The sequence below is a fragment of the Gobio gobio genome (genome assembly GCF_949357685.1).
Source record: "Gobio gobio genome assembly, chromosome: 16".
NCBI classification, from domain to species: domain Eukaryota; kingdom Metazoa; phylum Chordata; class Actinopteri; order Cypriniformes; family Gobionidae; genus Gobio; species Gobio gobio.
The window spans coordinates 15,893,016-15,965,104 of NC_137109.1; positions in this window are offsets into that span (position 1 = coordinate 15,893,016).

The following is a 72,089-nucleotide window of genomic DNA, read 5'->3' on the forward strand; positions in this document are numbered from 1 at the left end:
GGTTACGCCTGTGTTTACGTTAAAACTCACCAAGATGGGCGTTGAGACATTTTTGAGTGTATTTGACATTTAATAAGCCATTAAAGGAGCTAAATTTTGCACTTGTATGTCAGAGGCGGCTTTATTACGGTATGTGTATGTGCGCTTCAGACGCGAGTGCGAAATCTGCGGGAATTAGTAGAATTAACGTTGTGTGCAACCCCGCGCGAAATTCAGACCGGTCACACTAATACTAACAGGCGGTCATGAAGAATAAATCCAACAGTACACTCTTTCGCAATGTTCAGAGGATTAAACGGACTGAATGAGAGGAGGCGGGTGCGTGTCAACTCCCTGTCGGTCAGAGAGGAGAGCGCAGCTGATATATCGATACTGTAGAAAATGAGTATCGTATCGTTTCAGATATTTCAATATCGATACATAGCGAAATATCGGCATTTTTGACAACACTAGTAGGCCTACACACAGGTTCGAAGACTCGTTCTCGCGCTCCCTACAGTGCAATTCGGCTAGGTGTACATCCACGCTAAAATATCAAGGTGAAAGTCATCATAGCTTGCGTAGTATAGACCCAGTTCCCAACCCAACTTTGAGAATAGATTAACAGCGATATTTTTTTTATCGCCCGATAAGAGTCTCACATTAATGCAGCACGTTGTAGCGTCTGGACTCTCTCATGGGATCAAAGTGGTGAGTCATTTGGAGAAACATCAGAGATGCTTTCCTCCAAACAGCTCTGCATATAAATTAAATCCCTGTTCCAATGGCTCCAACAAGTCTGAGTCAAATTGCACCACCGACTGGTTAATGACCAGCTGGAGTGTGACCAGAAGATACTATGATGGCCCTTTTTGAGCTTCAATCAGATTCTAATCAGCCAGGACACCTACCTCACCCTTCAGTCTAGAATGGTCGGAGAATGACCTTAATACACACATACACAAGCATTCCTCTTTATTTAGCCGCTAATTAAACTATCCCAGAAATTACATATATGATGATTTCTTAAATATATGCATGCTCCCTATATTTCTTATGTTTGCGTGATGTAAGAGCTATTTTAAACGCTCAAAATGGCTCTGTATAGAAGATGCACTGCTTTAATGTCTTTAAACCAAGGCATGTTTGATGTCTAAAGGTTCCTCTTTCTTTGTCTTAGTCAATGGTGCAAAGTATATGATTATGAGATGTACCGCTAGTATGTTTAGTCCTTTTGGAGTGAAACTTTACTAGTTCTGGCTTCCAGCAAGAACATTCCATTGAGTAATAAAGTCCGAACAAAGAAACTCTCTCCCGCCTGAAATTCACACCAACGATTGGTCGTCTCAGGGAAGATGGGCGTAGGTTAATGGACTTTAAAGGACAGTAACACAAGCATACATTGCATGAAAAGTGGGATTTTCGACCCCGTAAATGCCTGTAGACTTCCGGAAATCTCCCTAATTTTCGGCAGTTTTCGACAATTTAGAACATCGCGTTCGTCTGTGCCACAAATTGTCGTAAACGAACCATGACGTAGGTGGAGAGCCCCCCGCTGAGAGACTGTGCGGAGGTGCGACGCATCTAATTAGCATATGAATAGCAGCGAAACCAGAGAGTCAACGGCCTGACTTGAATTTACTCACTCAGTATTGGATGAAGCCACTACTTTTAAACAAGAAAAATCCCTCGTGATTGGTTGGCAGATCACTGCAAACCAATCATTACTGGTCACCCTAGCTCATTATAAATGTAAACCCCAATAATAATTATAATAATAAATATATAATTTATGTTGTAATAATTTATGTTTTATATTAATGTTATTGTGCTATGAACTACACTATTCATACCATCAAGGAATATATGGGAAAATTTGCCCGGACCGTGCCGTTTATTCAAAGAAAGAGCTTCATTTATAAACACACAGCTGTTTATTCAAAGAAAGAGCTTCATTTATAAACACACAGCTGTTTATTCAAAGAAAGAGCTTTATTGTTAAACACACAACTATGTACAGTGCAGCAGTAATGTCTCTTATGTTGTCCTCCAAAAACGTCAAAAAGAAGCGCCCAACACACTCGGGAAACACAGGCGTATATGGTGAGTTGCCCTGTATTTCGGTATCGCCTCTAATCTGGATTGCAAAGTGGCACAGAGTTAGGCGAGCTCCAGGCTGCGAAAGGCCGGTGGCCGCACAATCCATCCAGACACCCCGTCAACAATGCCGTCTTCCTCATCAGATATGAGTTCAATGGTCGCGGACTTCCAAATGTCCACCTCATCCTCAGCCAGCCAGCACACTTTCGCTTCCAGCAACTGAAAAATACTCACATTGACAAAAAACTGATCTAATATAATAAATCTTACCCTTTTTCTTCTTGATCGACTCCGAGCTAAACTCCGCCTGCGATGTAAGTTCAGGTTGTTTGTATCTGAAGCTCTGGCGTGTCGATTCATAATATGTCTTACAGGCAGCTGGAAAACAATTACACGAGACTGGTATTAATAAAAACAGTCACGGTAAAATAAAACAAGGAATGAGAAAAACATTAGACGTTATACTTACACACAATGTTGTCGTGATCAGCGGTTAAATCTGGACTCGCGGAAATCGCTCCAAGCAGATAAGAGGTCACGGCTTCGTTATAAGGCAAGGATAGTCTGTGTAAACAAAATGTGCAGTTTTAAGCTCGGATCTATTAACACATCCATTTCCTTATACAGCTAAATAAAAGCATATTCTTTAAATCGTAACGTTACATTACCCATGCTCTGGTTCATAGCGCCTGCAGTTTGCCTCAGAGTTGTGAAGACGCCAGATAGCTGTTGATCACGAAAAAGCAAAGCAGCAAAAACACAGGAAATGTATTTAAAAAAAGAGTCCAAAACACGTCTGTTTAAAGCTCGTCTTCAAGTTTTGTACGCGTCATGGCCATGACCTCACACGTGATTGGACGAGGGCGAGAAGCTCGTCGGGCTCCTCCAATCACATGCGAGGTCATTGTTATAAGGATGTTTTCCAGAATTAATGAAAAAACTCTGTACATTTTCCTGGACAGAATGGAAAATGTATTTAGTACCACATGCATGTACAGACTACAATTCTCGCTCACAAATTTGATGGGATTAGGATTGATTGTCTTGATATAGTCAGTTTATGACAGTTTACAAAGAAGGGAGTCAAACAACAAACTGATTTTAAGAAATGTATTAAATTAACAAGAAAATGAAACAAAAGAATGTTAAGAGGTGAATAAAATAAAAAAAATGTTGATGTATTTTGGCTGTGTGCGTGTGTGTGTGTGTGTGTGTGTGTGTGTGTGTGTGTGTGTGTGTGTGTCTGCACAGATGTGTGTGTGTGTGTGTGTGTGTGTGTGTGTGTGTGTGTGTGTGTGTGTGTGTGTGTGTGTGTGTGTGTGTGTGTGTGTGTGTGTGTGTGTGTGTGTGTGAGTGCGTGTGATTGTGTGTGTGTGTGTGTGTGTGTGTGTGTGTGTGTGTGTGAGAGAGAGATAGAGAATCACAAGAGTCCGGAAATCAGTCCACAGAGGGGTTTAATTTATCCCTATATTCTTCAACCTCATTGAGGTTTCAGACCACCAGCTCCAGAAAAACCTATTATATTTATTTTCACTTTATTTAAGTTAATGGGTGTGGCAAAAGTGCTTCAATTACATATAGGCATAACACCGTAACTTTTTATTTTGTGTGTATTTTTTTTTACATAACATTGGTTATTGCTAATGACATACAGAGTAATTAATCAACTCTGTTAGCCCGGACAAGTTGAATCTACTTAAAAAATTGGAGCAAACTGGTTGCCCTAAAAATTTAGTAATGTGAACTAAAACGAGTACATTTAACTTAAAATGTTTTAGTTTAAAAAATATTAATGATACATGTAAATGATAAAACTCCCCCTGCTGCTACTCTGATTTGCATTTGTGTAACTCACAGCATGTTCATTTACATGTTAAAGCCTCCCCTAGAATTAAGGGGAGGGGAGGTCATGGGGGGACAACTGCCAAGCAAGGCCCACGACAATTTCCGGCAGTTTTCGGTGTTGCCTGCAAATTGCTGTGCACAGTCGTAAACCTGAAGTTTCACGGCAATCTACAGTGCCACATACTGACGAAAATCCCACTTTTCATGCAGTGATATCTTTGCTCAGTCAACTTGCAAGGACTCCGAGCCGGCGCTGTCCAGCCAAGCTGGTCGTTTCCTTTGAAGATCGACGCGCTCTGCGACACGGCCAGCGGTGCACTCCGCGACACAGCCAGCAGCGCGCTCCATCAGACCTAGGAACTTAGCTTGGACAAGATGAACTTTCCCTTCCAAGACACTCGCTTCTGAACACCTTTAAATCTCCCGCGGACCGACTAAGCTCCGGAAGGACCAAACGGAGAGAGCGCTTTATTTAGCGCACAAACACTCTGAGAAACGCCAACGAATGCATCTTGCTTTACACAACACAAAGAAACCATGCAAGTATCAATTCTATCGAAATTTAGATGCGTTTTAAGATTGTACCCCTGTTTAAGGTGATATGGTTCTTGCTGGCTCTACTGGTTATGTTCGGGAAGGTGTCGGATCGGACACGATCATACCCTTCTTCCTTTCCCTTCTCCTCATCCTCCTTCTTTACTTTCCATTATTCTGTATATACATGTATCCTTTATTTAGTCATATGTAATCGTAGTATTAATCTTTATTAAAACCATGATATCCACGTTTTGATTGTCATTGTGTTGCTCACAGAACATGAGTCCCTTTAATGTCAGATCTAAGCTACAAGCTCTTATAAGCATCGTTGAATGCTTTAATTAATACCATAACTCGGAAAGTTTGTCCTTTGTGGCCAGAGGGATAAACTTCCCGAAAATTGGGTAGGAAGAATAGACCTTGTGAGTGGATAAAGGATTACTGCTCGTTCGTTAAACGGAATGGAAAGGAATTTTGAATCAACTCCCTAGAGGTTATTCTGTGATTATATAATCTGTAGTTAATTGCAATAAATTGTTGTTAACCATATATATATTATATATTGCATAAATACCGAGGTTAGGTATTCCCCTTTTGGGTGATTTTGGAGATTTGTGATTAGATTATAACCCGTTATGATTAATCATAAATCCCTAAATATTAATACCCACAATTCCCTATTGAGCTAAATTTAATTTAATAATATGTAACCCTAAGACGCTACATATTTTGGTGGAGATAATTTTTGGGCACATTTTAAACTTTGTTTTGTTAGCAACTTTGTCAATTTTATGTGTATATTATTGGTGTTATTTGTTGTCTTGTATGCGCGCTTCAGAGAGTGAGACAAGTCGCAAACGCGAACTCACGTATCTGTAACTGAAAAGCCCAAAGCTGATTTCAGTTAGTCTGTTAACAGCGTCTATTTTGGTCAAACATTTTAGTCACTGTTAATTGTTAAAAAAGAAACTGCAGTTCATAATATTAAAACTGTCTCTGTAAAAGGAAAGAAACTTTTAATTTTAATATTATCAATGCCACCTGTCAGAACGAAGAAATCTTCTTTCAGCGTGAGGATATAACGATTTGAGCGATGTTCCTCTTATTCGTTTTGTAAAAGGCCTTATCAATCGCTAGATTTGAATCATTGCGTGTTCCAGTGTTATTCAACTGAGCGATCTCACCCCCTTCGGTGGAATTTTGGCATAGCTAACCAAAACGCACACCTTGCACAAATCAATCAGAAAAAAAACTGCTGGCCAGTATCTGCTTGATGTGTGAATGGGATTATTTTATTTTAACCTTGATCACGTTAAAATTTGTTGCAGAGAAAATATTCTGTTTTACATTTGAGTGTATACGGTAAAATAAATCCGGCCACACACTCTGTGTGCTTCAAATTGGCACAAAGGAAATTTGAAAACAAATTCCCTTCACACTTGTGATTGATTGCAGTTAAATCGCCGCGTTAGGAAGCTAGACCCTCCCTTTTTTCTGATGCTCAAGATTTAAATCACCTAATTTTTGGGTAGTGTAATACCTCCGAGTAACACAAGGGGGCAGCCTGCTAGGTGTGCTGCACCTCTCAAATTACTCACGCCTGACTCCACTACGCCATCTTGTGGACGTCTGCAGATGTTTTCCTTATTAAACTCTCTCAAGTGAACTCTCGTTATTTTATTTGTTTACTATTATAATTATTTTCATTTATTTCCTGTTATTGCTATTATTTGATATCATTCAATCTTTCGGGTTCAATGACTTCTCACACTTATTTAAATTTGGTTTAAACAAAGTTTGAATTTGAATTTAAATTAAGTTCTCCTTTCAGCCAGTGATGCTACCTAAGGGGAACAAGCCCCTTTGTGACATCTTATGCTAAGTCAGTTTCCCTTTCTTTCTCATTGTTTCAATTTGAGTTATGTTTGCTTGTCTTTTCTTTTCATTTTTTTTATTTTTATCAATTGTTTTCTTCCATTTCATACCAGTCTGATACCCTGCACTTATTTAAATTTTGGTTTAAACAAGTTTGAACCTGAATTTAAATTAAGCCTTCTCTTTTCAGCCTGCGATAGCCACTTATCAGTAGCACACCCCCTGCTGGGCACTCTCATAGGTTGGCTTTCCTCTCTCTCTTCTCATTTGGCTCCATTTCTGAATAGATTAATTTAATTAATTCTATTTCTCCCTTTTTCAAGGTTGTTCTGATAATTACCAACATTATCATCATTTTATGTTTTAGCACTATTTATTGAATAAGTCTTTTACCTCACTTACTTTACCGAATTATTTGAATTTGGTTCAAACAAGTTTAAGCTTAAGCTGATGTCACGTTTTCCTTGTTAGCCATTTGTATATTTACAGGTAGTACCTCCCCTAGTGCTTGTGGTGAATTTACCGGTTGTCTTCTGGCTGGGTTCCGGTGTGTGGAGTCTCCTGGCCTGCGTAACTGACACCGTTCGTGTGTGAATCGCAGACACCTCTGTCTCCGTACCATTGGCGGTGGCACGCAGCAGACTAAGCATTTCGGGCACTCCAGGGAGAAGTCAACGAGTACAACTGAACCACTCAAGGGCATTTTGGTTAATTACTCTGATCCTCCGTTTGGACTCCAAAGGGATTTCAGAGGAAACACAATTTCAACTCTTCAGTCTGGCCGTTGACCAAACTTACCTGAGTGCTGCCCAGTCATGCTAAAAGTCACGTGCTGTTTGAGTGGGCGCACCGTGGTACCAAGGGACGAGGATCTGGGAACACCGCGGTCGAGTGTCCAGGGACCGCCGGCGAGATTGACCTCACCATCGGTTCTCACCTGAAGCGACCCCGATTCACCCCAGGCATAGTAAGTAAAGTAAGCCCATTCACTTATTGCAAGCCCTAGAATATACATATTCCCGGTCATTTAAGTGTTTGGCCACACCTTTCTCCCTTTTTAAGCCATACCTTTCCCCTAGGCTTTATAGCTCAACAGCGCCCCCTCACTCTTTGGCCCTGTCATAAACCCTAGCATTGGTATTAAGCTTAGAGCCTTTCCATATCTATCACTTCTCATGTTCTCATTTTGTTTTATTTTGTGCCTTCTCTTTAAGTATTCTTGGTTATTTTGCGCTTTTCTACTCAACTGTTCTGTTGTTTTGTTTCTTCCAGTTAACCTAAAGACAGAACCTATGAGAGCCATCAAGGAAAGCTGAATAATAGATTGACGATCAGCAGCCAGTGTCAGTAAATGACCCACTAGGCTACCGCACTGTCAAAATTGTTATTTAAATCCGACACTCACCCACACAAATCGGCCCCACCTGGCCGCTCATGGCCAAGACAACAGGTGCACGGCCTAGATTCCACTAACTGTCTGCACCAGTTAGTCCAAAATTGCACACACAAATTAAATAGTCACATATTGCTATAAGCACTAAACCCTATAAGGACCTGCATTGGCCTCTTTTGTGTTGTTTTTCTCTTGCCCACAGTAAGCGGTGTGTCCTGTTCATCCAGCCCCACCGCCACTGGGATCACGTTGAGACCTGATCGAGCACCATGACGACTGCGTTCCTGCCTAAAGCCACGGTGACCTGCAGCCCCTGAGCCAAGAACGGCAGCGTTGAAGCTCCAGGCTGAGGAGGCCCGTAGGAACCAGGACCACGCGCAGAGTCGTCTAGATCAGCTACTCCTCGAGACCCAGGACCGACGCGGACGGAAGGATGGAACGGACCTACAACTTCGGGAGGAAGTTGAGAGACTCCAAAATGCCCTGGCAGAACTTCGTGTAGAGACAAGCACAGAGAGCAGTTGGAGAAAGAATCCGAAGAGGAACCAAAAGAAAAACTCCAACGAGGTGAAGCTCTCCTAACAAGAGCAGAGATTGAACTGAAAGAAAGAGACAGCAAGGCCAAAGCTTGTGAAACCCACTTGCAAACGGCCCATGCCAAGGTCCAAGATTTGGTTCAACAAAAAGACTATTCAAAACAAATAACTTGAAACTGTTCACAGAGAACTGAAGTTCACATGTACATTGCACAGTGAACAGCAAGGGGAAACACACACCACACAGTTTCCCCTGACAAGTAGGCCAAGAAACCCCCAGCCAAGAGTTCCAAGCTCAAAAGGGGGGTGAAAGCCCACTGCCCAAGTTGTCACCAGCCAGCAGCCAAGAGCCCCCACCAGCAGCAAAGGGGGTGGGAGCCAATCCAGAGAATCATGCTCAGGCACACCATGGCTTCCCAAGAACTCTACAAGCTGGCCAGAAACATCCCAACTTTCACCCCAAACCCTGCAGGAAGCCAAGATGCGCACACCTACCTGCAGGATATGAACTTTCACTTGCAACCTGTGGCTAACATGACCGCATGGAACCAATTAGGTCTACTCCGTGGTATGTCCAGCCGTGAGGCATGGCATTTCCTCAATCGGCAACCTGAGACCGTAAAGTTGGACTACCAACAGCTACGGGACTGCCGACCAAAAAGACTGTTTCTGAAAAGACTGTGAGAAACCCAATGATTTGCCCTGTCTCTGATCACCGTTCAGAGCTGGCTCCAGGGGGCGCCTGGACCGTTCCAAGCCAGCAGAGAGCAGCGCAACCGGCATGGTGCCGTTCTTAAGCACCTGTCCGAGCACTCTGAAAGACTCTGAGACAAGCCACATCTGTCTAACCACCCAAAGGTGGAGCCACGTGAGATGCCAGCCGACAGCCCAGAAATGGACGATCCTCATTGGCAGCACACCAAGCCCAAACAGCCAGCGGCGGAATGGCTCGCCCCAAACAAACCCAAGTCTGAGCACTCACCAGAGCCAAACGGTGCAGCTTCATCTGAGTCAGCACAGATCCTGAGGATTCTGAAAGAGAACTTCTCGCAAGGGAGACAAGAAGGACAGGCCAGACACCTTACGACTGTGACTAAGACCGGCACCCAACGTCCTTCCTGACTGCCTTCCGACTGAACCAAGCACTGTGCACCAACCACAGTCCAAAGATCCAGAGACTTCACCACCAAGTGACAGCGTCGCTCAACCCCCTTAGCTGACAGCTGCACTTCCTGAACAATCGAACTCTGAAATCCCAAATTGTGAGTTAAATGTGCAGTCATACAGCCAAAATGAGATCCAACTTGAACAGATAGCTCCCATCCAGCTAACGATGGGCCTAATGAGTCTGGTACACCCAGTGTACATCTAACCAATGGACACGTACCCCCTTTCTCGTCGGCAAAGATCTGCTAGATCGTTTGAGCCCCTACTAGACTTCAAACAGCTAAAGATTTGGGCTCAAGTACGAGAACCTCTGCCTCTCCAGCCACCCAGATCACCTGAGCCAGACTGTCAGGTCACAGAGGTCACGATAAATCTTGCAACCAGCCGCGAGAACACTGTCACAGCACCAGAGCAAAGTTCAAGTTCGCTACTCCGCACTTTTTAACTCACCATAGACTCTGACTTTCACTGCCCCAAGGTCATGACCGACATCCAGCTGAATGATGTAACAACTACAGACATCATACTCTCACTATGGGCAGACAACTCAGCCATCAGTCTAGCACTGTTCAAAGCCCTCATGAAAGACACATCCAACCTTCCATCTGCAAGCAAGTGCACCCACTGCCCGTTGGACTCCTGCCTAACAACCATGGTAACTGTCAAGGGCACCTGCACTTTGAACTTGAAATGGAACGATCAGTGCCTCACACACTACATCCTGGTCCTTCCAGATCCACTGCATAACGTCTACATAGAAGCAGACCCCTTGATTTGCCTCAAGGCTCATGTGGACTTTACCAATGAGGTAGCGGGAGCCCCACTGACATCACAGCCCCCTGTAGTTCCTGCCAAGCCTGAAAACCTCCTGTCAGGCCAGACCATTCCAAGAGTCTGTACTTTAATCAACGAACAGGATACTGCAGCACCAGCTGTCTTTCACCTTCTGCAACCGACAGCGTACTTTCACAAGGTGCCCACTCGGCTATGCCAACTCACCAGCCGAGTTCAACATCTTCCGAAACAAAGCATGCCCAGACACCAGAATGAGAGGCAACCTCCTCTGCGAAGATGATTTTCTCATGAAGAGCACAACGCAATACTTGTAGATTTCATCAGCGTCTGTGACGTGGAATGTTTGTGATAAATTGGCAAAGTAATGAAATTGAAATGAAGTTACCAAAGTCATGTCTAATGTTTATCATCCTTGCATCAGTCCTCCGACCGACTCTTCATGTAAGTGAATAAATACATATATCCACTATGTAAATGTATGCTCCCAAATGGGATGGTGGTAGAAATTATGTTCAGGGGTTCTTGGTTTGAATCTGCCCCTGTATCGTATTTCTCCTCATCAAAACTAATTTCCCGACCTCAATGGCACATTAAGAATATGTCACGGGGTGACAAAACAAACCGAACGGGACTAAGATCCTGGTGAATACTGTTGCAGGATTTTCCAGTGAACCTCCGGTCTATGCCCTGTGAATCTGTTGCCATGGCAGCGGGGCTGATTGCCTGAGTGACAGCAGGTGTGGGGCAATTATAGAGAACGCTGTGAGAGGGACACCTATTGAGATGAGGCTTTAAAAACAGAGAGAAAACAGACTGTTGTGTGGTTCTCCTCCCGTATGATGCTGTGTTTGTCAGCGGGTTGCTCTTTTTATTGAGGCTGGGCTGTGGAGTGGGGAAGATTGGAGTTGTGGAAGAGGAAAGGAAGGAGTGAAGTATTTGGCAGCGAAGACTTGAGGAATATCGTCCGTAGTGAGAAAGACGCAAGTGACGAGTATTTGATCCGTTGTTTATATGCACTAACACTGAAGTGGTGTGGAGAGTTTGGAAAACGTTTGGCACGAGTGAACTATTACACCGAGGGAATTAATGATCTGTCTCCAACTTCTGTCCTCTCCTTGCCGAATGTGGTGATCACTGCATCATTCTTCTGCTTTCCCGGAGCAAAGTCAAGCCCTGATCGAGGACGAGATCCGATCTGGTGGGAGAAAAGACCGGTGGGTGAGTGCTGGCCCGAATGCACGGTGTGCGAGTGGAATTGCAGTGCCTGAAGTGAAGATTTACACGGTTTGTGCTGTGAAGTGAAATTTGTGTGTGGAGAAGTAATAGAATTCTGCCGTGCACTCCTCTCCTACAGTCTTCCACCCGCTGTCTCTAACGAAGGGTCTTGATAAAGCAACTGCCCAACTTCCGGCTTGAAAAGACCCGGCCCCGCTAGTGCTGAGTGCTTCATATATCATGTACTGTTGAAACTGTGCTGTGTCTGTTCTAGTGCTCAGCCGAAGTGAGCGTCCCGCTCTAAGTGTCCTCCCCGCCTGGTGGTCTCCACACGCCCTATTGGAAGCCTTTACCCTGTTCAGAAGAAGAAAAGGTATATCAGTTGCAAGCTTCGTGTACTGTTGAACCGTTGAAACTGTGCTGTGTCTATCCCAGTGTTCAGCCGACGTGAGCGCCCCGCTCTAAGTGTCCTCCCCGCCTGGTGGTCTCCACACGCCCTTATTGGAAGCCTTGATCCTGTTCAAAGGAGGGAAGGTATATCAGTTGCAAAGCTTCACACACTGTTGAACCGTTGAGACCTTGCTGTACTGTTCCAGTGCTCAGCTGAGGTGGAGTGCTCCGCCCAAAGTGTCCTCCCCGCCTGGTGGTCGAGTGTTCCGCCCAAAGTGTCCTTCCCGCCTGGTGGTCTCCACACGCCTTATTGGAAGCCTTTACCCTGTTCAAAAGGAGAGAAGGTATATCAGTTGAAAAGCTCACACACTGTTGAACCGTTGAGACCTTGCTGTACTGTTCCAGTGCTCAGCTGAAGTGGAGTGTTCCGCCCAAAGTATCCTCCCCGCCTGGTGGTCGAGTGTTCCGCCCAAAGTGTCCTTCCCGCCTGGTGGTCTCCACACGCCCTTATTGGAAGCCTTTACCCTGTTCAAAAGGAGAGAAGGTATATCAGTTGAAAAGCTTCCCATACTGTTGAACCGTTGAGACCTTGCTGTACTGTTCCAGTGCTTAGCTGAAGTGGAGCGTTCTGCCCAAAGTGCCCTCCCCGCCTGGTGGTCTCCACACGCCCCTATTGGAAGCCTTGACCCCGTTTGAAAGGAGAGAAGGTATATCAGCTGAAAAGCTTCACATACTGTTGAACCGTCGAAACTGTGCTGTGTCTGTCCCAGTGTTCAGCTGACGTGAGCGCCCCGCTCAAAGTGTCCCCCCCCGCCTGGTGGTCCCCACACGCCCTATTTGGAAGCCTTTACCCTGCTCAGAAGAAGAAGAGAGTGGCTCGCTTGCCCCCACCTCTGAGTACCTCCCTCCGGAGTAACCCCAGTGACTCGCTTCGCCCTCGCATCGGCATACTTACCTGGTTCCAGTCTGAATGGGGTTCATATGACCACGGCCTCCCCTCTTGAGTCCCGTAGAGGAATACTTACCCGGTGACCTACCTGGACGGCGCGGGGATTCCCCCCTGATTCCCCTCCGGCGAGCCTCCGGTCCGTCCCGAGCGACCCTCCCCTCCCGTCCCGGGAGGTCTGTAGACTCTTGGACTGTCCTGGTGGCAAGAAGAAGATTTTAATTAGGACTTATCCAATTCATTGACCTTTTAAATTAAGAAATAAACTGTAATATTTTATTCTCTTGTCTGTCTGGTCCTTGACACGTTCCTCGAGGTGGTTCCCGGGTTTTTCAGGGGTGGGTGCAGTCTGGGTTGGCCCGCCCCGACCTGTGACAAATACATTGTGAACTTCTGAGATCCAGGTATATTGACAGATGTTACTTTAAATGGCTTTATATGTACTTGTCCACAACATGTCATATATATATATGTATGTATATATATATACACACACACACAGACCACAACATGTCTGTGCATAATTATTTTTCAAACTAATTTAAAAACACATACCCAAGATGTTCACTGCACAATAAAACATGTAATGTTGTTGAAATGTGTATTGTTAAAAAATATATAAATTTACATTTCCAAACATTCCTTTTGCCATTAATTGTAATGATCCATTGAGATTAATTGTATAATAGATAATATTAATAGAAAATAGTATAAATTGTGTTGTTCAGGTTGATTGGCCTATTGGCGCTTCTAGTATTTGTTACCTCCTCAATGGTGTAGTCAGGAGCACATTAGACTCTGGAGAGTGTTGTTTTGATGCTAACGACCCTGTTCGAATCCACCTTTTACAGAGATCGTTTGTCACCCTTTTGCATCACACATCGGAAAGGTATTTATTTTCAATAAAAATTATGACAATTAACACAAATAACAATTTTTTTGGAAATAAAGTGCCTATAAGGAAACGTTTATGGACTCAGGAAGATCATTCACTGTTCACATGTCACTCAGTCACTGTCTCTTGGTGACTTGAGTCTGTACAAACACTCACCAGAGAAACTTTCTATATGTGAAACATGAAGCTAAAAATATGCAGTTACGATAGAATATGATTTGTGTGATTTTCATGCATTGGGGTATTTCAAAGCAATAAAGGATGTTTACATGCTAAACAAGTGTTGTGATTGGCTGCTGTAATGTTGCTGAAATGTGTGTCATTAGAAAATACCAGTTTACATTTCCAAACATTCCTTTTGTCATAAATTGCAATAATCAACTGAGATAAACTGAGATAACTTGTGTCATGCAGTGAAGCCAATGTGCAGGTGTTTTTTTTTAATACCTTTTAGCGCCAGTGCTACATATGTGTTTTCAGAGGCGTACTCAGGAGTGCATTAGATTTTAGGGAACTTTATTTTGACATGATTGACCTGGTTCGAATCCACCTCTTACAGAGATCGCTTTTCTCCATTTTCTCATCATATATTTCATTGGAAAAGTATTTACTTTCAATCAAAATGATGCCAATGACAATTAACACATATTACAATTTTCTAAAAGTGGAATTAAAGTGCCTAAAATGAAAAGTTTATGGACTCCATAAACTTCCATTGAAAATTCTACAATATTGTAGAAACAAAGATTTTGTTTATTTTTGACTCAGACTGGCCAATAGTCTTCAAATATCAAACCATAAACTGTATAGCCACACCCTAGTAACCATTTACAGTACCCTAGCAACCTTACAAACACATGAATAAGCCATATCTCAGCCCCAGAACATCCTACAGACATGTTGCTTGGCTTTTTTGCATCCCAGTAGCATCCGAGAGGATTTTTTTGCCACTGCAAGCACCACTCACATTTTCTTCAGGAAATGTACATTCTAGTTTTTATTATTATTTCTTTGTTATTGTGTTGTATTTATAACTTTATTTTATTTTTTTACAATTTTGCTTTTACTAATGTATTGTTTCGTAATGAAAAATACATTTATAAATATACAGTGAGTTTGTAACATAAGCTCTTATGTTTTTTTTTTCAGTGTGGCTTCTACAGAAGCAAATGGGCCATCCACAACACCACCTCAGAGGGGCCGTGGGCACAGTCTAATGCTGCCTTCACGTGCTCTCGGAATTATCGTAAATACGAGTTTCCTAGGAAAAAATTGCACATGAACGCCCACACATTTTGAAACTTAAATGCAATGAGCTCGTAATCACGACTTCAGAAGTCGGAATGACCAAATTTCCCATAGCACGTGAAGGCAGCAATAGCCACACAAAATGCCTTGAACTGAAGGTCACCAAGAGGTTCCATTCGCTGGATCAGAGATGATGTTTGTGAAGTGGATGGACACGAGAAGGTCTCCATGTGCACAACTGTCCACACAGTGTACAGAGGTGGCAGATAACAGAGGATGGGCAAAAACAGGCCAACAGCAATTCAACAGTACAATAAGTACATGGGAGTGCCAGGAGTGTGATGTGGGCCTATGTTTGCTACTTGATAGGAACTGCTTCAGAGAGCACCACATTTGAATGACTTGAATGAATGATCAAAACGCCTGGAGAACTGGAGTAAAGAGAGGCTCCTGAGTGAAAACTCTGCAACCCATAGTCACAAAAAAGACTTGTAAATTTGTATTATAGTTTGTTCTTCAAGTTTAAAGTGTTAGATTCTTTCGTTCACAGGTTTTCAGATTTTTTCTAAATAAAAAGCATAAAATGTATTCCCGTTTTTGAAATTTTTGTCTATTTAAATTATATTTTCAAACTCACCACACACATTAAGGGTCAATAATTGTAATTTATTGAAAGCCTGTTGTTTTCTGAATAAAATGACACCTTGCACTTGAAGATAGCACATTATGTTATAATTCTACAGTCAAAAAAACAAAATATGCTTTTTTAGCTTCAGGTTCTAAAGGGTTAATATCAAAGTTAGTTAATATAGAGTTTTGTTTTGTAGAAAGTTATTTTTTTGTTTTGTAGAAAGTTAATTGCTTTCTTTAAAGTGAATTTCGTTTTGTATAAATTGTATCTTAATTTTAATTATTTATTATTAAATTTATTAGCATGAGACTTTCAAAAACCAAAAATTATACAAAAAATTTAGAAAAAAATGCTCTTCTTAGTAGTGTGTCTTGTTTCTAGTCTAAATATTTAAACATTTTTAAATCAAGATGCATTTACTAGATAAGTAAAATTTACAACTAAAAAAGAAGAAAAATTGTTTCAGTGTAGTCAAATATTTTGATCATTTAAAATATAATAGGCCTTTGTTGACTACATTCTAAATAAATGATTCTGGAGTTTTGTTTTGTTGAAAGTTATTTTTTGTTTTGTTTTGCAGAGGTGGGTAGTAACGAATTACATTTACTTCGTTACATTTACTTGAGTAAATTTTTTGGGTAACTTGTACTTTTAGAGTAGATTTAAAGATGGGTACTTTTACTCTTACTCAAGTAAATTTCTTGTGAAAAAACTGTACTTTTACTTAGTTACATTCGGTGGCGTTCCTCCGTTACTGTCAAATGGTAATAATTATATTATATATATTAAAATAAGTGAATATGACTTTCGCAAGTCTCGCGAAACTTTGGAGAGGCTGCTTCGCGAGAGGTTGCTACGCATCACCCGCTTATAATTAGCGCGCGTTTAGTCGGAAGATGTGTGTGAGCTACGGGAGGCAGATTGCCCGTGGCCTCAAGTTCAGTCTATGTTTTCACTCCAAGATGTCAAAAAGAATAGTTTCATAATGCGATGCATGTTGTGTGCACCAAAACGAACTGACATCTCTCAGCATACAATAATTCCACCCTGAAAAGAGCGGTAAGTGTCACAATGATGCCTATATTTGAACACTATTAACGGTCATTTTGGTAACTATGGGAAATTTCCCCTTATTATAATACTATTTCACACACTGTCCGAGTGTTTTCCTCATATGCGCTCTTGTGCAAGCAATGAATCGTTTGAATCCTCCAAACAACACACGTCCACGAACAAACGTTCACATTCACATATCCTTTTCTTCACAAAACGAAACAAATTGAATAGCCTAATGTGACGTCTTGCATTTATACACAAATCCGGACAGACACCTGTCTGAAGTGTAGAAAATACACACAGATAAAAACGGTATTGTATTTTATTCCTACCTAAAGAATAGCCTATATACTTATAAAAATATAAGAACAAAGTATGTTTTAAGAAGAGCTCTAGTTAGCCCAGCACACCATTAATTTACACTGTTTATCCATTAATCACACACACACACACACACACACACACACACACATATATATGTGTATATGTATATATATATATATATGTGTGTGTAATATATATATATATATATATATATATATATATATATATATATATATATATATATATATATATATAATAATAATATGTATGTGTGTATATATATGTGTATATATATGTATTATGTATGTGTGTGTTTTATTTATTTTATATATATATATATACATATGGTTCATTAGCTTACATTAGTTAACATGAACTAATAATGAACTGCACTTATTTATCTTTATGTTAATTTAAACATTTACTAATGCATTATTAAAATATTGTTAACATTAGTCAATGCACTGTGAACTAACATGAATAAACCATGAACAGCTGGATTTTTATGAACTAACTTTGACAAAGATTAACTAATGCTGAACAGAGGTGTTGTTCATGGTTAGTTCATGTTAACTAATACATTAACTAATGTTAACTAATACAACCTTATTGTAAAGTGTTACAGAGAGGTGTGTGAAAGCTCTCCAAGTAGCCTGAAATTCAGGGTTTTCGCTTATCAATCAGATCGAAAGTAACTAGTAACTAACTACTTGAGTAGTTTTCTCATCGAATACTTTTTTACTCTTACTCAAGTAAATATTACGATTGTTACTTTTACTTTTACTTGAGTAAATATTTCAGTAAGTACTTGTACTTTTACTTGAGTACAGATTTTGGCTACTCTACCCACCTCTGTTGTTTTGTAGAAACTGAATTGCTTTCTTTACAGTGAATTTCGTTTGGTATAAATTGTATCTTAATTTTAATTATTTATTATTAAATTTTGTCGCATGAGACTACTTTCAAAAACAATATGTCCTTTGTCCTGCTGATCTCAGTCACAGTACCTGAAGCTCATTCCTTATGCAGCTCATTGTGCAGTCATTATGCGAGCTATTATGTTCTTTTGTCCTCTCAGGTGAGATTCCAGCATTATTCATTAGCTATCACGCCTCCTCGCACAAGGGCTTTGTGAAGAAAAACTGTCTTATACATTTTAAATCAGTGTATTGTTTTATGTGAATGAGTAGGCTCAATGATTCTCACATCAGTTTGAAGCAAATACACTAGGCAAATACACCCATTAGTCAAAAGTCTTGTGGACACATATATAATATTTTGTTTTCTCAAAAACCATGCGTAAACATTTTTCTCTCAAAAATACAAGCATGTACTTACATGTTGCTCACATATTATGGTAGCCCAGTTTGTGCTGAATACAGTGTAATTACACTTTTGCCATTAATGTGTTTATAAGCAACTGAAAAAAAACACAAATGTCAGAGCATGTCAAAACTTCTAAAGGGCCCCAAAACAACTCAGACTCCTGGGGGTTAATAAGATTTTCCCAATAAATAAGCAAGAAGAAACTTGGGCCCAATCTGGGCCCTAAGGTATACATTTACAATCTTACAGTATGTTTTGAATAACCATATATTCCCATTTATTATAAATTCAATACAAATGCTTCCTTTGTAATACTGTTTAGTTTGCCAAAGACTAGAGGAAAATTGTATTGCTCAGAGGTTGCTCTTTCATTGTTCAGGAGACTGCTCAATGTTTCATATCTTTGTTTCAGATGTTTTTCCTAAGATGTCTATAAGGAGAATTTAACAATTCCTGACAGACAATTCAAATATAGAGGTATAGCATTGGATGAATTTAATGAGAACATTTGGAAATCTCTGTCTTTTGATTCCAGATTTTTCAATCTTGGTATGCGAGACATTGTTGTGATCTCTACTGAAACTAGGGCTCTAGGATGTCAGATGCTTAAGGTGTCCATTTGCTCTCCATCCATCTTATTGGTGTCTCGGAAATCTCATTTGTCATTTTTTCCCCCTACAGGTGACCTTTAACATTTAATTAATTCTACTCAACAGAGTAAACCTTACCCCACACACATATAATGCAATGGCTAATTACTTCGTAATGTTTGAAGGATAAAACCAGCCTAATTTAAATCACTTATGTCTCATTTACTTGTAAAGATATCAATCATTTCTTTGTATGTAAACTCTAAGGGCTGGTGAGACGCATGCTGATGTGATCCTTCACTCTTCAGAAACTTCAGTAAACACAAATTACAAATCCTTCTCAGTCCATTTAATATATTATGCATGCAGCCATGCTTACATGCAGATAAATAAGCTACAGGCCAACTGATATACTGAGTGTATATCTAACAAAACACATGTGCCTTTGGCATGAAAATGTGGATTTGTGGCTCATGCTGCATTAGTATCGATCATCACACAGCATGCCTACATCCCTGTTTCAGAACTGAGCTTGACTTCAGGCTGATCAAGAGCCTCTCTGGATCATCACATGCATGTACTCGAAGCATTGGGTAGTGTTTCTGAGTGGGACTAACTTACTGAGTGGAGGGGGATTTGGTACTAATGTGTCTTCTGTAGATCTTTATGTTTACATGAAACATTACCAATCTGAGGTTATCACCTAAAAAAATAACATTCTGTCATCGTTTACTCGCCTTTATGTCATTCCAAACCCATTTCTACCGTGGAACATAAATGTGTTAGTTCCATAGAATGGAAGTCAATTGTCACCAAATATGGGTAGCACTTTAGTACATCTTCCTGAAAAACTTAAAGCACGGTTTGTTTAATTTGTATATTTGTTCTGTTGCATTTGTATAACTGTTTTGAGGACCTTTTACTTAGCCACAGCAGTTGACCTAGTTTTAGTTTTTGCTGAAGTAGAGTTAATTGTGAAATTTTACTGATACCTTATATCAGGGGTTCCCTTTCGTTCAGTCACTACGACGTAATGTTAGTGACTAACGAATGGGGGTTTCGCCTAGAAGCCAATCATCTGCGAGATCTTAGAAAACGCCCAATGGCAGTGCTAATGCCATGGGCATGCGGAATTTGCATACGTAACTCCGCCCCACCGTGTGGGTATATAAGGAAGTACGTGGGCAATATCGCATTATGTTTCTGCATCGGAGCCAAGAGTATCTCTTCACTCCTACAAGCCTGAATTCTGAAGTCCTCTCTTCAGTCTTCGTGACGAGCGGTTCTCCAGAGTGTTGGTGTGACGGCGTGTTCCAGCGATCTCATATTGCCTGCCTGCTGATCTGTGCAGTGATATGCAACAGCTGTGTGTGTTTTCCCCGGGCGCTTCGGCACTCTGCAGAGCTTTCCTCTCACAAAAAGAGCTTGCGCATGGCACGTCTTTTTCAAGACGGTTCGCCCGCGCACTTCCGGGTGCGATCGATCTCCGTTGCTGTCTATGGACACATTCACTGCTCGATGTGTTTGGGCTTCAGCACGTTCGAGCAGTGTTTGTGGATGCGTCATGTTCCCACTGCGGTCGAGACTCAGTGATCTCCGTGAGGAGAGAGAGTCCCCTTTGCCACACCCCAATCTACCGTCTCCGAGTGAGATGGTACTTTGGCTGGTGGCCAGGGTGACCTGAGGGCAGTACGTGGTCCTCGGGCCACGCCCCCTTTCGCACATCGCTTCCCGCGAGTGCTGGACTGAAGCAGCGGCCCGTCTCTGACGCCTCGTTCATTTCGTTCACACTCCAGATAGCACTGTGATGTCGATCGCCGCATCCCAAGGTAGGCTGGAGTCCTTTGGGGATGACAATTAGGTTGTGCTCCGCCTTCAGGTGTGCCAGCGCTGCCTGATCCGACCTAGAGTTGACAGCCGTGTTATCTCGGGCAGCCGCGAGCCTCGCGCTGGTGTGGAACTCCGCCCTGTCGCGAGTGCTTGTGGTTGCGCGATTGGTTTTTGGGGGCGGCACCTGACAGCTGTTGGGCCCCGCCCCCAATGCCTTTCGCTCCCGAGATGCATGAGGAGATCACGCGGTCCCGGAAGTCCCCATGCTTCCCGCGACCGTTTGGTGGCCTCCTCCGCCTTCTCTGCCCTTGATGGGGCCGCGGCCTAAGGGTACACTGGGCCCCCCCCCACTGTTGAACTCTCTGTTGCGCACTACGGTGTCCACAGAGGGTTTTGACGTGGCGTGGCTATCCTAAGCACCCTCCCAAAGCCTGTGGGCTCGTCTACTTCGGTGGCGTGGTCCTGCAGAGCTACGGGGCAGGCCGCCGCCCCCTTGCACATGCACAAGGATGGAGCCGACCCAGGGCTCTTCAATGAGCTGCGTGCTGCCACTGATCCCACCCTCCGGGCGGTGAAGGTGGCCACACGCTTCCTCGGTCAGGCAATGTCCACAGCTGTGGTCCGGGAGAAACACCTGGCCTTACCTGGTGATGTGGTGAAGGTTGAGTGAGCCCGCCTCCTCAACTTGCCCATATCCCAGGCTGGCCTCTTTGGTGGCGCGGCTGAGAACTGCGCCGAACGGTTCTCGGCCGCCCAAGAGCAGACTGAAACGCCAGGCTGGAGGTGGACAACTCAGAGATGGGTCCCAGTTCTTTCCAGGGGATGGTAGTAGGGCATCTCCTTCCCCTGGTGGAGGGCCGGGGGATAATCCTTCTGCTGCTGGCCCCCGGGCTGGCGGCACTTGGAAAGCACTGGTTTCCCCATCTCTGAGGTCCCAGAGTCCGGTGATGGCAGTGTGTGCCGCCCCCCGGGCCGCGCCGCTCTCGTCCCTCTCTGTCGCCAGCCTCCTCTCAGAGCAGACCCCAGTGGAACGTGCGTCCTTCCCTGGTCTCCTCCCTGGTCAAGCCCTGCACCGCTTCCGGGCGTTGCTGGAGGGTCAACATGTACTGGTCAGGACAGACAACACGGCCGTTGTAGCGTACATCAACCACCAGGGCGGTCTACGCTCCCGCCGTATGTCTCAACTCACCCGCCATCTCGTTCTATGGAGTCAGAAGCGCCTGAGGTCCCTTCATGCTGTCCATATTCCGGGAGTCCTGAACCGTGCAGCCGACGAGCTCTCACGGCTTCAGCCACTTCCTGGAGAATGGAGACTCCATCCCCAGACGGTCCAGCTGATTTGGGAACAGTTCGGCGACGCACAGGTAGATCTGTTTGCCTCCCACTACTCTTCCCATTGCAGCCTGTTCTATTCCCTGACCGAGGGCACGCTCGGCACGGATGCTCTGGCGCACAGCTGGCTGCGGGGCCTACGCAAATATGAGTTCCCCCCAGTGAGCCTTCTCGCACAGCTCTTGTGCAAGATCAGGGGGGACAAGGAGCAGGTCCTTCTGGTCGCCCCGTACTGGCACGGCCGGACCTGGTTCCCCGAACTCTTTCTCCTTGCGACAGCCCCTCCCTGGCCTATTCCTCTGAGACGTGACCTCCTTACTCAGAGACAGGGCACCCTTTGGCACCCGCGTCCCGACCTGTGGAACCTCCACGTGTGGCTCCTGGACAGGACGCGGGAAGTTTGAGTACCCTACCACCTACGGTGGTGGCTACCATCACTTCTGCTAGAGCAGAGTCCACTCGGTATGCCTATGCGTTGAAGTGGAACCTCTTCGTCACCTGGTGTTCTTCCCGCCAAGAAGACCCCTGGAAATGCTTGATCGGGTCCGTGCACTCGTTCCTCCAAGAAGGGTTGGAGCGAAGGCTGTCTCCCTCCACCCTTAAAGTTTACGTGGCTGCAATATCTGCCCACCACGATCTCTTGGGGGACAAAAAGGTAAGTCAGCACGACCTGGTCATTCAGTTCCTGAGGGGAGCGAGGAGACTAAATCCGCCTCGTTCTCCCCTCGTACCCTCTTGGGACCTCTCAGTAGTCTTAGATGCTCTGCAGAGGTCCCCCTTTGAGCCTTTGCGGTCGGTCGATATTAAGTTCTTGTCTATGAAGACAGCGCTACTGACCGCATTGGCCTCCATCAAGAGGGTAGGGGACCTGCAAGCATTTTCGGTTGACGAAGCATGCCTGGAATTCGGGCCAGGTAACTCTCACGTGATCCTGAGACCCCGGCTTGGATATGTGCCCAAGGTTCCCACCACTCCGTTCAGAGACCAGGTGGTGAACCTGCAAGCGCTGCCTTTGGAGGAGGCAGACCCAGCCTTGGCACTGCTCTGTCCAGTACGCGCTCTCCGCACTTACGTAGACAGGACGCAGTGTTTCAGGACCTCAGTCCAGCTCTTTGTCTGTTATCGTGGAGAGCGGAAGGGTAGAGCTCTCTCAAAGCAAAGGCTGTCTCACTGGATAGTGTACACCATTGTTTTGGCATCTGCATAGCTGCAGGCTGGGCGACACCTAACACATTCGCCAGATTCTACAATCTCCGAGTGGAGCCAGTGTCCGACTATGTAGTCGCTTCTACTAGTGGCCGGTAATGGACCAGGCTCAGGTGTCTTCGCTTGCTCGCCATTCCACTCCACGGACTGGATACGTGCGATTATTTTCCTCAGGTGAGCTTCCCGAAAGCCCTTAGTTCCTCCAGCACTGTCTTACGCTGACACCAGTTCAGTCTGCCCTCTCTCGAGCCCAGACCCTCGTGTTCGGCCAGGTGCCCGTGTGCATGGTTCCCCTCCGGCGACCCCCACACGTGTATTTCCACCGTAAGCCTCCTCTGTGAGCCGGTGTCTTTCCCTTGGCAAGTCCCTGCCACCCCTGGGGTTAAAAATCCACCTTCGGCTGGTACCCCAGAGTTTTCCCATATGCAGCCCTTAGCACGTCATATGTGTACTCTCTAAGTCCTCCCTACGGTTAGGCATCTTGGCATTTTCTCACTGGAATATGCATCCCAGTGTACCTTGGTATTCCTGTGATAAGTGGGAGTCCTTCATCCGTACTAGTCTTACGACAGGGCACTTGCACTTACGCAGGGCACTGGAAGACAGCTGAGTGGCGTGATTATATTGGGACCCCCATTCGTTAGTCACTAACGTTTCGCCGTAGTGACTGAACGAAAGGGAACGTCTCGGTTACGGATGTAACCCTCGTTCCCTGAGGAGGGAACAGAGACGTAACGTCCCTTTGCCACATCCGCTGTGCTGCTGGAACGGCCAGGAGTTCAGTTTTGGCTCCTCAGCAGGTAACATAATGCGATATTGCCCACGTACTTCCTTATATACCCACACGGTGGGGCGGAGTTACGTATGCAAATTCCGCATGCCCATGGCATTGGCACTGCCATTAGGCGTTTTCTAAGATCTCGAAGATGATTGAACGTTAGTCACTAACGTTACGTCTCCGTTCCCTCCTCAGGGAACGAGGGTTACATCCGTAACCGAGACGTTTTCAAACTGGGGTCCGGGGACCCCCAGTGGTCCTCCTGAAGGTTCTAAGGGGTCCCCAGAATAGACAAAGCAAAAATGGATGAAGTCTGCCAAACATTCTGTTTAATTTCTAAATGTTTCCACTTTCTTGCCATATACATACTTTCCAGAATTGGATATGTTTACTTTGTATCTTTCTGGTTATTTTTTCTCACTATAGTCCCCTTTATCTTGCTCACTGGGTTCATAATGCAGTACGTAAGCTGCTTATATTTATTGTGAAATGTTCTTCTTCAGGTTTATACATCCAACATTAAGTATAGCCAATTTAAGTTTGGAAACAATATGTTGTATTTATAATGTCACACTTACTATTTATCTAACAGTTTAAATGTTTTTTTCATACATAAAAATATATAGATGGATTTTAGGAAGGGGGTCCCTCATAAAAGGTTCATCATATTTGGGGGTCCTTGGCATCATAAAGTTTGAAAACCTCTGCCTTATATTACCTAGTATTTTCTTAGGTAAGTAAGTTTGGTTACCAACATTTGTCAAAATGAAGATACAGGTCAAACAAGTTTAGAATGATATGTACATTATGACAGAATTTACACTTTGAGCTATGCCTTTAATAAATGCCAAATTATTAAGGTAGCTATACTGCAACCCATATATCACTGAATTACTCGATACAATTATTTTCTAAATTTATGAATGAAGAACAACAAAGTTGCATAATCATCAGTTTTAGAGGACCATGTCATGCTAATCAAGCCCCATATTTATGTAAGTGTCTTTCTCTAATAAAGACAATAGTAGTTGCACTTGATGAATCAGAAAAAAAAAAAAAAAAGATGAATAAATGGCAGCTGTGGTATTACAGGAGGCCTATATGTTTATAACCATGTATTTTATTAAGTGATACAACAATTAAGTGAAACATTCCTTAAAATGTCTAAATAAACACCATAATAATACAGATGGTACAATAGAAAGTCAGGAGCATGAAATTGTCCAAGATGTCTTGGTATGCTGAAGCATTAAGTGTTCCTTTCACTGCAACTAAGGGGCCCAACCCCTTAAAAACAACCCCACACCATAATCCCCCATCCACCAAACTTTACATTTGGCAAAATGCAGTCAGGCAAGAGTTGCTGTTGTTCCCATTTGCTTCCACTTTGTTATAATATCACTAACAGTTGACCGTAGAATATTTAGTAGTGAGGTAATTTCACAAATGGATTTATTGCACAGATGGCAACCATAGACTGTAAAAAAATATGGTCGACCCGACTTCATCCTCTTCCGCTGAAGAAAAGTGAAGCCTCCGGAGGTCCGAATATGACGCTGACATCATGCGCAGATTTGGGATCGAGTCTGCACAGTAGTGACCTCGGGACTGGAGCCTGCACAGTAGAAAACAAGAAGTAGAGCCGCAATATCAAAAGCCCGCCCACACTCTCGCAGATGCAGAACAATTCATTATGTCGGTGTGAAATAAGTAGTTATGGAAATATAGAAATGAAAGCTAAAGCTCCAATCTCCTCCCGAAAATCCAGAAAAAAGCTTCAATCTCAGCTCTCAATCCTGACATCACACCCCCATTTTAATAGCATCAAATAACAAACTAAAACCAAACTTATTTAAAAAACTAACTCTTGAAATTAGATCAGTGTGATAAAAACTGCCTAAAATGACAGAAACCAACTTTGGGAAAAATTATATGAAATGTAATTTTATTGTTTAGTTTGTCTCCAGTCCATTAGAATACACGGAGGGCCGGGGGTTATGACCTATACTGGGACCAACCACCTGGGGCTCTCCATGCTGAGACTGATTGATGCTGGTGTTCGAAACAGCTTTTAATCAACTGATTGCATTGTCTGCCATCTAATGGACCACATCTTTTAACATAATGGCTTGTGTGTGTGTGAGAGAGAGAGAAAGAGAGAGAGACAGAGAGAGAGAGAAAGAGAGAGAGACAGAGCGAGAGAGAGAGAGAGAGAGAGAGAGAGAGAGAGAGAGAGAGAGAGAGAGAGAGAGAGAGAGAGAGAGAGAGAGAGAGAGCTGTGTGGGTGGAAAGGGGTTGATGAGAGAATATTTTGACAGCTGCAAGGAAAAGAAGAGAGAAAAGGAGAATGAAAGTTTGAAATGGAGAACGTGGAAGGACTAAATTAATAAATAGGACAGTTCAGCGTAAAATGAAAAGTCTGTCATTTACTGAGCCTCATGTCATGCCAGACGTATTCTTTCTTCCACAGACCTCGAAAGATGTTAAGCAAAATGTTCCTGCTGCTCTTACAGTACACACACACACACACACACACACACACACACACACACACACACACACACACACACACACACACACACACACACACACACACACTTGAAGGACTAAGTGGATTTTAACTGCACCCATTTAACAATAATCATAACCTCTGCTTCTCCATTCTCATGACAGCATACATTGTCATGTGATGTGATGATCAGGGATCTTTTTAAGTGTTCCTCTGCCTGTCTAGAACTGCCGATTAAAGCAAAGTGATTTCAAGCCAACAGGGCATCGATGTTAGAGCCAAACGCTTTGAGTCTTCTGTAAAATCCATGTCAAATGTTTAAAGTAACATTTCAGCTTAAAGTTTGTTTTGGCAGAAAGGCTGTCCGCACCCACAATCAATTCAAGCAAAAGAGTTTGAAGTTTCAAATTATCAATGTATTTACAATGTCATTTAATATTACTTCTTAAATAGTCTTCTGTTATGTTATACTGTAGAACTGCAAATCAATATAATCAATATCAACTATTTCTTGCATCCTTTTTGAGAGATTTGTCCTTGCTTTAAGATAAAGGATTTAAAATACTTTATGATTTAATAAAGCTTATGGGAATTGTGGGAAGAAGCCATCATCTGTCAGGGAGATAAGAATATAAATATAACGTATAAGTGTAAGATAAGACAATACTGAAAATAGTACTGATCGATGAACCATACTGTATATTTATTGTAGCCAGCACTATCTGACCATTCAGCACAAAGAAAAAATAATGCATACATTTAATATGTATTGAAAAGAAGCAAATGTTTTATTTATTACTGACAATTGTGCAAACTAATAATAATACTAATCATAATACGAATAATTTACCATATAGGCCCGGATTCACAGACAGATTAGACTTTAGCTCAATTAGGACATTTAAGTAGCTTTTATAAGCATGCCCTAAAAATAAAAAATAAACATTACTGATGTGCATCTTGAGACAAAACAATTGTACTTTATGGACGTATTTTAAGATTTGCTTTCAGTTAAGATTCAAACATGCATTTTAGTCTGGGACTAGGTTTAAGCCTTGTCTGTGAATCCGGGATGCCTCATCCGGCCCGGGATGCCATATATAATATTAGTGGATATTTTAATACATCCCCGTGCACACACTGCACCGTAATCATGCGGCCACTATCCAGTGTCCTCGGTTGCATCAAGCTTTGGTGAATGGAGGTTTGGTTACAACCAGAATCCACCAAAGCTTGATAAGTACCCCCCTCAATACTCACAGGTATTTGGTACAACCCAGCTTGATAGAGGGCACCCGGACCAGTGTTCCAACCTCCATCACCGGACACCTATCGATGAAGTGGCCGGGGTCCCCCTGCAACTCCAGCAGGTCGGCCCGGACCTTCCTATGGGCAGGAAGCGGGTCAAGGGATTGGTGCGGAGAGAGGGAAGGTACAGGGTTAAAGGAGTGTCCCGGAGGGGTCGGCCCCGCCTCCCGGGGTGGAGCAGGAGAGGTACTCTGTGCAGTCGGGCTATGAATTGCTCCAGCACCCCCAGGTCGATAATTTTGTCCGTGTCGCTTCCCTCAGCCATCAGCCATTTGCGGCATGCGTCTCGGAGCTGCTGTGCCAGTACAAAGGGCTGGCCACTCTCCCCCAGGTCCAACTATCGGAATCACTGGCAATGTTCCTCAGGACCCACTGGAGGAGGGCTTTCTTCAAGTCTCTGTATACCAGGAGGTTCTGGACCGGTAGTTGCTGAGCTGCTATTTGCGCCTCCCCCGTTAGGAGAAGGATAAGGTGCAGCAGCCAATGCTCTTCGTCCCACCCACTGGCCTCCGCCGTCCTCTCAAATAAGTCCAGGAATGCCTCTGGATTGTCCTGAGCGCCCATTTTGGTGAGAGGCAGCTGCGTGGGTGGGCCAGCTGATGTCTTTGCCTCGGTCCGAACCTCCCGGCCCATCCAGCTCCGGAACGCCTCACGGTCCTCCTGCTGGGCGCGGACGAGGATCTGGAACCGCTCCTGATCTTCTCTCATGTCCAAGAGCCCTCGATGTTGTTCTTGGTGGAGGCCCGCGAGTGATGTGATGACGTCCGCAAATGGCAATCCTGACGGGCTCTGCATCCTGGCGGTGGCACTCTTCTTCCTCCCGGGTTTCGGCACCACTGTAACAAATGTTTGTGTAAATAAGGAGGAAGAAGGCAGGGTCGGCATGACTGGGACTCGTGGTTTATTCAAATACTCTTTTACACACAAAATAAACTCAATAACTCAGTTCAATATAACTTGTTCACAGCAGTCTTTCTCTTAGATCCATCCCCAGTCCATGAGTGCCCAGTCTGTGTCTCTCCTCGTTGCCTGTTCTCCTCTGGCTTATATGCCATCTCTCCGCGCCAATCACTGCAATCAGACACAGGGGTTTATCATTATGCACTTGACCTACTTACTCGCCGTCACTCTCCTGACTCTCTCTCTTCATGCAGACTTCGTTAAACCACGCCCCCTCTGCCACAATGAGCTCCAGCTGTTTCACTTCAGTCCTTTTTTGTTTGAAGAGCAGTCCTGGGGTATCATCGGCAAGGCAACATTAGCGCAACATCTCGTTCCGCTTTATCAGGGAAGAGGGTTACAATTAAGTAACCCGAACCGTTCCCTTTCAAAAGCTTCACTCAATGCTGCGCTAGCCTTTAGCACTATTGGGAACGAGAATACCCATGCCGCCGTGCATGATGTCTGGACCCCTTACGGTTGTGTAGGTGTGCACAAGAACGCAAGAAAGCCTCAGACATTAGCTTGTGATGTTGACTCAAGGACGTGAGATCTGTCACATCACAAACACTTTGTAACGGGGCACCCCTTGCTAATGCAATAGAGGATGCTTCATGAGGCGGAGCGCAACTCGCCACACTCTGCTTTTTCACCTCCCTAACTCTTGAATGACCGGGGAGAGGTGGGATGGCTGATGGCCCCTGGAGTGCAGCGAGGAAAAAACTGAACAGACACTTCCTCATATTTTTTAATTTCTCTAAGTCTGGCAACCACAGAGTTAATTGAATCACCAAACAGACTAGAGGGGGAAGAAAGCGGAGCGGAGAGCGGAGCATCAAGAAGAACTCCCCCCCCACACACACACACACACACACTCAAATCCGTCAGCAGGTCAGCCTAGTATGACTGTAACAACATAACCATAGTGTACAGCACAGCACATACATATATATATATATATATATATATATATATATATATATATATATATATATATATATATATATATATATATATATATATATATATATATATTAGGGATGCCACAATTCTCCATATAATATTGAACCGTTCGGTACGGCATTCACAGTTCAATACGCACTTGTGAATTGCGTTTTTTTCGGTTTCGCATTTTATTAGTTATTTTTCTACAAATTCTATCAGTTGCCTCCATCCCAATACTGAACAACGCGACATACATTCACATCACATGTTAGTGGTAGAGTTATACTCACGGAACACTATAGTTATTCACAATCACAAAAGTTCATTATTTGCATACGTTTTAAAGCCTTGCCGGTTTCATTCGCGTGCGCGGTTTTAACATGCGTTTTTCAGAGCGCGCGCACTAAAAGCCTGTCAAACACGTGATTACTGGACTAAGTAGTCGTCTTACTGCGACTGTCAAATACACACAAGGTTAACATAAACACAGTCGGTTATGTCTAAAGTGAAAGTAAAATCGCAATCGTGTCTGTATATTAGATGCACGCAGGTCTTAAATTGACAACAGGGCAGTAGTGAACACGCGGTCCTTAAAGGGACAGTTCACCTATACAATTATGTCATTATTTACTCACTCTAATATTGTTCCAAACCTGTATTCTATTCTATTCTATTCTATTCTATTCTATTCTATTCTATTCTATTCTATTCTATTCTATTCTATTCTATTCTATTCTATTCTTTTCTATAATAATTCTGTATTCTGCAGACTATCATCACTCAATGGCTGGTTGTCTAAGTGGTGTCTGCAAAATAACATAGGGTTCATAGACAATTGGAAAAGTTTTTGGGGCAGACCTGACCTGTTGAAGAAGGATGGCATCCATCCCTCTTGGGGTGGTGCCGCTCTTCTCTCTAGTAATTTGGCACATAGTCTTAGAGCTAAACCTTGACTCACTAGGGCCCAGGTCAGGAAGCAGACAAACTGGCTAAACCGACCGCCTGCTAGCTGTCTCACGCCACCGGAGTCAGATAAATCCCAGCACATAGAGACTCTTTCACCTAGATATTATCATATAGAGACTGTGTCTGTTCCCCGAATTAGTAAATACAAAAAAACATCAAAACCATTCAACAGTAAAAATGTAATTGATGTCCAACAAATAAACAAAAGATATAATACAGATGAACAATTGATTAAGCTTGGGTTGCTGAATATTAGATCCCTTTCCCCAAAAGCGCTTATTGTTAATGATATTATTACAGATAATAATCTAGATGTGCTCTGTTTGACAGAAACCTGGCTAAAACCTGACGACTACATTACCTTAAATGAGTCCACCCCCCAAGATTATTGTTATAAACATGAGCCGCGTCTGAAAGGTAAAGGGGGAGGGGTTGCTGTAATTTATAATAATATCTTCAGTATTACTCAGAAGTCTAGTTTCAAATATAATTCCTTCGAAGTTTTGGTGCTTTATGTAACGCTATGTAGTGTACATGATAAAACCCGTTCAACATTTGTGTTAGCTACTGTATACAGGCCACCAGGGCATAATACAGACTTTATCAAAGAATTTGCTGATATTCTATCAGAGTTAGTACTGGCCGTAGATAAAGTACTAATTGTTGGTGATTTTAATATCCATGTAGACAACGGAAAAGACGTATTGGGAATAGCATTTAAAGACACACTAAACTCTTTTGGAGTTAGGCAACACTTGTCAGGAGCCACTCATCGCCATAATCATACTTTAGACCTAATATTGTCACATGGAATAAATGTTGATACCGTTGAAATTCTGCAGCAGAGCGATGACATCTCAGATCATTACTTAGTATCATGTATACTTAATTTAGCTAAGGTTGCAAAGCCGCCCCCTCGCTTCAAAAATGGCAGGACAATCACTGCCGCTACTAAAGATTGCTTTTTAAATAAACTTCCTCATCAGTATCATCTGCTCAGCATCCCAGATAGTATAGAAGAACTCAATGTTGCAACAGAAACTATTGACTCTCTCTTTTCCAGTACTTTAGACACAGTTGCTCCTGTGCGCTTAAAGAAGATTAAAGAAAATAGTCCAACGCCGTGGTACAACGAGCACACCCGGCCCTTAAAACAGCAGCCAGAAAAATGGAGCGCAGCTGGAAGAAAACAAAATTAGAGGTATTTCGTGGAAAGAGCACATGATCACATACAGAAAGGCCGTAAAAACTGCTAGATCTGCTTATTTCTCAACTCTCTTGGAAGAAAACAAACACAACCCAAGGTATTTATTCGATACAGTGGCTAAATTAACCAAAAATAAAGCTTCAACTTCTGATGATTGTAAACAGCACAGCAGTAATGACTTTATGAACTTCTTCACATGTAAGATTGATAATATTAGGAAAAAAAATTTAACCATGCAGCCGTCTACTACAGTATCACATCAGACAGAGCATTGTAGTGTCATTGAGGAAAAATTACACTCATTCACTGCTATAGGAGAAGAAGAATTGGCTAAACTCGTTAAATCATCAAAATCGACAACATGTATGCTCGACCCTATACCGACTAGGCTATTAAAAGAGATGGTACCAGAGGTCATAGATCCTCTTCTTAATATCATTAATTCATCTTTGTCATTAGGATATGTACCGAAAACCTTTAAGTTGGCTATTATTAAACCACTTATTAGAAAAACGCAACTTGATCCTACAGAATTAGTCAATTATAGTCCAATCTCAAATCTACCCTTCCTGTCAAAAATACTTAAAAAGGCAGTGTCTTACAATTATGTTCCTTTTTAGAAAGAAATGGTATCTGTGAGGATTTCCAGTCAGGATTTAGACCGTATCATAGCACTGAGACTGCTCTCATCAGAGTTACAAATGATTTACTCTTATCATCCGATCGTGGCTGTATCTCTCTATTAGTGTTACTCGATCTTAGCGCTGCATTTGATACTATCGATCACAACATTCTTTTGAATAGACTCGAAAATAATGTAGGTATTAGTAGAATTGCTTTATCATGGTTTAAATCATACCTATGCGACCGTTATCAGTTTGTAGTAGTAAATGAAGATATGTCACACCGATCGCAAGTTCAGTATGGAGTACCACAAGGCTCAGTGCTAGGACCGCTACTCTTCACCCTGTACATGCTACCACTGGGAGATATCATTAGGAAGCATGGCGTTAGTTTTCATTGTTATGCTGACGATACTCAGCTCTATATTTCTTCAAGCCCTGAAGAAACTTACCAATTCACAAGATTAACGGAATGCATAGCTGATATAAAACATTGGATGACCGGTCCTTTCCTGCAACTCAATTCAGAGAAAAATGAATTTTTAATTATTGGACAAAAAAGCTCCACAAGTAGTAACCTAGAATACTGTCTAACACTTGATGGCTGTTCTGTCAAGTCCTCGTCGTCAGTGAGGAACCTGGGTGTGCTCTTTGATACCAATCTTTCGTTTGAAAGCCATGTTTCTAGCATCTGTAAAACTGCTTTCTACCATCTTAAAAATATATATAAATAACAGCACATGCTCTCAATGCAAAATGCTGAACAGTTAGTTCATGCGTTCATGACCTCAAGGCTAGATTATTGTAATGCTCTACTGGGTGGTTGCCCTGCTCGCTTAATAAACAAACTCCAGCTGGTCCAAAACGCAGCAGCTCGAGTTCTTACTAGAACCAGGAAGTATGACCATATTAGCCCAGTTCTGTCAACACTGCACTGGCTGCCTATTAAACATTGCATACATTTTAAAATCTTACTTATTACTTACAAAGCACTAAATGGTTTAGCTCCACGATACTTGAGCGAGCTCTTAACATATTATACTCCATCACGTCTACTGTGGTCTCAAAATTCTGGCCAGTTGATAATACCTAGAATATCCAAATCAACTGAAAGCGGTCGATCCTTTTCCTATTTAGCTCCGAAACTCTGGAACAGTCTTCCTAACATTGTTCGGGAAGCAGACACACTCTGTCAGTTTAAATCTAGACTAAAAACACATCTCTTTACTGTGGCATACACATAAAATACTTTTTCAATGAAATGATTGTTAGGCTGCATTAACTAGGTCAGCCGGAACCGGGAACACTTCCCATAACACCTGATGTAATCGTTACATCATCAGAAGAATGGCATCTACGATAATGATAGTCTCTCTGTTTTATCCCGAGGTTTACTGCAGTCAGCCGGATCCGGGCCGTATCCAGTTCAGATGGTGGACCTGCGCCCATAGAAGACCAACACAGGACCCCGAAGTGTCTGCAGAGACCATGATTAGACTCCCCCTGCAACTGCCTCATCGACACGGCATCTCAATAAACCTGTCTCCGGCGTGTTGACTCAGATTGTTCGAATATTACAATTAAATAATACTTAAATCGATATGTCATCCTCAATAAACCCGTCTCCAGCGTGTTGCCTCCGATCTTTCGAATATTGCACTTTAATAATTATTTAATCAACATCATCCTCAATAAACCCGTCTCCAGCATGTTTTCCCTGGTCCCTCGAATATTCTGATCTATTATGACCTCTGAGCTGTAAAGCTGCCAGAATAATAATAATAATAATTAAAGCTGCGAGCAGCGATGACGGGCCCAAGCCGGTGGCACCGCCACGCCGGTGGCATCAGCATAACTGTGCACGGCAGGCAATATGCATTTAAACAGGATAATTTTTTTAAATCGCTCGAATATGTCACATTTACCGCAGCAGCTGGTGCCACTATCACCACAAGCCACACCCATGATGTAATTTAAATGTAGATGATTTTTAATGTCATGGGATGAAATAGATCTCTTTCAAATATGTGAAAAGTTATCTTTTCCTGCTCAAAATGTTATAAGTCCAGAAGGCCAGTATTTAATTCAAGGTATTTGTATAGTTCTTTTTTTACTTATTCACAAGTGATAGTTATTTGTGATAGTCTATGATATGAAAGGGGTAAATTATCATCATCAAGAGAGAAAGGCACACACACAAACTCACAGGGTGAGAGAGAGACCCCACACACACACACACCCAGGGTGAGCCTGAGAGTGAGGGGGGAGGGGAAGGACTGAGAGAGAGGCAATCTGCACATTGAACAAGATTCACAAGATTTTAACAACAAAAAGAAATAAAATCTAAATGGTGGGAGAAAGTTTTTTTTTACTTCAATCTCTGAAAACATTATTTTGAATATATTTGAAATCACAGATGTTGGGTGATGAGAATTGTAACTCAAATATAATTTACAAAAACTAGTCCTGTCTGAATAGTGATATGTCAGTGAGACCAGCTCGGGCGCGCACACCGTCTATGGGTGATGTCACGTATTTTGCGAAATGCGCAGTTAGGTGATGTGTCGCCCTCCACACGTTGCGAAACAGACTCCGAAATGGGGAAATGTAAATTTGCGGACTCCTGGTTGGAGAAGGATGAGTTTAAACAATGACCGCAGGGTTTTTCTATGGTTTTTCCTGCATAGCGGCCGCCTCCGTCACATTTCGTGCCACCTCCATCTGTCGACAAAACTCAAGACAGGCAGTCACTTGCTCAGATTAGGCATGTCGTGGTAATTAAATAATCATCAGAAATATATATTGTCACATGATCTTTCAGCAATCTTTATTAGTATTTTATGATTTGCTAGTACAAAGTCATCTAAAGCCATTCCATAGCTGAATGTCTTTCCTCCGCTGTAGCTGTCCATCATTCTCCGTTCAGCATTCAAACTGCGCGTCGTGTTTGGTTACAGTCAGTCAGCTGCTCGGTAAAGCTCACTCCAAGATGATATATTCCCGTTATAATACTTGATATGCAGATAAAATAATTTATCTTCCTGGAGTTTATCTAGCGGTTTCTGAACGATGTTGTGCTCCCTACCCGGGTGACAACACAAGGCATCACACGCACAATAACCGGAATTTAAAACTGTGAAGAAACCGACCGATATACATAGTAGACTAGGATTTGTGCGCTCAACGCTCATCGTTTCTTTATGCCGTGAACTTTTTAATGTGCACTCGCGGTGCACTGCGCCCTCTGACTCCATGTTGCTTTAAGCGCATCATTCTGCACCCGGGATGCGCATAAGCGCATTGTGCCACGCTTTCATATATTTTCATAGTTTTGTGCACTTAAAGATGATTAAAAAAAATCTTGTTCTCACGTATCAATCATATATTTGTTGCCCCTTTACAGAGCTGCACATTACGTTTACAATAAACTATAAATCTTGAAATGTTATATTATTTGTGTAGGCCCATATAATTATTTACATTCATATATAAATTAAATATAAATTGTTTTTTTTTATAAATGTATTTAATAAGAACACAAAGTAATTTGTACCTTTTCATTAACATTTTTAGATTTTATAAAATTAGTCCAGAGATGTTTTTTCAAGAATTACTTTTTGTAATTGCAAATTTTTTTAACTATCCACTCACCTAATTTAATATATATTTTTGTTATAGCTTATGATTATATATTTTTATTTTATTGCTCAACAGTAGTTCTCATCGCCGATGAGGTCTTTAAATATTTTGAGAAGGTCTTAAAAAAGTATAGTATAGTCATTCCGTTTCATGTTGACCGAGTTTGGTGGTACTTTAGTTGAGTATTTGTGCACATTTATGTGTGTGCGTGTGTGGTCAAACTGCAAACACAAAACAATTCACAATTATTATCTAGTAATGTTCACATCACCAAATACGTTTCTAAAACATTGTAACATCAGCTTTGTGTACTAAGCATTAAACTTTGTTTAACTAAATCCAACATATTTTACAGGCAATACAAACTGTAAATGTCTAAAACAAAACAAATATATAACATATAGGCGTTTAGGCGCTAATCGCAAATAGCGATCTTCATAGTGATACACAAACCATCACAACACTTAAACAACATAACACTACTCACCACGCTGGGAATATAATGTAAGATAATAGTTTTAGCTGGAATTATTAAATGTTCAAATCTTCATTTGAGATAAACATGGCTTTCTCACTCAGTTCTCTAAGTTCAGTTTGTTTTTCCCTGCACTTCTTCCTGCACGATCACATCACTTGCGCTCACCGGAACAACGAGGGGCAGCACCCAACATCAGGGATTACCAGTCCACACACACACACACACACACACACACACACACACACACACACACACACACACACACACACACACACACACACACACACACACACACACACACACACACACACACACACACACACACACACACACACAAATCCCTGAAGAGATGGAATGTTTTTTTTTTATCCTGTTTCAAAACTAACACAATGCTGCCATCTTGTGTTCATTGAGGGGAGGGCACACACAGGCACAATACATTATACAAATAAATATTTATAAAATATATATATATATATTCATCTGAAAAATAGTATAGTCATTTAAAATTAATCTAAGTTCAATTGCCAAACATACAATCTTAATTTAATTGAAATCAAAATATGATTTTACAAGATATGAGACAATTTCTGTTCCTCTTTTTTGTCCTTATTTAATCCCTCGCCATGGCAACACCGTTTGAGATATCCAAAATCCGTTCACATTTTAGCATCTTCCGTATCTTTGTTTCATGTTGACCGAGTTTGGTGGAGATTGAATAAATCGCCTACGAGGAGAACGTAAAAACTCAGACCCCGATTTAACCAAAAATTCACCTTAAAACCAAAATATCTGACTTCCTGTTGGTCGGAGCTAATGACTGTAAATTAGAAAGTTGTCCGGCTCGAAGAGAACAATATATGTACCGAGTTTGGTGACTGAAGATAAAACTAACCCCCCCACTTTTGTCAAAAGGTGGCGCTAGAGAGGCCCTCATCCCCGCCCATTTCTGATGCTTTGCCAATGTGTACTGACTGACATCTCTGATGTGTGTGTTGAGTTTCAAGCAGTTTCAAGCAATTTCAAGCATGCTAAGAGCCTCAAAACAGCCAAAAGATTATTAAACTTTGACACGTTGCCATGGCAACAGTATTTGAAATTTCAGGAATCCATTTCATACATCTCTATCTGTCATGTTTTCACATTATACTGATGAAGTTTGAAGTAAATGGGGTGAAAATAAGATGGTGATTCAAAGCATTTTTGAAAGTGACACACTTCCTGCTGCCAGTTGGTGGCGCTATAACTTTGACTCACAAAAGTCATATCCATGTGATCGGCCTCTTACAACGAACACACAGCTGAAGTTTCATCCAAATCAGTCAATGTTTGCTGACGTTATAACACACTTCCTGTTTCCCTTTTCTCGCCATAAATTCGTTGCTTCGCCACGGCCAAACCGTTTGAGATATCAAAAATCCGCTCGCAATTTAGCATCCTGGATATGTTCTCTTCATGCTGACCGAGTTTGGCGATGATCGAAACAATGGCCTCGGAGGAGTATATTAAATTCCAGAGCATGGGTTTTCCGAACAACCGATTATAGCTCACTTCCTGTTGGGCTGACGCATAACTATGAGCACGAAAGTTGTTTGGCCCGATGAGGTCTATTTGTGTACCGAGTTTCATACATGTACGTGCAAGTGTGTTTGATATATGGACCAAGTTTTCAGACCCCACTTAAGGGGGCGCTGTCGAGCCCCCCTGCCACGCCCGGGTACCAGCTTCAGCCCGGCTCTGATGGCCGCGCATTCCGACGCCTGTGCGAAGTTTCAAGAGTTTTCGAGCATGTTAAGTGCCCCAAAAGTACCCGAGAAGTCGAAAAAAAAAAAAATAAATAAAAAAAAAAAAAAAACAAAGAATAATCTGAGGAAGAACAATAGGGCTCTGCGCCCTTTGGGCTTGGGCCCTAATAATAATACGCTGTTTGTTAATTGGCCAGAGGAGAACTGGCACCCCGACTGAGCCTGGTTTCTCCCAAGGTTTATTTTTCTCCATTAGGTCACCTAATGGGGTTTTGGTTTCCTTGCCACTGTTGCCTCTGGCTTGGCGTGCTCAGTTGGGGACACTACATTTTTCAACTAAACATCGAAATAAATCTAATTAATAAACTAAATTAACCATTTAAACTAAATTACTGATCGAATTATTGATCTAAAGCCCACACTGTCACTGTATGATAATTGAAATGAACTGATGACATCAGCGTTTTTTCTAGAATGGCTATACAGCTGAATAAAATTATGCCGCATTATTTTCCTGTTTAACACTGTAAAGCTGCTTTGAAACAATCTACATTGTTAAAAGCGCTATATAAATAAAGTTGACTTGACTTGACTTGTATTCATTTCTCGATGACAGAATTTTCATTTGGTTTTTTTTTTTGTTTTATTTTTACATTCATTCATTCAATTTCATATTTAAATGCTGCTGTACAGCTCTGAGCTGCCAGTGTAAATCTTTATATATATTTATTTTATATTATCCAATACACTAGGAATGTGTACAAGAGTTTTTTGTAAGTAAAGTTTTAAGTTTAAGTAAGGTTTTTCAATTATTTTAAGTAAAATAAAGAAAGAGTATTGCAATAAAAATTTGTCTTTTTTCTCTTTAACCTCTTGCTGTTCCTGTCGCCTAAGAATAGAATAACAAAAAAATGTATGTGACAAGCCATCAGAACCGAAACGAACCGAAAACCGTGGTTAAAAACCGAGGTATGTATTGAACCGTGGACTAACTGTGAAAAGAGAGAAATCTGCACACTGCCAGTTGAAAACTAACTCCTAACCAAGATCTCAAAGTTGAGTTTGAAAGGTTTTCAAGAGTTTTTTAAAGAGAGAGATTTTTGCTTGACGCACACCAACACAGAGTGCTCTGAAAACAAAAAGACCTAAAACAGCTGGAGCTCATCTATTTATAGCCTCATGCAGCAGGTGCGTTGCCGAGGCTATAATCACCTCCAGGTCAATTTCATTGACATGTTAGACACACTATTCAATAGCTGGTCACGATAAGACGCGTTTGGGAGCTTTTGAAAGGGAACAAACATATACAATTCTAAAAAAAATGTATACAACAAGAAAAGAGAGAAACATTTAGAAATTAAACCTAATCACATTTATTTTCATATTAAACCTAAGTATAATTGTGTACATGATGTCATCATACTAGAAATCCCTTATTTGTGCAACTCAAGTGTTGTATGTTTTTAATAACTTTGCAAAGCTTTCCAAATGAATGATTTTTGCCAAATGACACGCACCTCTACACATATCACCTGCACAGTGACCCTGCAACAAAGCAGGCTAAAGTCAGGCTAAATGTAAAAAAAAAAAAGACAAAACATTAGAGTTCAGTAAAGAAACCGTACATTCTGACACAAAAAATATGGCGTCTCCCTTACTCTATTAACATCTCCCTTCAGGAGCATTTAAGCTGAAGCCTTCAATGAATCAAAAGCCAGAATCCTACAAGGTTGCTGGTGACCTCCCAAGATTGATGTTTGATTTTCACTGAGCAGAACAAAGTGCGAGTGAGTTTGTGTGCGAGAAAGAAAGGGTTTCATTTTGTCATTTACCTGTTGAACTCACTGAAAATTAGGGTTGGGAACCGAGAACCGGTTCTTATGCAGAACCGAAACTGATTTTTGAAAAATACCAGAACCGCGCGAAATCCCTAAGTTTCGGTTCCGAAAACGGTTCTGGTGCAATGTGTGTGCGAAGCGCTGGAAGCGTATCCTTTCATAGCGAGTGACAGCCAGTGTTGCCAAGTCCGTGGTTTTCCCGCTTTCCACTGTTGCCGCGGGCTGTGTTTCTACATGTCCGCTGGTTGAAGCGATTGTGCAATTTGGTGTTTTTTTTGTAAAAACCTGGCAACCCTGACTCACCTCATCATGAATATTAATTACGTTGCCTGCCGCTTCCAGGAGTGACGCAGTTCAGCCTGAAAGCCCTCGCGCTACACATTTACGGTTTTGCGTCAGATATTTTCTCGTTAACCACCAGCATGGCGAAGAGAAAGTCACAAGTATGGATTCATTTCCAAAGAATGAATGATAATGAAGCAAAATGTAACACATATGAAAAGTTAATAACATGCAAAGGAGGCTGCACTAGCAATTTGACAAAACATTTGCTACAGCACAGAGTGCCTCAGGGCTTATACCAGATTTATAGAGAAAGGCCTATATATTTGTCAACCGTTGAGTCACCATGGTTTAGGTAAGCGTTTAGGCACAATTACCTTTGTAATGCTGAATTGCAATTTATTATTTACAAGTTCACTGAATAACTGAATTACTATTAAATTAATATACAACTAATTAATACATATAACTAATAAATATAATTTATAACTTGGTTTTATTCAGAGACAGAGAGATAAAATGTAATACGACAATTTCAGAGGTGTTCATTTGAAAAAAATGTGTTGCAAGAATGGCTTAATTAATACTGTAATATAGCCTATGTACAGTACAGGACTTTTTTGACATTGCCAACCTGTAAATTAATTTTAGAGCAAGTATAAACACAAAATGGATTGTTTGAGTTGCGTATTGTGCCTTTTTCCTTTACCACTATTTGTTTAATAATTTTAATGGAACCGGAATCGGAACCGGAATCGTTAGGCGGAACCGGAACCGGAACCGGAAAATTTCTCACGATTCCCAACCCTACTGAAAATGAGTTAAAATGCTTCAGTTTCGCCCGCAAGCATTTAATTAAACAGTGCTGTGAGTCGACTGCAGTACTGGCACTCCCTTCAAATTAAACACAGAAGCCATCTTAATGCATGAAAATGTCATGGGGAAATCGGGACATTTTAATCAGGCTATTCTCCATTATTAAAATGCTCTTATGCAGAGAGATAGCATTGAGAGAAGCCGGACGAGAGTGTTATTAAAACAAAACTATAATTAGTCCATAAAATGAGACATTAGACAGGGTATCGTGTTTTGATGTGCTCGTATGGGCAGAGTATTTCACTCCTTCCAGCTCTGACAAGGTAATGGGGTAACAATTTGGAATGGACAATGATTAAGTGTGGGTTTTTTATCAACCTGCTAACGTTTCCCTTCTCAAGCATGACTCCATCGTCAGCTGCTTTTAAATTAAGAGTTCCCTTTCGCCAAAGGGTTTGTTTATTTGAGCTTATGCACTTATTTTAGTCCTACCAGCCTTTGCACAATATTAGCACAGTTCCCCTTTTAGTTTTTAATTTAGTCAATGGCATTGTCTGGGATGAATCAGATTGGCCGATTTTTAATTACCTGCGATAGAATCACAGTTTCTCATTAAAAAGTGAGGACTGCTTTAAAGCCTTGGTGACAGGACACACCTGCAGATCTTTCAAAAGCAAAGTTGGATGTGTTATCAGTTCGAAGAGAGCTTTTTGTTGCAGTATTGCTTCGCTATGGAAATGCTTTAGATAAGGCACTTCCACGTAAATCATTAATTAGATTTTAATAGAGGTTTGCCAAACCTGTCGCTCTGGGCTGTGGAGCTAAAAGTAATTCAGGATTTATTAGTCTGTGATTATAGGACAGGTTGGTTTGGCTCATAGGCGTCATGGGTGGGTTGAATGTTGCCGTTGGTTTGATTGTGTTAGCCCAACCCGATCTTTGTAATTCGTACGTATTTTACGAGGTGGCTAATTCGTATGATTTCGTATGAATGACCTAACCTCAAACCTGCCCCTAAACCTGCCCACCATTGCGATATAGAAAAATCATACAGATTCATACGAGTGAGGTCATCCGAATTCATAAGAATTAGCCACCTTGTACGAAATGGTCGTGAGATAGTGTTGGTTATCCAGGGTGTTTCCCTGTCTGTGGCCTAAAAACCTGTGCTCTAAAAAATTCTGGGTTATTTCTTCAAGCCATGATGCTGGGTTGAGTCTGTTGGGTCGTTATTTTTTGGGTGTTATTTTTTCAGTGTTTGGGTAGCTTACCCAGTTATTTATCACAGGCTTTCTGCATTCTCTTAAGGAGAGAGCAGTGTATGAACAAAATCAGTCACAGCATATTTCAGCTATGAGTAAAATGCAGGTCGGTGGTCTGATGCTACGATTATAGCTTCGGCACGAGAACCAGCACTGTTACAGTGGAAAAGGGATAACAGACACTAGTCGATTACACTTGAATTAATTCTAAATGTTAAATTTTTACTACTAATGTTTGTTAAATGAGTTTAAATGTAGGCAATATTGTATAGCCTACATATTAAAAATTGAATAAAATATGATACTCATCGAACATAAAGTTATCACATAAACCAGTGATTGTGTGGAGTATTTTACAAAAGTTTAGAGGATTTAAGTTAATCTGTAAGCACTAAGTCATGTATGAAGCTAGTATTAGCCTATATTAATTAATAAAATCAACCAATTATACTGGGTTAAATAAACAATCCAATTTGTAAAATTACAAAATTCCAATTCATTAAAATGGATTACTTTTAACCCAGTGTTTTTTAGAGTGTGGTTTGGAAAATGGATGATCTGAATTCCTGATTCAATTCACCGAAAAATGAAAATTCTGTCATCATTTAGTCAGATCTTGGCAGCCATTTCCCCCCATTATAGTAGTCAATGGCTGCCGAGATCTGCTTGATAACAAATATTCTTCAAAAAATCTTCCTTTGTGTTCAGCAGAACAGACAGCTTCAGGGTGACTAAATGATGACAGCATTGTCCTTTTTGGGTGAACTATCCCTCACTGTAAAAAATGTAAGGCCTCTCCAATTCAAAATTTTCTAGTGACCGATCACATCTAAATTTTTCAGTTGGCCAAATTTAATTTCTGTGAATTGATAAAATTTAATTCACAGAAATTCAATTTGGCCAACTAAAAAATTTAGATGTGATCGGTCACTAGAAAATTTTTAATTGGAGAAATGTTTTACAGTGAAACTGTGAGATTGGTCTAATTAAATACTGGTCCAATTGTAGTCACAATTGTTTATTTCTCACTGCCCAAAAGACAAAAATGACTAAAAACACAATACAGAACAAGCAACAAAATACAGAACACAGACAACAGGGTTGACATTTTATCACATTACTTTATTAACAAGTGAATTCCAACATAGGATATTTGGTGAAAATACCTTATTTTCAATAAGGAAAAACTCTGAATACATTCAAGAAGTCTTCTGCATAACAGGATGTCTTAATGTGGTGAAGAAAACGCGGCACTGCATAGGATAAAAACCTGCAAATAAAAATAAAAACTAACATTAATGACAAAGTTCCCCTGCATCACATCTGGCAAATGACAGAACAGAAGTTACTTCATTATATAAGGAGGATGAGATGAATTAATGGATGAATAAGAAAATCACGAGCTTGACGTGTTTGATATTAAAAGGCAATAACTCAAGCCCTGAAAGAGGCAGACTCCAAATGCAATCGAACGGCACCGGGTCGCATGGCACACATATCACACAAAATGACTTAATTTACTTATTACTAGGGTTGGGAATCGTGAGAAATTTTCCGGTTCCGGTTCCGGTTCCGGTTCCGGTTCCGCCTAACGATTCCGGTTCCGATTCCGGTTCCATTAAAATTATTAAACAAATAGTGGTAAAGGAAAAAGGCACAATACGCAACTCAAACAATCCATTTTGTGTTTATACTTGCTCTAAAATTAATTTACAGGTTGGCAATGTCAAAAAAGTCCTGTACTGTACATAGGCTATATTACAGTATTAATTAAGCCATTCTTGCAACACATTTTTTTCAAATGAACACCTCTGAAATTGTCGTATTACATTTTATCTCTCTGTCTCTGAATAAAACCAAGTTATAAATTATATTTATTAGTTATATGTATTAATTAGTTGTATATTAATTTAATAGTAATTCAGTTATTCAGTGAACTTGTAAATAATAAATTGCAATTCAGCATTACAAAGGTAATTGTGCCTAAACGCTTACCTAAACCATGGTGACTCAACGGTTGACAAATATATAGGCCTTTCTCTATAAATCTGGTATAAGCCCTGAGGCACTCTGTGCTGTAGCAAATGTTTTGTCAAATTGCTAGTGCAGCCTCCTTTGCATGTTATTAACTTTTCACATGTGTTACACTTTGCTTCATTATCATTCATTCTTTGGAAATGAATCCATACTTGTGACTTTCTCTTCGCCATGCTGGTGGTTAACGAGAAAATATCTGACGCAAAACCGTAAATGTGTAGCGCGAGGGCTTTCAGGCTGAACTGCGTCACTCCTGGAAGCGGCAGGCAACGTAATTAATATTCATGATGAGGTGAGTCAGGGTTGCCAGGTTTTTACAAAAAAAACACCAAATTGCACAATCGCTTCAACCAGCGGACATGTAGAAACACAGCCCGCGGCAACAGTGGAAAGCGGGAAAGCCACGGACTTGGCAACACTGGCTGTCACTCGCTATGAAAGGATACGCTTCCAGCGCTTCGCACACACATTGCACCAGAACCGTTTTCGGAACCGAAACTTAGGAATTTCGCGCGGTTCTGGTATTTTTCAAAAATCAGTTTCGGTTCTGCATAAGAACCGGTTCTCGGTTCCCAACCCTACTTATTACCTTTTGTTTTAGACATATAAGACATGAGGAAAATAAAACTATTGGCTACCATTAGTGTAAACGAGGTATACAAGAACACACGCATGAAACCAATGAATGCATGAACTCATGATTCTACAAAATGTCTTTTAAACTTCATACCGGGTCAAAAAGCAAAACTCTGGAGAATAATTTCAGTGCTAAATACTCACCAACGTCTTTGTGAGATGAATATCTCTATTCTCTTGGGAATGTCTGTTTCGGTCTTCAGCACCTGCTGGTTCGGCTCCGCTCGCGCTGCCGCTCCCGCGCTCCGCATTTGAAATCTCCACACAAACGGTTTTCCTCAAGCGCATTTTGCGCATGCATATACCGTTTTTCGGACGTAGGACTTGTTCAGCCAACATGGATTTTTCACTTCGACTTCATAGATTGACTGAGCACAATTAAATATGTTTGGTGAATATACAAATTTAAATTTGAGAGAAGACCTTAAGCTATGATTAGTACAATGCATCTTTTTGCATGGGGATAATTATTTGGAAGTCATTTATTGGGCCAATATTTAATGATCAATTTTCACAATTTTTCCCCCAAATCTTTTTTTACAGTGCTTTAACAATGACATAATACAAAGATACTGATTTATAGATTACTTATTTAAGAAAAAAAAAAAAAAAAAAAAAAAAAAAACCTTAAAATGCTAGAAATGTTCTATTTATTAATATATTTTTCATGTTGACCATATTCAACAAAAGTTTAAATTGAATGACTCTAACAAGGTTTCTGCAAGTTGGTTGCACAACAGTACTTTGGTTTATAATATTTCTTACACATACATAATAATAAAAGTGCATGACACAACTACATTTTAAAGTCGGTATGAAACGGAAGTTGTCATTTTTTGGCCTATTGTGATGTACTGTACACTGTAACAGTTTTATGTACTAAATAAAAATGAGTTCACTGCACTCAAATATTACTGAATGTTGTGTGGACACAATGACTGAAACAGAACTCAAACTGAATGAACATTTCTAGTTCCCAGCATGATAACTGGATAATAATTGTATTTTTAAGTGATTAAATAAGTGATAATTGCGTATCGATGGTGACACCTGATGATGGTAATGAGCAGAATCACTGAAGGAAAGAGAAACACAAGAACTACAACTGACTTCAGCCACAGCTTTAGATGAAATCAACTGAAGGATAATTAAATTAAATCTCTGAAGATCTCAGCAGAGAAGGATTAAACAACTCCACAAACAGGATTACCAGATTCACACATTACTAACCAGACTAACTTTATAGCTGCCATTTCTGTTATATTGAAAATAATAGTTTCATTTGAATTCACCATGATGGTGTTCAGTGTTTGCTTTTGTTGGGATCTTGAACCTTGACAAAACATGTTTTGCTCTCGCTGCTTTAACTGTGTTTACGAAGCACATTTATTATGGTGAGAAAAGCCAAGAGAAAATGTGATCAGCTGGTGTTGGTTGTTTTTTCTGATGATATTATCATTATGTAGTGACTGAATCACTGATCTCATTCAGAGTCTAATGCTCTGGTTATAAAGGTTTTGTGTTATAAATTTTTTGATTTATACTTAATAGAACCTATGTGATTCTACAGCACAAGATCCAGGATAGTTGTGATAAACGAACAATATGCAGGATTTAAATGAATAAAATGAATGCACGAAAGGTTTTAATCTACAACAGTACTCGGACACACACCGACATCAAGAATCAGAGTATGAATCTCAACAATTGTGACAATCAAAAAAAATGTTCAGATAAACAGATCAACTTTGAACATAAAACAAGCTACAAAAACATCACAACAAACACATCAAAAGTAAAAGCAAATAGTAAGAATCAAAGAAAATTAGTCACAATTCAGATGCATAATTTATTCATGCCGCAATGCATGCTGGGACCCATGAGGGAGTTTTGATCGGTGGTACCCAGCATGCACTGCAGCATGAAGCTTTTCATTGATTGTCACCATTGTTGAGATTCATACGCAGATTTTTGATGTCTGTGTGTGTCTAAGTAATGCCATAGATTAAAACCTTTTGAGCACTACATGATTTAAAATCTTACATATTATTCAATTAGCACAACAGTGCTGGATCTCGTGCTGTTGAATCATGTAGCCACCATTATGAATAATACAAAAATTAACAACACATCACCGCTATAACCAGAGCATAAGCCTGTGAGTGAGATCAGTGACTTAAGCCACTACATGATGATTATACCAACATCATTGTATAGTCAACATTACCTAATCACATTTTCTCTTGGCATTCCTCACCATAATGAATGTGCTTTCTAAACACACAGTAAAAGCAGCCAGATAATAAACTAATGTTAAAGATTTAAGGGTCAAGAGCCCAACTAAAACAAACACTCATCACCATCATGGTGACTTCAATTAAACTATTATTTTCATTAAAACAGAAATGACAGAACTAAAGTCAGTCTGGTTAGTAACGTGTGACCTGTTTGTGGAGTTGTTTAATCCCTATCTGCTGAGATCTTCAGAGATTTAATGTCTTTTTTATCTTCTGTTATTTCATCTAAAGCTGTGGCTTAAGTCAGTTGTAGTTCTTGTGTTTCTCTTTCCTTCTGTGATTCTGCTCGTTATCATCAGGTGTTCATAATGAATGCTCAATCATCACTTAATTAATCACTTAATTACTTAACTGCAACATATATTAAGAATCTTTTAAAAAATGTATATTAGTGAACTCAACTGAAACAAGCTTAGAGTACTCATAACTGTTGGTTTTTAAACTCTAATTATTTGAGGTAATGAGTTTCCTCAAATGTAATGAGTTTGCTTAACTCATTGGGTTTGACTTTGTGTGTGCTAATTGTGAGCTAGCAGTAACTAGCAAGCTCTCTGAGTTCATTTAAAGTTTATAATTTCTGTTGTTTTACTCATTATAGTGAAGTTTTAGCTGTAAAAAGTATTTGAATGCAGTGTAAAGTTTAATTGGATATTAAGAAATATCCTTGGTTTAGTGGACTCAATTAAAATAAGTTCAGTGTACTCATAACTACTGTTTTGTTTTTAGTTCAATTAAGTTTGTCATCCCTCTCGAGTTGGCCGTCGCGCTGGCGTGATTGGCTTGCTTTTTTTCTTATCAGTGCCAAAGAGACTCAAATAACTATTTTTTTATCATTCAGGCAAGTGTTATACATCATTATAATCTGTTAAGTTTCAATTTTTTTTGTGTGCAGTCACAATAAAACAAATTGTTGTGCTTTTTGAAAAATAAAGAAATCAAACATGATGCACGATCTGCAGCCTCTCTGTCAAAGACGTTCATTCAGATAGTCTTCAGAAAATGACCTCTAGCTTAGTGAATACTTGTTTCACAAACATGAGACATATGTCTAAATAAACGCTGAAATGTCAGGTTTAAACAGTGTAAACCAAATCAAAAACAAATATTCTGTGTTTATGTAATCTGGTTGAAAGCAGAGAGATGTTAATCGTTCCTGAGCGTCTCATTATACACTAATGCGACCACGCCCACGAAGTGCGCACTCTATTGAGATTCAAATACTGAAGCTTCGGAGACGACGCCCACACACACATCATCTCAAACTAACACATCAAGTGCTGCATTCCTACTTCAACTACATCGTTTTGAGACGCGTTTAATGATCCTGGAATAATTCTCCATGACAAGCTGTTCATTTCTGAAAGAAACAATCCGCCGCTGTGTGTAAGTAGGCAAAGTTTACTCTGTAAGCATCTGTGAATATTAAACGCAAAAACCTCCGTGAGGACGCACTGAAGCTTTCTTTGTTTAAATTAGCTCAAAATTACTGTCAGATGTAAGTAATTACCTTGACAAACTATACATAATTTAAAAGATCTAAGACTCAAGCTTCCATTTTTGACCTCTGTTTTATTCTCAAAGTCATATAGTGACTGTAATTTAAGGAGTTATGAATATGAACATCTGCGTCGGTACCTTTTGATTGTAATATGAGCGTCAGCTGATCTCATTCATAAAAAAACTCCTCTATTCTCGTCATGAAGACTCACGACAAAACAACATCCCTCAGGGCTTTTAGTTCAAAAGTGTGCAGATGAGGAGAAATATTGATAGATTCTCAAAAGTCTGTGTCAAATTTCTATACATCCATCCATCATCTTCCGCTTATCCGGGGCCGGGTCGCGGGGGCAACAGTCTAAGCAGAGACGCCCAGACTTCCCTCTCCCTAGCCACTTCCTCCAGCTCTTCCGGGGGAACCCCGAGGCGTTCCCAGGCCAGCCAAGAGACATAGTCCCTCCAGCGTGTCCTAGGTCTTCCTCGGGGCCTCCTCCCGGTTGGACGTGCCTGGAACAGCTCCCTGGGAAGGCGTCCAGGAGGCATCCGAAATAGATGCCCGAGCCACCTCAGCTGGCTCCTCTCGATGTGGAGGAGCAGCGGCTCTACTCCGAGTTCCTCCCGAGTGACTGAGCTCCTCACCCTATCTCTAAGGGAGCGCCCAGCCACCCTACGGAGAAAGCAAATTTCGGCCGCCTGTATCCCACAGCTCATGACCATAGGTGAGAGTAGGAACGTAGATTGACCGGTAAATCGAGAGCTTTGCCTTGCAGCTCAGCTCCTTCTTTACCACGACAGACCGGTACATCGACCGCATTACTGCAGAAGCTGCACGATCCGTCTGTCAATCTCCCGTTCCATCCTTCCCTCACTCGTGAACAAGACCCCAAGATACCTGAACTCCTCCACTTGAGGCAGGAACTCTCCACCCACCTGAAGCGGGCAAGCCACCCTTTTCCGACTGAGAAGAATTTCTATACAGAGAAGTGTTATTTCAATCTGTTGTGTTTTCAGTTCATACTGGCACCCGGAGGGCGCTCCGTGCACATGTAGTCCATATATAGCACGCACAAAGAAGATACCATGTGACATTCTCTCTGACATAAACAGCTTCCAGAAATCGCTATAACATGCATATATACACGTTTGAAGATAATAAACACACAATTGTTACAATATATGGCTTATCTGTGTTATTTATACCATGTTGGCTTGGCTATTTATAACATGTGACTTGTGATACAAAGTAAGTTTGGAGTAAAAACATGGTTTTAATCTCATTAATTGTTGTTTTAATCAATTGGTGTAATAAATAATAAATTATGGTTTAACCCTTAAAAACCCTCTTTAGCGACCCGAGACGTCATTCACTACCCTCCTCCTCATTCATTTTTTAAAGTTAGACATCAACCTTCTTAGTATTCCTCAATCAATCCATTTTAAACAATATAACAAGAAAAAAATTATAAAAATATAATTGAATGCCTGTTTTTCCACTAGTTTTTTGTCAAAATTGTATAGGGTCGCTAACGACCCGAGGTGTGTAAGATTGTACGCATTTTTTATCTGCATAATAATAAATGAATCTATAATGACGAAATGAGTGCAATTCACCTTTATTCCACAAGGTGGCAATGTCTGATACACAATGATGAAGTGACGTTTCACTCATAGTTACCTCAGACAGAAAACGAAACAATAATGTATATATAATCTTCAAAACTTGAAATGGTTCAGCGATTTACTGCAGAGACAGTACTGAACGCAATCAAATATTAGTGTCACTGTCACTTGATGATGGATCTGGTGAAGGAAGCTGTCAGTAATCAAAATATTTATTTTGAAGACGTTGAAAATTAGTTTTGAGGATATGCGTGAGATCGCGAATATGAGGGAAATGCTGAATGTACTGGGAAATGAGTTCTGACGAGGACAGTGATGATGGTATAAAACATCTGCTCAAACTGAACCCTTCCAAGCTCCAAAAGGTAACGAAATATGTTTTATTTTATTGTTACTCTAATATCAGGAGTTTTATATATTATCGCGACAGGTATAGATCTATCCATGTTAGATATAGATCCGGGTCGCTAAAGACCCGAATATGTAAGAATGTTTTGCAAAACAGTCATACATTTAAGGGTTAATAAATCATAAATTGTTGTGGCAGATAATACAGATAATATGTTTTAAGTTATCTGGTCTACCTTTATGAAGCAACTCTGCACTGTGCCCAAGCAGAATTTACCCTTGGGGACAATAAAGTTAAGTAACTAAGCAAAAACTCACTTCATTTTGATTTCCCAATTTTAACTTATCTAGAAAATTAATCTTGATTTAAGAATTTTACAGGGAGTGCAGAATTATTAGGCACGTTGATTTTCTGATCATATTTTTTTTCCAGGCACATTTGACCAATTCCAAACCACAGTAATCCTAATAACTACTATTGATTTAGTATTTAATAATGTATAAGTGATATATAATTGTTCATGAAGGCTGGAAATGAAAAACACCTTATATTCAGGTGTGCAGAATTATTAGGCATGTTTTCTTTTACAGATAAATTGAGCCAAAAAAGAGATTTAACTCAGACTGAAAAGTCAAAAAGTATTAAATGCCCATGAGAAGGATGCAATACTAATGCAATACTAGACATTGCAGTTAAGGCGTGACCATTGGACAGTGAAATGCTCGTTGGGTCAGCAGGATCTGACAAAAACAGGTGGTGAAGAAAAGACACCTGTTAACTGCAAAAGAATTAAGAATTAAGGTGAAGAATTAAGGGTGAAACCATCAGGAACCCTTTAGTCTCCAGCGCCACCATTTTCCAAAGCTGCAACCTACCTGGAGTCTCCAGAAGTGCAAGGTGTCAGGATCTCAGAGACTTCAGTTAGGTAAAGAATCCTAAAAAATGACCCCCACTAAATAAGAATCATAAGCTGAAGTGTTGTAAAATACATTAAGCCTGCTTTTTTATAGGCTTTATAGGTTTTATAGGTAGAGAGTGACTCTTGAAGGACCAGCACCACATCCTCTAGTACCACTGTTTGAAGAATTCATCTTCCAGAATCTGGCAGTACGTTTTGGGAGTTCATTTTAGTCCATCCTGAAGTCCGTTTTGCAGAGATGGACTAAAAATGAACTCCCAAAACGTACTGCCAGATTTTGGAAGATGAATTCTTCAAACAGTGGTACTAGAGGATGTGGTGCTGGTCCTTCAAGAGTCACTCTCAACCTATCTGTCCATAAAGCCTATAAAAAAACCTTCTTCATGTATTTTACAACACTTCAGCTTATGATTCTTATTTAGTGGGGGTCACTTTTTAGGATTCTTTACCTAACTGAAGTCTCTGAGATCCTGACACCTTGCACTTCTGGAGACTCCAGGTAGGTTGCAGCTTTGGAAAATGGTGGCGCTGGAGACTAAAGGGTTCCTGATGGTTTCACCCTTAATTCTTCACCTTAATTCTTAATTCTTTTGCAGTTAACAGGTGTCTTTTCTCCGCCACATGTTTTTGTCAGATCCTGCTGACCCAACGAGCATTTCACTGTCCAATGGTCATGCCTTAACTGCAATGTCTAGTATTGCATTAGTATTGCATCCTTCTCATGGGCATTTAATACTTTTTGACTTTTCAGTCTGAGTTAAATCTCTTTTTTGGCTCAATTTATCTGTAAAAGAAAACATGCCTAATAATTCTGCACACCTGAATATAAGGTGTTTTTAATTTCCAGCCTTCATGAACAGTTATATATCACTTATACATTATTAAATACTAAATCAATAGTAGTTATTAGGATTACTGTGGTTTGGAATTGGTCAAATGTGCCTGGAAAAAAAATATGATCAGAAAATCAACGTGCCTAATAATTCTGCACTCCCTGTAAATATTTGGACTGGAAACAAGAAAAAATACAAAATAAGAAGAGCATTTTTTGCAGTGTAGTCAAATCTTTTGATGATTTAAAATATAATAGGCCTTTGTTGACTACATTCCAAATAAAATAAACTACAAAAAAATATATTTCCTCTGTTACTCTCTGTCACATAGGCCTACCTGAAGCTCATTCATTATGCAGCTCATTAATGCGGGCTATTATGTCCTTTGTTATCTCAGGTGCTATCTCATCATTATTCATTAGATATCACGCCTCCTCGCATATTGGCTTTGTGAAGAGAAACTGTCTTACAAATTTTAAATCAGTGTATTGTTTTATATGAATGAGTAGGCTCAATGATTCTCACATTATAAAAAAAAAGTCAAAAGTCTTGTGAACACATATCTATTGTGTGTTTTGAGACCTTAATTTTAAAACAAAGTTTTTGGTTTTTTCAAAAACCGTGCATAAACATTTTTCTCTCAAAAATACAAGCATGTACATACATGTTGCTCACATATTATGGTAGCCCAGTTTGTGCTGAATATAGTGTAATTACAATTTTGCCATTAATGTGTTTATAAGCAACTGAAAAAAAAAACACAAATATAAGAGCATGTCAAAACTTCTAAAGGGCACTAAAAGAGCTCAGACTCCAGGGGGTTAAACTCAATTGAACTGAGGTAATCAGCTTTCTCAAATTAAACATGTTAGCTTAACTTGTTGGGTTTTACAGAGATCAGTGACTTAAGCCACATGATGATTATACCAACATCATTGTATAGCCAACGTCACCTAATCACATTTTCTCTTGGCATTCCTTACCATAACAAATGTGCTTTTACACACAGTTAAAAGACTTTTACTTAAAGCCAGAGAAAAAAACTAATGTTAAAGATTTAAGAGTCAAGAGCCCAACTAAAGCAAACACTCATCTCCATCTTGGTGACTTCAATTAAACTATTATTTTCATTAAAACAGAAATGACAGTAATAAAGTCAGTCTGGTTAGTAATGTGTGAATCTGGTAGTGTTGTTTGTGGAGTTGTTTAATCCTCCTCTGCTGAGATCTTCAGAGATTTAATGTCTTTTATCTTCTGTTATTTCATCTAAAGCTATGGCTTAAGTCAGTTGTAGTTCTTGTGTTTCCTTTTCCTTCTGTGATTCTGCTCATTATCATCAGGTGTTCAACTCTAATGCTCAATCATCACTTAATTAATCCCTTAATTTCTTGATTGCAATGAGTGTCTTATTTTAGTAAACTCAATTGAAATAAGTTCAAAGTACTCATAACTTGTTTTCTAAAATTAAAATAATTAAGGTAATCAGTGTCCTCAAATTTAATGTGTTAGCTACTAGATTTGACTTTGTGTGTGCTATTAGGCTGACCCGACCTAAGTGGGCCCGTAAATATGATATTCATAGAAGTCCCCAATATGAGCCAGACCTGAGACGGGCTATTTAACGAGAATAACACACAAATATACGTGTAGTATATATATATATATATATATATATATATATATATATATATATATATATATATATATATATATATATATATATATATATATATATATATATATATATATATATATATGCACACACATATGTATAGACCAGACATAGTCGGGCCAATAAGAATATTGAATGACCAGACAGTTCGAGTCATGTAAGGAATGTGCTTATGACTTATACAAATACTTAACCCAGTCCAGACTGTCGGGCCTTAAGGGGTTAAAATGTATTACACAGTGAGAAGCCCAGCCTGTAAGGCAGGGACATCCAAATTATAAAACCTGATAAAAGTGGACGGGGAGGCCCAGCCTGCCGCCGCACAGATATCATTCAATAAAATGCCAGTAGACCAAGCCCATGACGAGGCCATGCCTCTAGAATGGGCTTTGATGCCTATAGGGCAGCTGAGATCTTTAGACTCATAAGCCAGCGAGATAGCATCCACTATCCATCGTGACAAGGTCTGCTGTGTATCCGCGCACCCGCGGGTGCGGCCGCCAAAGCACACAAAGAGCTGTTCAGTTTGCCTGAAAGCAGCTCTATGTATATTCTCAGCGCTCTGACAGGACAGAGCAAATTAGCATCTTCCTCATCTAACGACGATGAGAGTGCTGAAAGTGAAATTACCTGTGCTCTGAACTGAGTTGAAAGCACCTTAGGTACATATCCATGTCTTGGTTTGAGGACGACTTTAGAGTCGTTTGGCCCAAATTCCAGACAAGAGGTGCTCACTGAGAGCGCGTGCAGATCACCCACTCCCTTAACTGATGTGATTGCTAGCAGAAAAGCAGTCTTGAGTGATGGGAGCTTTAAGCTCACCAAATGCAGAGGCTCGAATGTTGAGCCTTTTATAGCATCCAGGACCGTGGACAGGTCCCATATAGGGACTGAAGGGGGTGAGGTGGGTGAAGCCTTCTAGCCCCTTTGAGGAAGCGCACGATAAGATCGTTCTTCCCCAGTGACAGTCCATTCACTTGAATGTGATACGCTGCTATAGCAGCCACATAAACTTCTGGATCTGCCGTTTTGCCTGCATGAGGAGGTCTCTCTACTCAGCGGAATTGGCCACGGGGCTGTATCTGACATCCGACTTAGGTGTGAGAACCATGGTTGATTTCTCCAGAGCGGGGCTATTAAAAGCATAGCACATTTGCTCTCCCTGATCCTCTCTATGACCTGAGGTAACATTGAGATTGGGGGAAAAACATAAAGAGGAAGGCTGGGCGTGTTTGGAGAAATATATTAGGCATTGATCATTGTCTTGTGAGGCGAAAAGATCCACTTTTGCTCAGGTTGTGCTCCGCCCATATTAGGACTTTTTCCGCCATCGTGTGCAGACCAATCGATCTTAGGCCGCCTTGGCGATTTATATAGGCTACCACTGACCTACTGTACTTTGCTCCTGCCTGATCGATTGCTCCTGTCTGCCTGCTGTGTCTGTTGCTCTGTAGCTCAAGTCTGTAGCTCTGTAGAGCCTTGCTTACGTATGAATCTTTATTTTGATATTTCCTCTTTCTTCTACTGCTAAATATAACTTACTCATCACCATACATTGTTTAAAAATTGCTTATCACGTTAAATTTGACATCGCTAGCTTTTAATCTAAATCACCATCACACGTTAGCATTTCGCTAGCCTGTTAGCTTGTTATCTCTGCACCCGGGTCTCCCTTTTTCTGAGTTCATAACTTGGATTAGTAAATTTTGTCCAGCAAACGATTGTGGTAAATTGGATTAATCAACAAACACAGTAAGTCATGTGTTCTCCTGTCATTATCACCTGCACTGCATGTCGCATGTTTAGTGTAGGCTTCTCCGCTAGCGAACAGGGCTTCACATGTGATAAATGTAAGGAGATAGTTAGTTGTGTGAACTCGCTAGTACGATGTCTGAGGCTGTTTTTTGTTCTGGACCGTTCCCTGTAAAAAGGAGTGATGAGATAGTTAGCAGACTATCATCACTCAATGGCTGGTTGTCTAAGTGGTGTCTGCAAAATAACATAGGGTTCATAGACAATTGGAAAAGTTTTTGGGGCAGACCTGACCTGTTGAAGAAGGATGGCATCCATCCCTCTTGGGGTGGTGCCGCTCTTCTCTCTAGTAATTTGGCACATAGTCTTAGAGCTAAACCTTGACTCACTAGGGCCCAGGTCAGGAAGCAGACAAACTGGCTAAACCGACCGTCTGCTAGCTGTCTCACGTTACCGGAGTCAGATAAATCCCAGCACATAGAGACTCTTTCACCTGGATATTATCATATAGAGACGGTGTCTGTTCCCCGAATTAGTAAATACAAAAAAACATCAAAACCATTCAACAGTAAAAATTTAATTGACGTCCAACAAATAAACAAAAGATATAATACAGATGAACAATTGATAAAGCTTGGGTTGCTGAATATTAGATCCCTTTCCCCAAAAGCGCTTATTGTTAATGATATTATTACAGATAATAATCTAGATGTGCTCTGTTTGACAGAAACCTGGCTAAAACCTGACGACTACATTACCTTAAAGGTCCCGTTCTTCGTGTTTTTTTGAAGCTTTGATTGTGTTTACAGTGTGCAATATAACATGTGTTCATGTTTCGCGTGTAAAAAAAAACTGTATTTTTAACACAATTTACTTATCTGTACACCGCTGTTTTCACTGTCCTACAAACGACTGAAGACTTCCTTTATTCTATGAAGTCCCTCCTTCAGAAACACGTAACGAGTTCTGATTGTGTCAGCGGTTCCCGTGTTGCGATTTGACAGCAGCTTAGCGAACGTAGCACGGTCCTGTGTTGTGATTCGACAGCAGCTTAGCGCACGTGGAAAGGTCACGCCTCTTAACGGGAGAAATATACGCGCTTAATAATCTCTACAGCGTCCCTGGGAAAGCCAAACAAAGGTGATTTGACTCCGGGATGAAAATAACAGCGTCTCGACGACATGGCGACAAACACACTGAAACGCAGCACTTCCTTTTCTCCACGCGACGTCCTCTTCTTCTCCACGTGGGACAGCAACAAGACCACGCCCCCTTTTTTCGCGTTTTCTTGTGGGCGGAGGTTAGTCTGTTCTACTGCTCTACTGACGTAATTAAAGCAGGAAATACCAGGATGTAGTCCTAACCAGCCGTTCGCTGTAGGCTTTGAAAGGGAACTTCTGTTAAATAAAATATCTCGCTTGGCATTGAACTTTGAGCTTTATCATTTTACAGGTATTATTTATGCTCTAGCAGCAACATTACACACTAACTAAAGTTTGAACAATGGGATCACGAAGAACAGGACCTTTAAATGAGTCCACCCCCCAAGATTATTGTTATAAACATGAGCCGCGTCTGAAAGGTAAAGGGGGAGGGGTTGCTGTAATTTATAATAATATCTTCAGTATTACTCAGATGTCTAGTTTCAAATATAATTCCTTCGAAGTTTTGGTGCTTTATGTAACGCTATGTAGTGTACATGATAAAACCCATTCAACATTTGTGTTAGCTACTGTATACAGGCCACCAGGGCATAATACAGACTTTATCAAAGAATTTGCTGATTTTCTATCAGAGTTAGTACTGGCCGTAGATAAAGTACTAATTGTTGGTGATTTTAATATCCATGTAGACAACGGAAAAGACGTATTGGGATTAGCATTTAAAGACACACTAAACTCTATTGGAGTTAGGCAACACGTGTCAGGAGCCACTCATCGCCATAATCATACTTTAGACCTAATATTGTCACATGGAATAAATGTTGATACCGTTGAAATTCTGCAGCAGAGCGATGACATCTCAGATCATTACTTAGTATCATGTATACTTAATTTAGCTAAGGTTGCAAAGCCGCCCCCTCGCTTCAAAAATGGCAGGACAATCACTGCCGCTACTAAAGATTGCTTTTTAAATAATCTCCCTCATCAGTATCATCTGCTCAGCATCCCAGATAGTATAGAAGAACTCGATGTTGCAACAGAAACTATCGACTCTCTCTTTTCCAGTACTTTAGACACAGTTGCTCCTCTGCACTTAACCCTTTAAGACCTAAGGGTATTTTTACAATTAATTTTCCGCCTGGTGTTATTTACTAAAAAAGCTTGTAAAACATCAACCCTGTTGTGCACAGACAATTGACACACCTCTTTTTTTACAAGACAAGTTGCTCTGTCAGTATATTTGTGTTGCATTGATGTCACCTGAATGTAAAATAAGTTATGGGACCATAAAGACAAATGAAAACATAAAACGGAAATTGAATCACTCAAATATTTATTGAAAACACACACAAATAAATAAAAGCTAAGCATATTTCCTCTGGAAAACAGTTTGTTCAAGTCTTTAGAGTCCTGGAACTCAGGAATAAACATGATAACTTATACAGAACCAAAACTATTTACATTTTTTCCAAAAAAAGTCCAGGCGCTTTTGGCCTCTTTGGATTTTGGATATTTACTGGTGCCAAGCCTCAAAACAGTTCCTATCAGGAACTTCTCCTCAAACTTTCTTTCAGAAAGGCCGTAAAAACTGCCAGATCTGCTTATTTCTCAACTCTCTTGGAAGAAAACAAACACAACCCAAGGTATTTATTCGATACAGTGGCTAAATTAACCAAAAATAAAGCTTCAACTTCTGATGATTGTAAACAGCACAGCAGTAATGACTTTATGAACTTCTTCACATGTAAGATTGATAATATTAGGAACAATTTTTTAACCATGCAGCCGTCTACTACAGCATCACATCAGACAGAGCATTGAAGTGTCACTGAGGGAAAATTACACTCATTCACTGCTATAGGAGAAGAAGAATTGGCTAAACTCGTTAAATCATCAAAATCGACAACATGTATGCTCGACCCTATACCGACTAGGCTATTAAAAGAGATGCTACCAGAGGTCATAGATCCTCTTCTTAATATCATTAATTCATTTTTGTCATTAGGATATGTACCGAAAACTTTTAAGTTGGCTATTATTAAACCACTTATTAAAAAAACGCAACTTGATCCTACAGATTTAGTCAATTATAGACCAATCTCAAATCTACCCTTTCTGTCAAAAATACTTGAAAAGGCAGTGTCTTCACAATTATGTTCCTTTTTAGAAAGAAATGGTATCTGTGAGGATTTCCAGTCAGGATTTAGACCGTATCATAGCACTGAGACAGCTCTCATCAGAGTTACAAATTATTTACTCTTATCATCTGATCATGGCTGTATCTCTCTATTAGTGTTACTCGATCTTAGCGCTGCATTTGATACTATCGACCACAACATTCTTTTGAATAGACTCGAAAATTATGTAGGTATTACTGGAATTGCATTATCATGGTTTAAATCATACCTATGCGACCGTTATCAGTTTGTAGTAGTAAATGAAGATATGTCACACCGATCGCAAGTTCAGTATGGAGTACCACAAGGCTCAGTGCTAGGACCGCTACTCTTCACCCTGTACATGCTACCACTGGGAGATATCATTAGGAAGCATGGCGTTAGTTTTCATTGTTATGCTGACGATACTCAGCTCTATATTTCTTCAAGCCCTGAAGAAACTTACCAATTCACAAGATTAACGGAATGCATAGCTGATATAAAACATTGGATGACCGGGGTAAACTGGGGCAAATCATACTAGCACGGGGTAAACTGGGACAAATCATACTAGAGCGGGGTAAACTGGGGCAAATCATTCTAGAGCGGGGTAAACTGGGGTAAATCATGGTAAACTGGGGCAAATCATTCTAGAGCGGGGTAAACTGGGGTAAATCATGGTAAACTGGGGCAAATCATACTAGAGCGGGGTAAACTGGGGCAAATCATTCTAGAGTGGGGTAAACTGGGGTAAATCATGGTAAACTGGGGCAAATCATACTAGAGCGGGGTAAACTGGGGTAAATCATGGTAAACTGGGGTAAATCATACTAGCACGGGGTAAACTGGGGCAAATCATACTAGAGCGGGGTAAACTGGGGCAAATCATACTAGAGCGGGGTAAACTGGGGCAAATCATACTAGAGCGGGGTAAACTGGGGCAAATCATACTAGAGCGGGGTAAACTGGGGTAAATCATGGTAAACTGGGGTAAATCATACTAGCACGGGGTAAGCTGGGGCAAATCATACTAGAGCGGGGTAAACTGGGGTAAATCATACTAGCACGGGGTAAACTGGGGCAAATCATACTAGAGCGGGGTAAACTGGGGTAAATCATGGTAAACTGGGGTAAATCATACTAGCACGGGGTAAACTGGGGCAAATCATACTAGAGCGGGGTAAACTGGGGTAAATCATACTAGAGCGGGGTAAACTGGGGCAAATCATACTAGAGCGGGGTAAACTGGGGCAAATCATATTAGAGCGGGGTAAACTGGGGCAAATCATACTAGAGCGGGGTAAACTGGGGCAAATCATACTAGAACGGGGTAAATCATACTAGATCTATCTATCTAAACTACTAAAACTCAAACTATTTCAAACTTTAAACTTTTCAAACTATTTCAAACTATTTATTTCAAACTTTTCAAACTATTTCAAACTTTCTGGTCTAGCTTTTCCAAGCCAACTTAAAGTTTGTCTCGACGAACTTTTTTATCTAGTTTTCATTGTTATGCTGACCATACTCAGCTCTATATTTCTTCACGCCCTGAAGAAACTTAATAATTCACAAGATTAACGGAATGCATAGCTGATATAAAACATTGGATAACCGGTAATTTCCTGCAACTCAATTCAGAAAAAAATGAATTTTTAATTATTGGACAAAAAAGCTCCACAAGTAGTAGCCTAGAATAATGTCTAACACTTGATGGCTGTTCTGTCAAGTCCTCGTCGTCAGTGAGGAACCTGGGTGTGCTCTTTGATACCAATCTTTCGTTTGAAAGCCACGTCTCTAGCATCTGTAAAACTGCTTTCTACCATCTTAAAAATATATCTAAATTACGGCACATGCTCTCAATGCAAAATGCTGAACAGTTAGTTCATGCGTTCATGACCTCAAGGCTAGATTATTGTAATGCTCTACTGGGTGGTTGCCCTGCTCGCTTAATAAATAAACTCCAGCTGGTCCAAAACGCAGCAGCTCGAGTTCTTACTAGAACCAGGAAGTATGACCATATTAGCCCAGTTCTGTCAACACTGCACTGGCTGCCTATTAAACATCGCATACATTTTAAAATCTTACTTATTCCTTACAAAGCACTAAATGGTTTAGCTCCCCAATACTTGAGCGAGCTCTTAACATATTATACTCCATCACGTCTACTGCGGTCTCAAAATTCTGGCCAGTTGATAATACCGAGAATATCCAAATCAACTGCAGGCGGTCGATCCTTTTCCTATTTAGCTCCAAAACTCTGGAACAGTCTTCCTAACATTGTTCGGGAAGCAGACACACTCTGTCAGTTTAAATCTAGACTAAAAACACATCTCTTTACTGTGGCATACACATAAAACACTTTTTCAATGAAATGATTGTTAGGCTGCATTAACTAGGTCAGCCGGAACCGGGAACACTTCCCATAACACCTGATGTACTCGTTACATCATCAGAAGAATGGCATCTACGCTAATGATAGTCTCTGTTTTATCCCGAGGTTTACTGCAGTCAGCTGGATCCGGGCTGTATCCAGATCAGATGGTGGACCAGAGAAGACCAACACAGGACCCTGAAGTGTCTGCAGAGACCGTGATTAGACTCCCCCTGCAACTGCCTCATCGACACGGCATCTCAATAAACCCGTCTCCGGCGTGTTGACTGAGATTGTTCAAATATTACAATTAAATAATACTTAAATCGATATGTCATCCTCAATAAACCCGTCTCCGGCGTGTTGCCTCCGATCATTCGAATATTGCACTTTAATAATTATTTAATCAACATCATCCTCAATAAACCCGTCTCCAGCATGTTGCCCCCGGTCCCTCGAATATTCTGATCTATTATGACCTCTGAGCTGTAAAGCTGCCAGAATAATAATAATAATCATACGCTGTTTGTTAATTGGCCAGAGGAGAACTGGTACCCCGACTGAGCCTGGTTTCTCCCAAGGTTTATTTTTCTCCATTAGGTCACCTGATGGGGTTTTGGTTTCCTTGCCACTGTTGCCTCTGGCTTGGCGTGCTCAGTTGGGGACACTAAATTTTTCAAATAAACATCAAAATAAATCTAAATAATGAACTAAATTAACCATTTAAACTAAATTACTGATCGAATTATTGATCTAAAGCCCACACTGTCGTTGTGTGATGGTTGAGATGGGCTGATGACATCAGCGTTTTTTCCGGAGTGGCTATGCGGCTGAATAAAATTATGCTGCATTGTTTTCCTGTTTAACACTGTAAAGCTGCTTTGAAACAATCTACTTTGTGAAAAGCGCTATATAAATAAAGTTGACTTGACTTGACTTGACTGTCCGTTCGGATCAGGACATGGTGGTGCTTTATGTATGGAAGGAAAGCTCTTAGCGATAGTGTGACCGCTTTCATCTCTGGACAGTTTATGTGAAGGCTCTTTTCCGAGTCTGACCAGACACAGGAGACTGGCCAGTCCTCGTAAAGGGCTCCCCAACCTAGGTTGGATGCATCTGTTGAGATAACTTTCCACTTCGTAACAGTGCCCAAACTCATGCCCGTCTGATACCAGACAGGGATTTTTCCAAGGAACCAGAGCCAATACGCAGCTGTGGTCTACCTTGATTTGTAATCGGCCCGAGAGCCATGCGTGAGCTGGAACGCGGTAATTCAGCCAGCGCTGGAGAAGGCGCATGTGTAACAGACCTAGTCTGAGGACTGGCGCCGCCGAGGCCATGAGACCAATCATCCTCTGAAAGTGTTTGAGAGGAGTGTATACACGGACCTGAGGGAAACCGCTCAGTTCCGAACAGAGAGCGCGCGCTGTGACATCAGTTGCGCGTTCATCTGTAGTGAGTCTAACACAGTTCCCAGAGACGAAACGTTCTGTGTGGGAGACAATGAGCTCTTTGCCACATTGATTCTGAGGCCCAAGCATTTCAAATGGTTGAGAAGCCAAGATCTGTGGTTTAACACTAGAAGTCCCGGAGATTTTTACCCCTCCTTTAGCCAAGTTGAAGCTAACTGGCTAGTCTTTTGGCTATCATTAGCATCAATTCATGTGTAAATGTGGTCATTACCTGAGCAATCTGCAGGGGGGTTGGGGGTGTGTGTGTGAATGGTTGCTGGTGGCTTGTTTGTATGTGTGGGGGAGGGAGGGCTGCTAACAAGACTCACCACTCGGCAGGCCTTGGAAATTATCCTGAGTGAAGGAAACCCTTGTGACTCAGCTGGAGAAGACATAGAACTTCAGCCGGATTCGGACTCAGAGCTGTCTGATCTGTCTTCAGGTTAAGTTTCATTTCATATTATTTCCTATTTCATTTCAAACCAGACAATACAAAAAAGTAAATATTTATGTCACTCCACTCTGCTTTTTTTGTGTTTTTCTCTTAGTCCACTTTTTTGTTTGTACTACTTAGCAGACATTCACTGCCATCTGAAGTGCAAAACATTATTAGTTGTTTCTTTGCTTTAGTTGTATCTTTTTATTTAGGAAGATATTTCAGACATTATTCCGATACAGAGAAGGAGATACTGGAATTATTATTAGTATCTATGCATGCATTTGTGATATCATTTGACTTTTCCATTGCTCACAATTTGAATTTGTTCACACTGCAGATGAGGAGACTGCTCCTCAACCAAAAAAAGAGAGCCCGTTTGGGGACTAACCTGACAGAGACAGCGAAAGATGGCACAGTGTGGCGTGAAGAACAGGTGGGGACGCGTCTCCCTTTCACCCCAATCAAAGCGTACACTGCAGATGGAGAGCCAACGGCTAAGGCCAGGAAAAGTATCTCGAGTCGCCTTCAGAGCTTCCTGTGTTTCATCACTCTTGACATGCTTCATAGCACTCAAGAATGGACTATTCAACATGCACAGGAAAGGCAGCATGTTCATTGGTTCATGGCCCTCCCTGAACTAATGGCATTTATTGCAGTTGTCATCTTCCGGGGGCTTACCAAGGTTCCATCACTACGTGACTGCTGGTCAGCAAACCTGAGAAACCCACATATCATTGGAACAATGCCGCGAAACCGCTTCCAAGAAATCATGCGACACCTACGCTTTGATGACAGGTCCACCCGGAGTGATCGAGCAAAGACTGATAAGTTTGCTGCAATTTCCAGTGTGTGGGGATCATTTGTCACCAATTGCATCACGTCCTACAACCCTAGTCTACATATCACCGTTGATGAACAGCTTTTCCCGTCAAAGACTTGCTGCTGTTTCCTGCAGTATATTGCAACTAAACCTGACAAGTTTGGGATCAAGTTTTGGGTGGCTTGCGACCTAAAATCCAAGTACATTTCTAATGTCCTCCCATATCTTGGCAAGGACCCTAGTCGTCCCAGTGGAGAGAGACTGTCTGAAAATGTAGTGATGAGGCTGATGGAACCATTCCTAGACAAGAGCAGAAATGTTACCACGGACAATTTCTTCACATCGCTGTCACTTGCGCATAAACTTCTTAGCCGGAACACCAAACACCAATGCAAGAACAATCATGCCACTGTGCGATGTGTTCACTGCTACAGATACACATGTGGTAAATGCAGACGGGAGATACCATGGCTGTGCCAGGATTGTGAGTGATTGCTGGAATGTACTCACTCACTTTTTAATATTATTTGTAAATATGTGTACAAATGGTTGGTTTCTTTTTTATTTTATTTTGTACTGTTTTTATCAATAAATCTCAGCAACAAAGGAAAAAAAAAACATGTGTGTTGATTTCTCCCTAAGATGGCAAAGTGAAACACAAGTTTCCTTGAAGTGGCTCAGCATGGCCCCACCTTGTTTACATAACAAAAGCAACTGTTCACAGCTGATTAAGGATATTAGCCTAAAGCCTTCCAGCCCATCGGCTGTCCTGCGGGTTTTATAGGTAGAAAAGCCAAATGGCTGCTCCCTGGGACTTCTAGTGTTAATAGCTGTATCTCTGACTGAGCTATTATGACCCAGTCGTCGAGATTTCTCATTCCCCGAAGCCTCAGCGGGGTTAACGCCGCTTCCATGCACTTCGTAAACGTGCGGGGAGCCAGAGATAGACCAAAGGTTTACCAAGACCCTGTTTACCAAGCGAGGATTTGTTTCATTTTCAACATTTTGAACGGGCGCTTCATAAGGGCCTTGTTCTTTAGGTGTCGCAGGAATTGAGAAATAGGGAAAGAAGAAACAACAATAGCAGACTCAGATTGAACAGATGAGACAACCCTAACGTTTGCTGTCTTTTAGAACAAATACTGCTCTGTTGTCTTTTGTTTCTTTTCTTAATCTGTGCAGATACCACTTGAAGGCTGTCCCCAGACCCATACACACGCACTTTCTCATCTGCGAATGAAGCCACAACCTCTGAAGGACAACTAGACCCATACGCACCGAACCTCACCTGCGTATGAAGCCACAACCTCTGAAGGACAATTAGACCCACTACTGAGTCAACTGTCAAGAAGAAGAAAAAAACAACAACAAAAAAAAAAAACACAACGCAGAGATTCACCTACAGAACTTCAGTCATCCATCAACATGATCAAGATTGCCTTGCTACTACTCATCATGGACATCGCACAAAGTGTAGACTCCAGAAACAACATATTCTTAGAGCTGATGAATATGTCAAGAAACACCTTGTTTGCTGGAAAGAATGTTTGCATGCCACACCTGCCTTCAGTAGGAGCAGGAATCCCATGGGTGGCACATGATGGGAGGAACGTCTGTATATAACATCCTGCTCAGCCAATTCAATGGCAGGTGCACACTGGTTGCTACATAATTCAGCTCCTACCACCAACAAAGAAGATGGCTCCATTCAAGGACTCACTAATGCACAAACATGGTGGTCAAGTACTCTTGAACAAAATCCAACAAGACATTCTTGATCTTTCAGCAAAATTACATCAGATGACTGAAGATAATTCTTCATGGTTCGGAAACCTGTAAGGCTAACAAAGGACTCACAAGGACTGTTCCAACCACGAAAGAACATTACCCGTAATGAACTACACGGACCCTAGTGGCATGTTTGTTTCTGTGGCAGCATGTCATTCGTCACTACAGACAATCCACACAGAAACAGTGATATGTGCCAGTAACGATCACAAGTTTAAGAATGAACTTTTAAGTGTCTAAATTTGTATTTTGTGATAGTTATTAGAACTCTCAAAGGGGGAATTGTGGGGTTACAAATTTAAGAAAGTACATTACATTTAGCATTTAAGGTAAAAAAAATATGATATCAGATGAATTAGTCTGCTATGCAAATCTTCCAGACCTGTTTTACTGATTTCAGAGGCTCTAGCAAGAGTCTCCTTTCCTGCCAGACCTGTTTTCAGATCTGTCATGATCCTGTCTCTTTCTCTCTTAGTAAGCTCTTAGAAGTGGCGTTGCAGCGGCAACACACCCACACACATAGACACAGTATAAAGTATATTTTAACGCCGGATGAGGCAGCTGGAACAGCAGGTGGCTGAAGGCGAAGACCAGGCGGGAATCCGGCGTCCTCAGGGCTGCAGGGAGTTCCGCTGGTAGCGTTTCGACGGTGGGCTTCAATCCAGAGCTCAGCGAGGTGAGTCGCTGAAGAAGAAATAATCTGACGAACCTGGCGAGACAGGGTCCCCTGTACCCTTGGCTATGCAAATTCTGCTGCCCCTTGTGGCGGGAATATTAGAGGGACCTGATTGGTCCTTCCCGCCCAGCGGTCTCGCCATAGGTTCCTGCAGTTGCAGCGGCACAGCCAATCAGCGCGCAGCTGCTTCCTGCTGAGAGCTGTGCAGCTGCACTGCGTTTTACATGGTATTTTTAGGATAAAAATTTGCTTCAAAATCTTGAGGAGAGGAAATTCCCCTAGCGTTTAGCTAAACGCAATACGAGAGTATTCTCGAAAGGGAACTTAAGTAACAAGAGGAACGTTGGCCAGCGTAACAAAATAAAGTACAATTTTTCAATTAGAAATGTACTCGAGTTAAAGTAAAAGTACCCACAGACAGTTAATCTAATCTTAAAATTACACATTTTTCCAAAGAAATACTCAAGTAAATGTAACAAAGTGAATTTACTTTGATACTACCCACCTCTGGTCATACTTCCAAGACGTAGAATCTGTGATTCTGAAGTACAGTTTCCACACCGGTGCGGTGAATGAATGACAGCCGCACAAACTCCTCAAAACATTAGATTAATCCACGCTGAGGAGCCGCGCCGATGCACAGTCCACGTAACGGATAACTTCACAAATAACTCCAAGTGCAGGTTTCAAACAGAGATTGCGACAAAGACGTAACACTTAAGGACTGCAGCTTCCCTGGTGTCTTTCTCTGACTGCTCTCTGCGGTCTGTGTCCAGACGCAGATCATTCAGGGCCTTTTGAAGTCTTTTTACTTCTTTCTCTCGTTCTGTGTCCGTTTCACCCTTTTTCTCGGTCTCTAGAAGTAGCTGGTCTAGATGATGCTGGGTGAGGGCCTGGTTTCTCCGGGCCTCCTCGGCTTGGAGCTTTAATGTTGCCGCTTCCTGTTCCAGGTCGGTGTGGCTCTTTTCTCTTAGCCGTGCCTGGGCGACAAGGTTGTGGGCGAGGCTCCCGAGGATCTTGGCCAGTTCTTTGTGAGAGTAACTCTGCGTCGGGTCGTGTGCCGTCAGCTTGTCTAGCTCTGTGTCCAGTTCCTCCTGGCTCAGCTGTTGCAGATCACTGGTGTCCTCAGACGGAACAGTGCTCGTCATCGCTTCCAGCCATACCGCTAGGCGATCCCAAGGGACAGCGGGACTGGATGAACGGGGCATACTGGTTCACTGTGGGCGAGAGAAACACAGCACACACACACAAAGAGGCCAATGCAAGTTTGTTCCAAGGTTAACGAGCTCTTGTACGGACTATGCCGTTGACAAGAATTTTGGCTAACTGATGTAAACAGTTTGACAGTTAGGCAATTAGGCGGGCCAATTTTTGGGTCGGCCTGAAATAGAGACTTTGACAGGTGGTAGCCCTGTGGGTCACCTGGTGACGCCGGCTGCTTGGTTGTCACTCTATTACTTAGCTTTCCTTGGGGTCTCTTGATGAACTGAGAGAAACAAGATTACAACAGTCCGGACAGTGAAGGTAGGAAAGAAACAAACACAAAAATGAATTGGTCTGCAATAAAAGGAAAATAAGCGCGAACGCTGGGAGTGTTAGAGAAATACTAAAGGGGCTAAGCCTGCTACCTTTCGTGAGAGTTTCTGGGGCCTACAGCATGTGTGGCTATCAGGTTAGGAAACCTAGGAAGAGGGTGCGGCTTAGAGAGGAAAGGTGGGCCAAACGTTTAGGCTATACTCGGGGGAGTATCTAATATTCGGCTTATAATGTAGGTTTTATCACATTTAGTTTATCCGGGGCGAGTTGAGGTCGCTCAGGTGGAAAACCAGCGGCACAGTCAGCCTTCCGGGCGTTCCCAAACACCCAACTGCCGTGTCCTCGGTCCTTCGTTACTCTGTATCGCGTTACGGCCACTCAAACAGTTTAGACGTTAAACACAACCTGACAGCACCCACCCGTCAACCGCCAGCCAGCACAGCAAAATCGGCATGTTCCCTAGAACCCTCTTTTTCAAGAGTGGCCTCCTATTAGACCATGGTTTAGGTACAGGTGCCAGACATTGCCTTGTGTGTGTCAGCTGAACTGGTTGACTGGCTTTGGAGTGTCAAATTGCTGATGTCGCCACTGCGGGCCGCAACGGCGGACAGAGGTAAAAGAAACCGAGATTCCCACACAGCCGGTGCAGGTCACGTCGGTTGGACAACCCTGCTCATGGAGACCACGTTGAGACGATTCTCAATTCACCACCGATGCTTGTGAGCCCTACAATAAATACACAAAGAGGGTAAACAGGTGAAATCAAAAATGAATTAAGACTCGCTTGTTTACCGGATCAAGTGATTTATGGTTGCAGGTGAAAAGGAAGTGGGAAAAGAGAGAGAGAGAGCTGTAAGCTGACTTAGCAGGGTACGGCCACACGGTGGCGTCCTTCCTTCCAAGTGGACTGTCAGTATCTTTAAGAACCTAATTTCAATTTAAGTTAGAGGAAATTCATTTTTCCTTTTAAACTCAAATTCAAATAAGTGTGTTTAATCAGCGAGAACGGAGACCTGGTTGCTGCCTAATGCTAGTAAAATTGCATAAATGAAAACCTTTCTAAAAGTAATCAATAAACAATTCACATGCTCTTCTTAGGAAGGAAATTAAGTTTGTTAAAACAAAATCAATAGCGGAGAGTAGAACTATCCGAAAATGCCCACGAGATGGCGCAGTCGAGTCCACCCAGACTAGAGTTAGTTAGAAGGAACGCTCACCAGATGGCGCTGTTGCGCCCGCTCGGGATAAAGTTTTGGTGAAGTGTAATTCGAGAGCTGTTAGGTCGCGCCCTCTGGTGTCTAGCACGCAGAGTTGCACCTGCTCGTGTGACTGAAGACCAAAAATCAAATGATGGCCACGCACAGGATTAACACAAATCACAATTACTTTTTAGACCACGGCGGATCTTTTCGTGCTATATTGGCACAAACAAATTGGCAGGATTCATTCGCTGCACAAGAAAATGTGGATACAGGAATAAACATCTGCTTACGTCACATTTAAAAGAACTCCAATAGACATTTATCAAACTGGCTGACGGTCAGTCAGCATTTATGAGTCAAATGTTTTAGGTCTCCGATTTGGGTAGCTAATCCAATGTTAAACCAGGAGTTATCGTTTATCTTAACGATTTAATATTATATTAAGCCTATTATTGAAAAGAGGAAACTCGCTCTATTTCAATCTTCCGCTTGAAAGAAGATTTCTTCGTTCAAGTCAAGCGGGATAAAACAATATTACGCATGTACGGACTGTACAGAGATTTCTTTATCTCTGCAGGACATCTAATATTGCTAAATTAGCATCTGTTAATATGCTTAAGCTGAGCTCGGCATTGTGCCTAGTCAGTGAGTGAGTTCGCTTTGAGCGATTTGTCTCACAGTTCGAACAAACGAACGAAAACGCGCGTGCATAATATTAATACCCAAAAATACACATGAATATGAATATTAATATTGCTCACAAAAACAAAGTTTGAAACTGCCACAATAATTCTCCACCACTGTAGCAACAATGAGTTTTGGGGAATAATTAACTCAAATGGTCTAAATATTCATGAGTCTATGAATATGATTTGCTTGTTGTACAGACAATATTACGTATAACGGAACCTTTAATCATTTAAAAGTAACCTTTATCCAAATTGATTTCTTCATCAATTATCAATCTTACAAACCTTAAGAAACATTGATCTGTTTGATCAGGACAAATAATATCTCTTATGTTTGCACAATTTGTATCACTTAAGGAGTAATACAAGAAAATCAAGCTTAAATGGGTAGCTAAAATCTTACGTCTCATTGACTTTGGATTTGTGAGCAAAACAATACAGATTCAATTTAATGCAATCATTGGGTTTTAATAAAACAACTACAGTTTACAAAGCTACGATTCATACGGGGGAAATATGCATATATATGTAGGAGAAAACTAACAATATGGTACAAACAAGGAAACATGAAACTTAACGAATAATAAAAAGGGAAGAAGAATTAACAAGAGAGAGAGAGAGAGAGAGAGAGAGAGAGAGAGAGACAGCTTCACAGTCTTTTCGCAAGAGCCCACAAGAAATTCATATAAATTCATAATTCAGACAACCTTTTCCAAGCAGTTTGATTGTGAAATAGAATACTTGCATTACTACGGCTTCTCGTGTAAGTGTCTGAGTTCGAATCGTTGGGGAAGTTCGCTAAGGATTTGCGAGTCCCAGGTGAGTTTCTTTGAAGTTTAGGAAGGTCGCTCCAGAAGTCTGCCGGTTTCTCTCTCCGTGGAGGCCTTCTCTCAGGGTTGGGAAGACCAGGGTTGGTCTTCCCCTCCATGGCGAAATGCCAAGAGGTCCGTTCCTTGTGGTGGCGAGAATGCAAAGAGCTGACGGTCGGTTCCAGTTTTTATAGAGGGGAAGGCCTACGCCCAAAGAGTTCGACTCTCCAATCTCTTGCGGCTACATGATGCGGTTCGGATCTAATCAGCGTAACACACAGGCCCTTTGTTTAAGTATGATTTGATTAGACAAGTCACGAGGGCTGTGAGGTGTTCAGACTTTGGTCTATCCTGCCACATGACTGATTGAATCATTACTGTTACACCTGATTGGTGTTGCGTCATGACGTAGATGTGACGGCATACCCGGAAGATACATAAGGGGGGGCGGCGCATAGTAACGGCAGTTATCGCTCTTCAGCATAGCGCTCTGTGTACAAAACTGTCTGTCTATTTGGTGTTGTTTGTCACAAAAAATAATATATATATATGAAAGTGAAAAGTATGGGGACTCAATACTAGCGTTGTGTGCACCCGTGTCCCTGTTATATGTTGGGCACGGACACATATGCTTTGTGTACAGTGCCTGGATGTTCAGCACGCTAGCACGGCGATTGTGATAAGCTGCCGCCCAGGGTGCTTCGCTTGCGGCTGGCCGTGTTCAATGAGGCCGGCCAGCCTCGTGAGCCCCGTGATCGGGTCCCGCACGTGATGCCGGTCATAGGGCTAACAGATGCCCTATGAGGGGGCTGCTAACAGATGC